We start from the raw sequence: 68,817 nt of genomic DNA, 5'->3' as shown, positions 1-68,817 counted from the left end.
GACTCTCACTTGGCCTCCCTGAAAACTCAGCCGATCCACTCTAGCACTTTATTCCTATAAAACCCTCATCGTCCCCCGAGCAACCTTCTCTTTGTCCCTATTAACCACCCTACTAAGAAGTCCCTCACTCAACACTTTAACACTCTAACTTTTTCTGTGTAAAACCTTCATTGTGCCTGTGTAAAATTCTCAACTTATAAAAATTTCTAATGACCTTAGTGGCTCTCTTCTTGTCCCATTTATAATATTCCTCACTTTGTCCCTATGAATCTTTCATGGTTCTGCTATGACCCTTATTGTTCACCCATAAACTCCTCCCCACCCCCGTAATCTCTCACTTGTCTCCTCTAAGACCTTCTTTGAACAACTATGAACTCCAAGTCCTCTCCTTGTCCACTCATAGCCTCTTCTCAGTCCCCTAATAAAGACCCGCCCTGTTCCTCCTAACACCTTCTCTCTACCCCTGAAATCAGCTTCATGACCCTGCGAACTCCCTGTACACTTATGACAGCAGCCTTCCTGTCCTAGACCCGTGCTCCCTTTAAATACTTAACACCCTGTCATCCCCTTATGAAACACTCTTTGTCCCCTCATTCCCCTCAACCCATGCTAGCTCTCTTCCTCCCACCCTGTCCCCCCGTAAATTCCCTCACTGCCCCCTCAAATACCCCCATTAGGGCATCTGGATCTGGCTACATGGAGCCTCTTCCTCACTCCAACCCACCAGGGATTGCCATGGTGACCACGCAGGCCCCGCCTCTTATCCTGTATCTTCTCCTATTGGCTGATTGGAAGTTGCATGTTGGGGTGGGGAAGCCAATACGAGCCTGGCGGCTGATTGGTCTAATGCAGTTAGGGTCTTTCCTAATCTCTTCCAATTTCCCTGGTTTCATGAATTATTTTGACTTGCAAGATTTATTCCCCACATGTTTGGAGATTTTCCTGTTATCTTTTTGTTATTTATTTCTAGATTACTTTTATTATGGTCAGCACATTAGTTTTCTATTTCTGTGTGACAAATAAACATACACTCAGTGGCTTAAAACAACAGCCATATATTGGTTCACAGTTCCGAGGGTGAGAAATCCAGGAACAGTGTGCCCGAGTTCCCTGCTCAGGTTCTCACAAGGCTGAAATCAATGTATTTGCTGAAATGTGTTCTCATCTGGAGCTCTGGATACTCTTCCAAGCTCTCGTGGCAGAATTCAATTCCATATGGTTTGGGGACTGAGGCCATTCTCTTTTCCTTGCTGGCTAGCTGCCAGCATCTATTCTCAGTTTCTAGAGTACACCTGCATTCCTTGCCCTTTGGTCCTGTGCATCTTCAAAGCTGTGGACAGAGAATCTCCCTCAAAATCACTCTCATACTTTGTGTCTGACTTCCTCTGTCTCTGACCTCTAGACCTATGTTTATTTTTTTTTAAATATTTATTTATTTATTTTTGTCTGTGCCGGGTCTTAGTTGCAGTACACAGGATCTTTGTTGCAGCATGTGGGATCTTTTAGTTACGGCATGTGAACTCCTAGTTGTGGCATGCATGTGGGATCTAGTTCCCCAACCAGGGATCACACCCGGGCCCTTACATTGGGAGCGCAGAGTCTTACCCACTGGACCACCAGGGAAGTCCCTAGACCCATGTTTAAATGCTTCATCAAGTGTTTAGGTTAGGCCAACCCAGATAATCTTCCTTTCTTAAGGTCAGCTATACCATATAATCACAGGAGTGATATCCCATCATATTCATAATCTTAGAGATTATATAGGATTGTACACCAGGGGCAGGATTTTTTTTGTGGTTGGGTGGTGGACACATTAGAGTTCTGTCTACCAGAGTCAGATAATATGATTTTGTATGATTTGCTTTATATGATTTAAATTATTTGAAGTTGTTAAAGTTAGTTTTATGATCAAGGTTATGGTCTATCTTTCTAAAAATTTAAAATAGATTTTAAAACAATTTTAAAGGTTACTTTCCATTTACAGTTATTACAAAATATTGGGTATATTCCCTGTGTTGTACAATACATCCTTGAGCCTATCTTACACCCAATAGTTTGTACCTGCCCTCATGACCTAAGCACTTCTCAAAGGCTCTACATCTAAGTACCATTACATTGGGGATTATGCTTCAAACATGTGAATTTTGGAAAGACACAAACATTCAATCCATAGCAAACCGTCTCAAATTAATGATGTCAGCTTCCACTTTGAGTATCTGGGAAAAGAAGAGCAAATTACAATAAAACTAAGCAGAAAAGTCTTTTCAGCAAATGGTGCTGGGAAAACTGGATATCCACATGCAGAAGAATAAAGTTGGATTCTTACCTTACACCATACACCAAAATTAACTCAAACTGGATCAAAGGCCTAAAAATAAGATCTAAAACCATAAAATTCATAGAGGGAAACATCGGGAAAAGCTTCATGGCATTGGATTTGGCAGTGATTTTTTGGATATGACAACAAAAACATAGGCAACAAAATTAAAAATACATAAACTGGACTACATCAGAATTAAAAACTTCTGTGCATCATAGGACATAACAGTGAAAAGGCAACCTATGACTGAATGGGAGAAAATGTTGCCAATCATATATCTGATAAGGGGCTAATATCCAGAATATATAAAAACTCTACTACTCATAAAAACAAAATAATCTGATTAAAAAATGGTCAAAGGACTAGATATTTCTTCAAAGAAGATATGCAAAAGGCCAATAAGCATATGAAAATGTGTTCAACATCATCATATCATTCCCTAATGTAAAATCAAAACCACAATGAGACATCATCTCACACCCATCAGGATGACTACTATCAAAAGCCCCCAGAAAATAACTAGTGAAGACAAGGTAGTGCAGAAATTGGAACCCCTGCGCCCTGTTGGTAGGGAATGCAAAATGGTGCAGTTGCTATGGAGAACAGTATGGCAGTTCCTCAAAAATAAAAAGTTGAAAATTGCATTACCATATGATCCAACAGTTTCACTTCTGGTTATATATCCAAAAGAATTGAAAACACCCATTTTTTTTTTTTGACTCTCCTCATTTTTTATTTTTTAAAAAAGACAGATTTAGGATTTTGTAAGAAATTACTAATAAGGTTTTTAAAAAAAATCTGTCAAGTACTACAGTAATGAAATAAATAAATAAGATTTTAAAAATTATTTTATTTTATTTTATTTTATTTATTTTTGGCTGCATTGGGTCTTTGTTGCTGCATGCGGGCTCTTCTCTAGTTGCGGCGAGTGGGGGCTACTCTTCGTTGTGGTGCGCGGGCTTATTGCTGTGGCTTCTCTTGTTGTGGAGCACGGGCTCTAGGCACATGGGCTTAAGTAGTTGTGGCACGCAGGCTCAGTAGTTGTGGCCTGCGGGCTCTAGAGCGCAGGCTTAGTAGTTGTGGTGCAGGGGCTTAGGTGCTCCGTGGCATGTGGGATCTTCCTGGACCAGGGCTCGAACCCGTGTCTCCTGCATTGGCAGGTGGATTCTTAACCACTGCACCACCAGGGAAGCCCTAAATAAGATTTTTTTTTTTGCGTTACACGGGCCTCTCACTGTTGTGGCCTCTCCTGTTGCAGAGCACAGGCTCCGGACGCGCAGGCTCAGCGGCCATGGCTCACGGGCCCAGCTGCTCCGTGGCATGCAGGATCCTCCCGGACCGGGGCACGAACCCGCGTCCCCTGCATCGGCAGGCAGACTCTCAACCACTGCGCCACCAGGGAAGCCCTAAATAAGATTTTTTTTTTTTTAATTTTTTTTTCTTTTTGCGGTATGCGGGCCTCTCACTGTTGTGGCCTCTCCCGTTGCGGAGCACAGGCTCCGGACGCGCAGGCCCAGCGGCCATGGCTCACGGGCCCAGCCGCTCCGCGGCATATGGGATCCTCCCAGACCGGGGCACGAACCCGTATCCCCTGCATCGGCAGGCGGACTCTCAACCACTGCGCCACCAGGGAGGCCCAAATAAGATTTTTTTTAAAGGTCAATGTTTATAAACATATTTGTGAAAAGATGACTGAATTAGAAGACATTAAATAATGTTGATACACACCAGAAAGTGGTTAGGCAAGGAAAGGCACATCATTTCACCACAAGAATTAAAGACTATAGTTGGAAGTTAATGACCAGCCAAAGCTTTAGGTCTTGTGGTAGTTTTCCTGACTCCAGAGGGTCATTATGGTGGAAACTTCTTTATGGTACTTAGCTGAAATAAACAGATGGCAGTTGGAGAATTTTACTCTGTGACCCCAATGTAGTGTTAAAAAGAAAGCACTCTTTTAAAAAACCTGGTGTATGAGGAGGGAAGGAACAAAAATCCCAAATGGTTTGGTGATACTGAAAATCGTACTGACACATTAAGGAGAGTTAAAAAAAAATAAGTAAAATAAGGTTCATCCTCTTGTCTGGCCGAACTGAATTCTTGCAGCTACAAAGTTAAAATTCCACATAAACACTTCCTTTCTTGTAAACAGCTACAGTATAGATAAACAACTGTGATATTTCACCTCAGATGAAGCTATATGCCAATATTTAGGGGAAAAGAGCTTAGATAATTTCCTTTTTTAAAAAAATTATTTATTTAGGTTGTGCCGGGTCTCACTTGTGTATGTGGGATTTTTAGTTGTGGCATGTGGACCTCTTGGTCCTGGTATGCAGACTCTTAGTTGTGGCATGCATTCAGGATCTAGTTCCCCGACCAGGGATTGAATTCGGTCCCCCTGCATTGAGAGCACAGAGTCTTACCCACTGGACCACCAGGGAAGCCCTGATAATTTCCTTATTTTATTATAAATAGCCTAAGTCCTTGAAAATAGCACTAATACCTCTGGCTGACTGGCTATCTACAACAGCAAAGTGAATATAAGTTTTGACAATGATAAGAGGTTTCCCAAATAAGCTAGAGTTTCCAGTTAAACTGATACAGTTACTTTACTGAAAAGTCTAACAGACATCAGCAGAACTTGCTTTGGGTCAACCTCCTACTACCAATTTTCTTTCACAAATTTGTGCCAAGAGTCTACCCATTTTTTTTCTGTCTGGACTCTGAACCTAGATTAGTTTGTCTGAAAGATAGAATCACTCAGGTTCCATATAAATTTTAGTGGTATTAAGAAAAACCCATCTGCGTGAATAAATAAAATGGATTTTCAGGATAAAATGGTAAATTCACACAAAAAAGGTTAAAAACAATTGGGGTGGGGAGATAAGGGAAAATATTAAAATGAAAAAATCATAAAAATGGCAGTTGTAAAGCAGGCAGCTTCCACTCATGCCACATGATATGCCTTCATGAAGGTGTACTCTCTCCGGTCGGTATGAGTGGCCCAGATGAGGAGAGCAGAAGCCATGAACTGTAAGGGAGCTGAGATGCAAGCCAGGCAGAAGGGCCATCTGAATTCGCCAGACACATTCTCAGGCAGCTCTAATTTCTGGTGGCGTAGTTCAATTCCAGCAACGTAACAACTCACTTAGCCCAGTGTACACAAACCTGCAAGGAGATGGAGCATGTCTGTGGCAATGGTGGGATACAGGCTTTGGCAGATACAAGCACAAAGTCCAATCAAAGCCCCAAAGCACATCAAACCTAGACTAACAAAAGGTAAAAGGAACTGGCAACGCCAAAGATAGGTCCGAAGCAGATCAATCCCACTATTGTGCTTTCCAGGATCAACAAATTTCTACAGGAACTGCTCATTTAGCTTGAAACTCATGCATTTTGTGACCATATCAAATGACTCTGTCCTTTCTGGTGGGCTATACTAGTATGTGTTTTGGGGTATAGTGATGCACCATCTCCACAATCCCACTGTGCCATTATATCACAAAATTGCATCATTATGTCTTTTCATCTGCCTCATCACTAGCAAAGTCGTCCCAGATGCTTTTGTTCAAATCGCTGGAATTTTCTTGAACTGAACTTTGATACTCATACCAGAAGTCCGTGCCAGTTGAGACTGCCATGTAGATGGTAGAAATGAGGCTGAGCACACAAGCAATTACAAATGCTGTAGCAAAATGGTTATCCATTCTGGCATTCAGACTGCTCGCCCATCCTCCTGCTCTGCCAGCTTCACCCTCAAGCTCAAACCACAGCACCCTACTCTCCCCGCACCCCCTCTGATGCAGTTCCCAGCAGAGCCCGCCTCCTCCATCGAAAACACCTATGTTTTCAAAAAAATTTGCATACCTATGTTCGTAACAGCATTATTCACAATACCAAAAGATGATAGCAACCCAAGTGTCTATTAACAGATGAATGGATAAAAAAAGTGATATATATATAATTCAGCCTTAAAAGGGTAGGGAATTCTGATGATAAATGCTACAGCATGGATAGACCTTAAGGACATTATGCTAAGTGAAGTAAGCTAGTTACGAAAAGACAAACACTGTGTGATTTACACTTATATAAGGAATCTAGAGTAGTCAAATTCATAGAGACCGAAAGTAAAATGGTGGTTGCCAGGGGCTGGTGGCAAGGAGAGAATGCGAGTTGTGTTTAATAGGTATAGAGTTTCACTTTCACAAGATGAAAACTGTCTGGAGACTGGTTGAACATCAATGTGAGATGTACTTAACACCACTGAACTGTACATTTAAAATTTGTAAGGTGGTAAATTTTGTGTTATGTGTATTTTACCACAAGTTTAAAAATGCCATTTACAATAGTGTCAAAAATATTAAATAATTTGAGATAAATATGACAAAGTTATGCAATATCTGTACATTGAAAACTACAAAACATTGCTGAGAGATTTAAAAGAAGACCTATGTAAATGGGGAGATATACCCTGCTCACTGATAAGAAGACATAAAATATTGCTAAGATGTCAGTTCTCTTCAGATTTATCTATAGAATCAATGCAATTCCAATGAAAATATCCACAGGCCTTTAAAAATTTTTTTTAAAGAAATATACAAGATTATTCACAAATTCAGATGTAAATAAAAAAGAACTAGAATAGCCAAAACGACTTTGAAAAAGAGGAACAGAGTGGGAGAACTCCACTCTTTGACTTCAATTCCTGTTATAAGGCACAGAAATCAAGGAAGTGTGGTATTAATCTCAAGGAAGAGAAATACATTAATGGAAGGGTGCAACCTATTTTTAGTCCAGAAATAGATCTTAACATATATGAGCATTTGAATTTTTAAAAATGTGCAGAGGCAATTCGGTGGAGAAGGCCTGTGTTTTCAATAAATGACCCAGGAATAAGTGGATATCTGTATGCAGAAGAATAAACTTAGATGCATACTTTGCATTCAATAAAAATGAACTCAACATGGATCCTCGACCTAAATGTAAACTACAACTATAAAAGAGAGGTTGTAGGGCTTCCCTGGTGGCGCAGTGGTTGAGAGTCCGCCTGCCGATGCAGGGGACATGGGTTCGTGCCCCGGTCCGGGAAGATCCCACGTGCCGCAGAGCGGCTAGGCCCGTGAGCCATGGCCGCTGAGCCTGCGCGTCCGGAGCCTGTGCTCCCCAATGGGAGAGGCCACAACAGTGAGAGGCCCACGTACCGCAAAAAAAAAAAAAAAAAAAAAAAAGAGAGAGAGAGGTAGTAAGAGAAACCATGGGTTAGGCAAGGATTTCTTAGATTCGACATAAAAACATGATGTGTTAAAAAAAAAAAAAGAAAAGAAAATGGCCGTCATCAAAGTTAGAACTTCTGGTCTTCAAAAGATACTGTTAAGAGAATTAAAAGACAAGAGACAGGCTGGAAAATCTGGTAAAGGACTTGATTCCAAAATATATCATGAACTCTCAAAACTCAGTAACAGAAAAGAAACAATCTAATAAAAATGGGCAAAAGATTTGAACAACCACTTCACCAAAGAGATGTATTGATGGTAAATAGGCACTCAGAAAGATACTCAATATTTGTCAGTAGGAAAATGCGTATTAAAATCACAGTGAGATACCATTACACACCTAGTAGAATGGTTAAAATAAAAAAGACTAACCATATCATGGGAAAGATATGGGGCAGTTGGAACTCTCTTACATGGCTTATAGGAATGTAAAATAGTATAATCACTTTGGAAAAACACTTTGTCAGTTTCTTAAAAGCTAAACGTGCATCTATCATATGATCTAGCCATCCCACTGTGAGGTATTTATCTATAAGGAATGAAAGCATATACCCATACAAAAACTTGTATTTGAATGCTCATAGCAGCTTTATTTGTAATAAGCAAAAATTGGAAACCATCCAAGTGTCCATGAACAGGTTAACGGATAAACAGACTGTGGCATATTCATATAATGGAGTAGTCATAAAAGGTGAACTGTTGATAATGGAACAGCATTGACAAATCTCAAAATAATTATGCTGACTGAAAGAAACCAGAGAAAAGGAGGGCACATATTCTATGATTCCAGTTACATAAAATTCTAAAAAATGCAGACTAATCTATAGTGACAGAAAACAGATCAGTGGTTACCTGGGGAGAGGTGGGAGGGAGAAATGACAAAGTGGCAGGAGAAATAATTTGGAGGTGACAGATATGTTCATTATCTTGATTGTGGTAATGGTTTCACGGGTGTATACATATGTCAAAACTCATCACATTGTATTTTAAATATCATGTTGTCAATTATACCTTGTAAAGCTCTGAAAGATTAACTTAGTAAAAGAGCAACAGTAAACTCTGGAAGTAAAAAGATATTAAAGGTAAGACTAAACTTTTTTCTTTAGTGTTTAAAAAACCTAAATGGCATATGCACACTACTATATGTAAAATAGATCATCAGCAAGGATCTACTGTATAGCATAGGGAACCCTACTCAATACTCTGTAATAACCTATGTGGGAAAAGAATCTGAAAAAGAATAGATATATGACCACGTATAACTAAATCACTTTGCTGTACCCCTGAAACTAACACAACATTGTGAATCAACTATACTCCAATACAAAATAAAAAATTTAAAAAATTAAAAAATAAATGCCTGGAAATTACACATTGTGTTTACAGATCTGAATTTCCATGACCCCAGATTGTAAGTGATCCATCCTGTATTTAAAAAACAGAGACTGACTCAATATTCCAGATACAGTTTAAAATATTTTTTAAATTTTTTTTACATTTTGGCTGTGCCACATGGCATGTGGGATCTTAGTTCCCTGATCAGGGATTAAACCTGTGCACCCTGTAGTGGAAGCGTGAAGTCTTAACCACTGGACCACCAGGTAAGTCCCAATTCCAGATACATTGTAAGAACAGTGCAGCTGACTTTAAACCTGAGTAACTCTCAAGCGACACAGATAAGAGCAATTCCAGTTGTAATTAGACACATTGAGAAGCGCATGGACATTGTAAATGTGCCAGAGGGGAGAGAACAATTTTGTCCATCTCAGCTTTTTTGTTTGTTTAGTATAATAGAGAGTAATCTTCTCTAACATAACATCAAGTCATGGAACGCAGTTCTACACACAACACCTGAGGCCAGAAAAAATTGGGCCAGCACAAGGTTTTGTACTCAACGTGGTAATCACGTACACTTCTGTCTTGGCTTTTAATTGATGGATTGAAAGTTTTCAGATTCATAGCAAAGCACATTGTTCAACTGCCATTTTAATTATTTTTCTTTTACTTTTCATTCCTGATGTTCAGTCTTCCTAACAAAAACTATCACAGGTATATTTGTTCCTCCAGACTAGAATTAAGGTGACACACATAGTTGGTCCCCAATCCTGAAATTCTCATTTCATCCAGGCCACCTGGAGTAAAGACTGCATTTTCCAGGTTCCCTGGGAGCCAGCCAGAGGAGTCCATGTGATTAAACTCTGGACAATGTGATGGGAGCAGAATAGGTGTGTGTGTGTGTGTGTGTGTGTGTGTAGAACTTCCTGGAAGTGTCCTAAAAGGGAGCAAGCATTTCACTTTTTCCCCCTCTTCCTCTATCCCACTCACGGCCTGAGATGAAGATGAGTCTGCTGGTCATGGTCCTGGTCCACGACCACAAACACAATGGAAAACTATCAAGAACAAGGTGATGAAAGTGCAGAGGGTAGAACAGGCATTGAAGCAGAGGGTGGTAGGAGAGCTGACCTGGGCTCAGATCACGTCTCCCTGGTGGTTGGCTCTCTGGGTCTGTGCAATGGGGGGAGGGTTGGGGAGGACGAAGCACACGGGACAGTGACAGTGGTTGGGCAGGGCTGCCACCTATAGCTGTTTAGGTTTTGCACTCATTGCCCAGGACCTGACCTGGCAGGGGAGTGGGTGGGAGCTGCTTCATTTGCCCAGGGGAATGGGTACCTCTTCTGACTCACACAAGGCCTCCTCAGAAGCTAGTGTTTGCCCTGAGGCTGGGCCATGGTGGGTGGGGTGTGCTGGGCATTTGGAGGGAGGTGAGGCAAGCCAGGATGCCAGGGGGAAAAGATGACTGAGGTGGCAGAGGCGGCTGGGCAATCCTCAGCCAGAGGCTGCCCCTGTATTTTCAACCTCGGTGGGGCCTGTGGCTCCTTGTCTGCCGCTGGCTTCTCTGCCACCATCTCGGCATCCTGCAGTTGGGCTCCATCTCAGGGTCTGGGGAGGTTCTATGGATCTATGGTAGCTTCATCTGTGGGCTAGGCAAGAGAGGCTAAGGCTCAGGAGGCTGCTTTCCCACTCAGCTGAGGCTGTAGTTTTAGTCCCTTTGGTTCCTCTCTCCATGAATTTCTTTGCCTCATACTATATCTAAATTTTCAATATCCTATCCTCTAGCCTCTCCACTCACAAACTGCCCCTTAGTATCCTGCAGCCGCAGATACATTGCTTCTCTAAACAGACACATATAGATCCATGCAGAAACCATGTCTGCCTCCACTTTCTAGATCCGGAAGTGTGTCCCCAGGATTAAGAGAGGTGTTATGGGCAGAATCGTTTCCCCTTCAAAATCATATGTTGGAGCTCTAACCCCCAGTACCTCTGATTGTGACTGTATTTGGATATATGTATGGCCTTTAAAGAGATAATTAAGTTAAATGGAGTTATTAGGGTGGGCCCTAATGCAATATGACTCGTGTCCTTAAAAGAAGAGATTAGGGTACAAACAACACAGACAGAGGGACAACCATGTGAGGACACAGCTAGAAGGTGGCCATCTGCAAGCCATAGAGCCAGGCTTCAGAAGAAACCAAGCCTGCTGGCACCTTGATCTTGGACTTTTAGCTTCCAAAATTGTGAGAAAATGAATATCCATTGTTTGAACCTCTTGGTCTTTGGCATTTTGTCCTGGTAGCCCTAGCAAACTAATACAAGAGGTGTACTATCTCTGGACAATTTCTGGACACCTTCTAGCTGCTACAAGACCTTCATGGTAAACTTAGGCAGAAATATCCAGGCACCTAACAGGAAAACAAGACAACTCCAAAGACAGTGACAAAAACCTCTCCAAACGTCTTAGCCAGAGAAGCCTACAAGATGCATCTTCTTACGTATTAAAGTTGGGGAATTCCTTAATGATTTCGTATATGAAGCTCTTCTTCAGCTCCTGGAAAATCCCAGCTGACTCACTAACAGCCTCACAGAGAGCTCCCCACTGACCTTCGATGACACCTGGAGCTGTTTCCCTGTCACCCGACAACAACCTCCTGTAAGACTCTCCCTCTGCTGTTCCAAGAACAGTGAGAACAGAGTTCCCACAGAACTCTGGCCACACAGCCTGCCTTGGTCCCTTCTCACACTCTTCACACTAACATCCCTGACTTGCTAAACAAAATGCGATAGCCCCCTAACCCTCATTCACAGCGAGGAGCAGGTTCACCAACCCCATGTGGGAGCCTTCACTGCTGTCCCGTGAGGACAAGTGGGCTGTAACTCATCCCCAGACCCTCCCTAACATTGTCAGCAACCTCTTCATTTCGCACACCAACCATTTATAACATCTCTTTGGCACCTACAAGTCTTCGCTACCTGCAGTTACCTCTGGACTGATACCCTCTATGAATGCTCTCCACAGATCATCCAGAGCACCCCCAGTGACCAAGCCAAAAACCCCAGGCTGACGCCCATCTAGTTTGCACTTTCTTTTACAAAAGGCCACTTACCTCTAATGACAGCCCTCAGTGAGCCAGTTTAACTGCCCACTTGCCCTGATATAGCCAGTCTTTCCTGACCTGGTCCCTCTGTCCCGATATGACCCCTTTGTACTATTACGATACCTTCACTGTCCTCCATAACCCCAAATGTTCTGATTTCCCCCTAGTGTCCTTCCAAGCCTTCCTCACTGTCATGAAACAGACTCCTTAGCATGCTGCTAGATCCCCTGTCTGCTCTGATAACATGTTTTTTCCTGTCCCCTTCCATCCACGGTTGTCCCAATACTTCCTTCTCAACAGAGCCCGTTACCTGCACCACCTGCATCATGCCCTGTCTCTCCGAAGGGTCCTGCTGTCACTGTACCTGTCTTTCTGTCCCCAAATAACAGCCTCACCGCCTAGCGATTGTGCACAAGGTTAAAATCACCTCAGAGGGGAGCTTCTGCCCACCCCACCTCTGGGCCAGGGCTCTGCCCAGCATCCTGATTGGCTCCACACCTCTTGAGGGTGTGGCCCTTTAGTGCCAGGCCTCACCTTGTTCTTGGACTTGCCCTAGAATATCCAGCAACCAGGTCGATCTCTGCATCCCTGGGGCTCCAGGTTCTGAATTTCAGAGTGCAGGGGCTGAGTCAAGGATGTTGGTGGGGGGCTTCCCTGGTGGCGCAGTGGTTGAGAGTCCACCTGCCGATGCAGGGGACACGGGTTCGTGCCCTGGTCCAGGAAGATCCCACATGCCGCGGAGCGGCTGGGCCCGTGAGCCATGGCCGCTGCGCCTGCACGTCCGGAGCCTGTGCTCCGCAACGGGAGAGGCCACAACAGTGAGAGGCCCGCGTACCACAAAAAAAAAAAAAAAAAAAAAAAGAAAGGATGTTGGTGGATGTCTGAAGCAGTGAGCTTAGGGGTGGCCTTCTGATTTGAGGGTGTCCAGGTCTGGAGGTACCCAGGTTCCCAAGCTGACTCCTGTTTTATGAAGGTGGCCAGGTCCAGAGGTCCCTGAGCTCTGGGTTCGTCAGTTATCAGGGTTCAGATTTGCCTGAATTAATCCATTTTCGTGGGTGTCTGTTGGGTCACAACCTCAGGAGTTTCCCATGTGAAATCTGAACCTGGCCCCCCATACGTGGAGGATAGACCGAAAAAAGAGGCAAGCCACTCCAGATTGGTAGGTGTAAGTTTTGATAAGCAAGGAAATTTACATACCAGGCTGGTCTTGGGCAGCTGTAGGGTGAGCAGATCTCTGCGCCTGCCTTCCAGCATCTTAAAAGTTTAAATAGAGACCTTAACTGGGTTCAGTCTTGTATTCAGTCCAGATGGTCTCAACAACACCTCACTCTCTAAAGGCTACGTTCCTTGGAAAGGTTCCCACTGTGGCAGCGGTGGGCAGAGTGTACAGTCCCAGGACAGGGAAGGGGTAAGGAGCTTCTGATTGCCCGAGTCTAGCTTGTGGGTAAACCGGTGGTCACATCCTCTTGATGACTTCCTCCAGCAGTGGCCTGCTCTGGAGGTGTCTGAGTTCTGTGGCCCTCTTGTTATGAGGTGTCTGGGTCCAGTGGTGTTTGCGTTCTGGGTTGTCCTCTGCTCCTGAAGGTAACCAGGTACAGAGGATGAGGACAAATCTGCAAAAGAGACTGTGCAAGAGCTGCCAGCAGGTAGGAGGAGAATGGAGAGCTTTTCCCCAGAAGCCACGTGAAGAATATACTTGCAGATGGAGGGAGAGATCAAGTGGGCCAACTGAGGGACCCAGAAGATGAGTCCCGGAAGGTGAAGAGCTGGAAACATTTGTCAGAGGAAACTAAGGACTACTACACACCCAAACAGCAACTCTGCACCATCAAGTGTACCTGCACATGTGGAGTGAAGTGCAAAATACACATAGGATTGATTTACAGCAACATGAGTTCAGTGGTTTCTTCCAGAGATGGAGGGAGGGAAGAATGGAATAGAGACGAAAGGGACAGGGGCTTAATTTGTACTGACAACATTTTATTTCTAAAAAAAGGTCTGATGCAAATATAGGAAAATGCTTGCATCTGTTAAATCTGGATGGTACGTGGGGGTCTGTTAGACTCCTTTTCTATACAGTTTTTAGATTTGAAACCTTTATCTAAATAAGAAATTAAAACTTTTTAAAAAGTGAAGAAGAACATTCTGGTTGTTCTGTGGAGGTTGGGTCAGAGGAGGAGACTGAGACAAGGGCATGGACCAGGGTAGATGATGACGGGGCTGAAGCATAGCAGGGGGCTAGTGGGAGAGATAGTTTTGTTCAGTAATATGTCCCCTGTGCCTGGCACAACAACAGATGCCCAATAAAAGTTTGCTAAATGAAAGAACAACTCACAGCCCTGTCTTGTGATGAGTCTGCCTTCCCCTCTGGACTGTGGATTTCCTGAGGGCAGGGATGGGGTCTGTCTTGGTCACTGATGTGTTCCCAGCATCGTCCAGCACAGAGACAGGGATGGAGGGGATTGGGAGGTTCTACAGGACGGTGGCTGTATGAGCAAAATATTCCTGTGAGCAGGTCTTTGTCAGATGGAAGGTGAAGAACAAGTGTTGGGTTTCCTCATCAGGAAAGGTGGAAATAGGGAACATCCTTTGAGACTTTTCATAAGCACCTACAAGGATTCTTACCGGGAGGAGGAGAGAACCCTACCTATTTTGGAGAGTGGGAGATATGTGACATTACTTACTGCCACATTGGCCTCCTTTTTTTCCCTTGAATTGCCAAGCTCATTCCAGCTTATGGACCTTTCCACTAGCTAGTCCCACTCTGTGGAAACTCTGTTCTCACAGTTCTCGGAACAGCTCTCACTTTGGCTTCAGTGTCTCAGCTCAAGAAAGATCCTAGAAAGGTGTCCATTGGCTGCCTAGTCTGGGACTACATTTCCCAGAGGTTCCTGCATTCAGATGAGGCCATGAGACTAGTTCTGTCCCATGGACTGAAAGCAAAATGATAGTTGGTACTTTAGGGTTAAAGCTTTATTAAAAAAAATTTACCCTGCTTTATTGAGTTATAACTGACAAAATTTTGATATATTTAAAGTGTACAACATGGTGATTTAATATGCATATACACTGTGGAGTTATTACTACAAAAAGTTAATTAATACATCTATTACCTCTATAGTTACCTTTGGTGAGACTGCTTAAGATCTACTCTCAGCAAATTTTAATATATAATATGGTATTGTTAACCATAGTCACCTTGTTATATATTACACCCTCAGACCTTATTCATCTTACAACTGAAAATTTGTATGCTTTTACCAACCTGTCTCCATTTTCTCCACCACCCAGCTCCTGGAAAACACTATTCTACTTTCTGTTTCTATGAGTTTGGCTTTTTAAGATTCCACATAAGTGATATCACACATTGTCTTTCTCTGCCTGACTTATTTCACTTAGCATAATGCCCTCAAGTTGCATTCATGTTGTTACAAATGGCAGTATTCATATTTTTCATTAATTTCTCAGATTGATAATTTTTCTTTGTATATTGCCCACTAGCTCAGTTGTGGAGTAGGATCTGTTTTTGATGTCTTCAATCTGCCATGGACTGATCCTTTTGGTCTGTACCCTGTTCAACAAGACAAGTCTCTTGATCATAAACTTGGATGTCATAACCATGTCAGATGCTGTGTTTCTAAGCACTTATTAGCAATTTCTGTACTTATCTTGTTGCAGACCAGTAACAGTTGATGGACCAGTACTGTCAATGCTTTAGCTTATTACCCTGTCTTATTTTCTCCATAGCATTTTCCATTCCCTGTAATTATCTTATTTATTTAACAGTCTATTTGTTTATGGTTTTCTTCCCACTAGAATGTAAGCTCCATCAGAAAGTAGTCTTATTTACATTGCTCTTGCAAGTTCCCTAGTAGTACAGTGTCTGGTACATCATAGGTGCTCAAAAAGTATTGCTGAGTAATGATTAAGTCACAAGCATGGGTGTTGGTGGGGGGAGGAGGCAACCATAGCTGTTATAGAAGTTCTTTACAATTTGACCCAAATTTTAACCAATTCACTGATAGATGCTTGACTACCTAGTTTTCTGGTAGACCACAAGTACCCCAGGTGAGATGTGGCCTTTTACAACCCAATTCCCTATGTTTCCCCCATTAGAGATGAAACCACTCTGGACTGTCACCATCTGGTTTAAAGGTTCTGAGGGGGTGTGGTTGAATCTGTAGTGATGACTGTTATGTCCCCCAAGTCATGAAGCACCGTCAAGTCCCTTGTTGGGCATAAACAGATTTATGGCATGAATGCATGGCTGTGGGCAGGAGGGGAGGCTGCCCTGGGGAAAGAGTGCCCTCCCTTGTCTCCCATGGCCCAACCTTGGCAGGGTCCAGAGTTGGTCTTGTGCTCTGGTCCAGTGGGCTGCCTGAGCTACCACTTCCTTTCCCTGTCAACCACCTCAAGGTGCTGGGTCAGGCTGGCAACACTTTTTACTCCCAACCATGAGGAGATGGTGTCCCATTTGGCCAAATGGATACTTAGAGCCACGGTAAGTCACACATATATATTTGGTGCTCTTTTCATGAGCTGGAGAGGAGGTTACCGAGAAATTATGAATGCTAGGATTGCAACCGAGATGAAGACAAAGAAGATGCAGAGTATGCCAATACCTCCCATAACAATTGCTGAGACTGCAAATGTGAAGGCTTTCTGGGAGGTCTCTGCGGCCAAGGCAGGTTCATTGTTATTGATGTGGTTCCTCGTCTGAGTTGGATGGGAGAGGTGGAGCAGGAATAGTTGGACTTAAAAGGGTTACTGAATAGGGGTGAGCCATGGGTCTGTAGGGGCACAGGGTAGGATCTGAACAAACAGGACGGAGGACATGGATACTGTTCAGGGTCAGGGCCAGGATAGAGAGGGAGAGGAGGGAGAGGATTGGCATGATTCAGATTCCCACCTGTAAAGAGTAGTACATGGCTGCAGTGCCTAAGGGACAACACATCATGTAGGCCAAGATCGCCAGCAGGTTGTGGTCTTCGGGGGGCTCCTCAGACGTAATTTCAGATGACTGGGGGCAGGGAGTGGGTTATAGCTTAATATGGCTTCTGGACTCTAATGTCCCCTCTGACCTCCTCTCAACATATCTCTCCTTGGTTCGTATAAGATCTTCACTGACCCCCTTGAAAACTCTCACCAGCTCGCTCTAACTCCCACCATCTCTCCTCTTAGCATCTCCCTATCCTCTTTAATACCTCCCTGTCCCCAGAGCTCCCAGCCCATGCCCCCCCTTCATGCCCTATAACTCCTCTCTGTTCTCTGTAACATTTTCCCTGTCTCCTCTTAGCTCCTCCCTGTCTTCTATAACTGCCTTGCTGATCTCTACAGCACGTCTCTCTTGGCTCCTTCCATTGTCCCTACAAAATCCCTTACTGACTCTGATGACTCTCACTTGGCCTCCTTGTACCTCAGCTGACCCACTCTCACACTTTGTTCCTATTAACACCCTCATCAGTTCCCCAATCAACCTTTTCTTTGTTCCTATAAACCACCCTACTAAGAAGACCCTCACTCAACACTTTAACTTTTCATGTGTAAAACCTTCATTGTCCCTGTAAACACTTTCACCCTATAAAACTTCTAATGTCTTTAATAGCTCTCTGTTTGACCCTATGAATCTGTCATGGTCCTGTTATGACCCTTATTGTTCACCCATAAACTCCTCCCTTCTCCCCTCCCCCATAACCTCTCATTTGGCTCCTCTAAGACCTTCTTTGAGCCACTCTCCTTGTCCACTCATAGCCTCTTCTCTGTCCCCTTATAAAGACCCACCCTGTTCCTCCTAACACCTTCTCTCTACCTCTGAAATGAGCTTGGTGATCCTTTGAATTCCTTCTCCCTCCACTAATTACAACCTCCCAGTTCTCCAAAATCCATTCTCCCTAAATATTTCTCCTTGCCCCTTGATTCCTCTACCCCTCTAACTCTCTTTCTCCCTTCCGTCACCCCATAAATTCTCTCCCTGCTCTTTCAGATATCCCTCCCTCACCTCCATCAGGGCATCTGGATCTGGCACTACCAAGGTTACATACAGCCTGTCCCTCACTCCAACCTGCCAGGGTTTACCATGGAAATAAGACAGGCCCCGCCTCCTATTCTATCACTCTACTTCTATTGACTGATTGGAGGTTGTGTGCTAGGGTGGGGGAAGCCAATACTCACTTGGCTGCTGATTGGTCTGAAGGAGTTCAGGCTCCTCCTATTCTCTCTGATGATTGATCAGTCCCAGCAAGGGAACGACACCACTTGGTGCAAGAGTGATGTGAGCCTAGGAGTCTTAGGTTGCTTCAGGCACCTTGAGAGGGGTCATTTAACAAGTTGGAGTCAGGTTCTTCAGAAGTGCAGGGTGATCTTTGCAAGAATTTATATGCTTATTTGCTGCCTGTATATACCCTTTGATGAAGTGTCAGTTTGTCTTTCTTCCATAAAGAAAAAATTGGTTTGTTTTTACTATAGTTAAGTTTGAGGGTCATCTATATATTTTGGATACAAGTCCTTTGTCAGATATGTGATTTGAAAATATTTTCTCTGGGTCTGTAGCTTATCTTTTCATTTTCTAACAATGTTCATTGCAGAGCAAAAGGATTTCATTTTGATGCAGTTTAAATTACATTTTTCTTTTTCTTTTTTGTTTTTTTTTGCGGCACATGGGCCTCTCACTGTTGTGGCCTCTCCCGTTGCGGAGCACAGGCTCTGGATGCGCAGGCTCAGCGGCCATGGCTCACGGGCCCAGCCGCTCGGCGGCATGTGGGATCTTCCCAGACCGGGGCATGAACCCGTGTCTCCTGCATCAGCAGGCAGACTCTCAACCACTGCGCCACCAGGGGAGCCCTATTTCATTATTTTTTATGGCTGAATAGTATTCCATTATATATATATATATATACCGCATCTTTCTTATCCATTCATCTGTCGATGGACATTTAGGTTGTTTCCATGTCTTGGCTATTGTAAATAGTGCTGCTATGAACATAGGGGTGCATGTATCTAGGAAAAGCCTCTCTTAAGAGGTGACATTTGAGCTGTGGCCTGCCTGAAGCATGAGAAGGAGAGGGCTACAGAATTACCAGGAGAAGAGAGAATCAAGCAGACAGAATACCAAGTGTAATCTTCCCAAGGTAAGAAAGAGTAGGAAAAGGGGAAAAGCCAGCAAGCCTGGAGGATAGCCATGGGAATATGTTAAGAGGTCAGTGTGGAATGGTGAGCAGGGAACATATCACCCAGAGCCATGAGGTCGTGGTAGCCATGTTGATGGAGTGGAGTTTGGATCTGAAGTGTGAAGGGAAGCCATTGGAGATATTAAGCAGGAAAGCACAAGATCTGACTACTCTCTTAAAAGGTCCAAATTCCATGCCTGGAGGATGTAGAAGGTCATGGCAGAACGTTTTCCTCCCTAACAATTATGAGTAAAGGAATAACTAAAAATTCATATTTTAAAGTCATCGAAGAACTATGGAATGTAAAGGGTAAAATCTCAAGAAGCTAAATTCCAGTGAATGGAGGATCCATCTTAAGTAAATAGAAATCAGACAGTTTTTCTCCTTTCTGGGGATTTTTGCCAAATGTTGGCATAGGTGGATAAAGGGTTGGGCCTGTGACAGAGGGACTGTTCTGGGGAAAGAGAAATGAGAAAAGCTTTTTAAAGTCAAATGGGCTGGTGTGGCAGGTTGAAGGCTGGAGTGCACAGTCAAAGGCACAGCTGAAAAATACAGTATCGGAAATTATGTATTATTTTGCTGGGCTTAACAACATCCTGGATGCAGTAGAAAAGATCAATATATGCAAACCGATTTAATAGAAATTATCCAAACTGAAGCACAGAGAGGAAAAGAAGGAAAAGGATCACACTGTCTGAGTGCTATCAGGCACTATCTCGTTGTCTTAACATAGTTATAATTGGAGTCCTATATGTAGCGGAGCTCTGGTACAGAACAGATTCAATATGTGAAAAGATAATGGCTGAACATTTTCTCTAAATCATGGAAAAATGTTAATTCAGAGATTCCAGAAGCTCAGAAAGGTCCGGAGAGAAAATCTTTAAAGCAGCTGTATCCATCAGGATTCTCCAGAGAACAGAATAGAGATGAGATGGAAAGATAGAGAGATACAGAGAGAGAGAGAGAGGGAGGGTGAGGGAGAGAGTGAGATTTATTTTAAGAAATTGGCTTATGTGATTGTGCGGGCTGGCAAATCTGAAATTTTAGAGCATACTGGCAGCCTGGAAATTCAAATAAGAGTTGATGTTGTCATCTTTACTCCGAAATGCATAGGGCAGGCCAGCAGCGTGGAAACTCAGGCGGGACTTCTATGTTACAGTCTTGAGGCAGAATTCCAGGAAACCTCAGTTGTCCCTCTTAAGGCTTTAACAGATTGGAAGAGCCCCACCCACATCATGAATGGTAATCTGTTTCACTTAACGTCAACTGATTGTAAATGTTAACCACAGATACGAACTACCGTCACAGTAACATCAAACAACTGGGCACCATAGCCTAGCCAAGTTGATACATAAAATTAACTAACCATCACAGCAGCCACAGAGAAAAGACACTCTGAACTTCAAGGGAACAAAAAAAAAAAAACCCTAAAACGATCTTCTTTATTTTTCTGGTTTTACTGAGGTATAATTGACAAATAAAAGTGTAAGGTATTTAAAGTGTACACCGTGATGATTTGATATACATATACATTGTGAAAGGACTCCCCCATCCATCACCTCACATATTTATTTACCTTTGTGTGTGTGTGAGAGGACATTTATATTTGACCCTCTTACCAAATTTCAGTTATACAATATAGTCTTATCAACTAAGGATTATCTTCTAATCAGAAATAATTGAAACCAGGAGACATTAGAATGACATTTTCAAAGTACTGAAAGAAAAAAAAAAAACAAAGCTGTTCCTCCGCTCCCATTCCTGATTGGCTGGAAAGACAAGAAGGCATACGTAGCCTAGGAATTCATATCAGCCAGCTGCTCGTCCATCCCTATCATCATTTTGTCCTCCTTTCATGATTGGCTGACATGCACAGGGGATGTATCCTGGACAGATCCGCTGGCCTGATTATGCTGGCCCTGCCCACCCCTCTGTTCTTTTTTACCAATTGGCTGACAGTTGGTATGGACTGGCTTACTTTCCTGATTAGTCCCTTTTTAAAAAAAGATTTATTATTTATTTATTTATTTATGGCTGTGTAGTGTCTTAGTTGCGGCATGTGGGATCTTCGTGTGCTAGTTGTGGCATCTGAGTTTTCTCTCTGTAGTTGTGGTGAGGTTCCAGGGTGTGTGGGCTCTGGAGTTTGCGGCAAGCAGGCTCTCCAGTTGAGGCGCTGGAGCTCAGTAGTTGTGGCGCACGGGCTTAGCTGCCCCGAGGCATGTGGGACCTTAGTTCCCTGACCAGGGATCGAACCCGCATCCCCTGCATTGGAAGGCAGATTCTTTACCACTGGACCGCCAGGGAAGTCCCCAGTCCCACTTGTTGATTCTCCTCTTCTGATTGACTAGAAGTTGAAGGAAGTCTTATCAAAGATGTTGCATCTCCTCACCACCCCCTTCTGGAATTTTGGCTCCCAGTTTAGACAGTTAGATCAAGAGACCTGTATCCCTCATTTTGGCTTCTGAACCCCATTCTGAACTTTGCATACTTCTTTATCCAAGAATACCTTTTTTAACTCTATTTTCTCAACTTCCCTGTCAGGCATGGGGAGTGGGGAGTCGGCCTGCCCTAATCATAAAATGCAGCCTAGAGTTCTCATGGTTTCTATCAAACATCTGTGAGTTTTGCCTTTGACTCCTCCAGCCATGCCTTCATTCAGCAAATAGTGAACCACCTGCTGTGTGCCAGGTTCTGTGTTGGGTCCTGGGGGCTCTCAAAAACGCAAGACATTGCTGAACCCACTCTCCTTCATGAGGGTCCCTTATCCTTTGTCTCCTGAGCACCTACCCTCGCCCCTTTCCTGGTTCTCACAGCTCTCAGACTGTGCTTTCATCTTCTTTAATAGTGTGCTTCCCGGAGCTGTGTCCTGGCCCTGCCCTCCCCTCCTTGCCCCCCAGCGTCCCCCCACCCCAGAATGCAAGGACCATGGGCAGGCAGGACCATGACTGTTTTGTTCACTGCAAATCTCAGTGCTCAACAAAAAGTTTGGCATGTAGTAGGTGCTCAGTAAACATTCCATAAATCATTGAATGGAGGTTGGTTTTCATGTGAGGCCTTTTTGCCAAATGGTGTCTGGTGTGATTCTGTGTATCCGCAAGTCTGTGAGGACTCTCCAGCCAGGCTACATGTGTTCAAATCCTGGCTCTGCCACTTACTAGCTGTGTGACCCTGGCCAAGTCATTTAACTTCTCTGCCCCTCAGTTTCTTCCTAGTGAAATAGGAATAAAAACAGTACTTTCCTGATGAGGTTACTGTGAGAATGAAACGAGCTCACACGTATAGTCACTGAAGACAGGGCTGAGTGCGATAAGTTCTCAGTGAGTGTCAACTGTTATCCTGGGTTTCTGGACATTGTGTCTGTGTGTGTCTGTCCCTCTGTTTTATGTTGGGGACATGAGTCTTTGATGGACAAAGAACATCATCCCAAGGCAGGACCATGTGTCCATGTCAGTATTTGCGACTATGATGGCTGCTGCATACTGTTGAGTGTCCCAGGGACCCGAGATTTATTCATTCAATACAAGTTTGTTGTGTGCTCACTATTTGCTATTCTAGGCACTAGGGATACGTTAGTCAAAAAAAACCAGCCAAACAAACAAACAAAAATAGGCATGAGGTGAGCCTGCCCTCATGGAGCTCACATTCTCTCAGGAGGATTCAGAAAATACAGAAGAACCCAGATAAATAAGAAAAATTACATAGGTTAGAAGGTGATAAATGCTATTGGTGGGGGACAGTGGAGAAGGTGATGGAGATGGAGAGGGCAGGAGGGAGACCATGGGTTACAATTTTAATTAGGTTAGTCAAGGAGTCTCACTGGGAAGACAACGGTTGTGTAAAGACCCGATGGAGGGAGAGAGGGGGCTGTGCAGAATCTGGGGGAAGAGCATTCCAGGAAGAGGAAACAGCAAATACAAAGGCCAGGAGGCAGGATGCTGCTCACTGTGTCTGAGGCACAGCAGGGAGGCCAGTGTGGCTGGTGTGGACCTGGGGGCTCGAGGGGTTGGGAGGTGGGGAGGGGAGGTGGGGAGGAGCTGAGGTCAGGGAAGCAACAGGGCAGCTCACCAGGACCTCCGGTCCCAATGTGAGGACTTGGCTTTTAGCTGGAGTGAGGTGGAGCCCCAGGAGGGCTCTGAGCCAGGAGGGCCCTGGTCTGACTCAGGGGTTCACAGGCTCCCTCTGGCCTCATGTGGGGAGCAGATTGTAGGGGCGGGATGGGAGCAGGGAGACCAGGGAGGAGGCTGCTGCCAGAGCCCAGACAGGAAGGGATGGAAGTTGAACCAGAGTGGGAGCAGAGAAGGGAGAGATGGTTGGATTCGGGGTATGATTTTAAGATCCCAGATAAGGAAGCCTGGCAATTTCCTGAGGACAGTTGACCTTTGCACTTCTGGACAAAGGTGGGAAAGGAGCAGAACACAGGAGACCTGGCTGCCAGCTTAGCCAGGCTGGGGCGACCTTGCCCCTCACTCCTTGACCCACTGCCTGCTCCCCTGCCAGCTGGAAGAAGAAGAGGAAGCAAGGTGCCTGCCTGCTGGACCCCTAGCATCAGTCTTCCCAGGGTCTGGAGTGGGGGATGCAGGTGGGGGAAGGGTGACCTGCCCAGGAGGCGAAGGGCATTGCTGAGTCCACTATCTTATCAGAGACCAAACACAGACAGAAAATCAAGGTCACAATGAGTTCTTTCACTCAGCAAACACTCCCTGAGGCCAGCCTGGGCCCACTCTGGGCTGGGTGGTGCAGGCACAGAGTGGTGACTGAGGCATCCTGGATCCCATCCTCTAAGTCCAGCGGGGAGGTGAAATGTCACCAAATAGTGACAGCCCAGACTGGTCAGGCTTGTGAAGGAGGAATTAAGGGTCAGAGTGGTCAGGGCTGGGAAAGGGAAGCCTAGGGGTCTGTGGGAGCCCAGGGTGGGTACCTGACCCAGTCTGGCGGGTTGTCCCAGAAGATTTCCTGGAGGAAGGGACATCTGTGCTGGAGCAGGAAAGACAAGAGGTAGTTGAACGTGGGGAGGACACAGGGCGAGCGTTTCAGGCAGAGGAAACTGCACGTGCCAAAGTTTTGAAACGATTTTTTTTTTTTTTTGGCCTCGCTGCACAGCTTGTGGGATCTTAGTTCCCTGAGAAGGGATTGAACCCGCGCCCTCGGCAATGAGTGCGAGGAGTCCTAACCACTGGACCGCCGGGGAGTTCCCTTGAAATGATCGTTTTGACAAGTGGACATCCTAAAACATGGAGGGGAAGTGGCACAGGGGAAGAAGGAGGGACAGCCAGGGGTCTGATTCCAGCAGGCCTTGTAGGACGCTGAGCCCCTAAGAGTGTCTGTGGTCACGATTCTAGGAGACTCTTGTTCATATTCCCCTGAAAACCGACTCAGATGTTCGCCATCCATTTAATAGTCTGTCCTCTAACAGTCAGGAAAAATTTTTTCAATTCTGACCATTAATTGTTCTCAAAAAATTCTCCATGATCCGTGTGCCCCAGGCTCAGAGAAATCTTGCTCCACCGTGCTGAATGGATCGTGTCATGCTTGTGAGATTCTTGTGAGAAGTCTTTGCCCCCGAATGGTGCTGGGAGTTGCCCGTCCCCTCCCCACATGGCACAGTCCGCCCCGGCGCCGCTTCAAGTGCCAACGTTGGCGCACCTCCCGCTTTATCCAGATCCTGACTGTGGGCAACCGGCTGTGTCCACTCCTGAGACAGGGTTAGGGTTGCTTGGACACGCAGTGAAGGAATAAATGCACAAGCAAAGATCCTCCAAAGACACAGAACTTGAAAGCTGTGTACCATCTGAAGGCTGTGTAATCAGGGGGGCTGAAAAAAAAATTTAACTGGGCACTGACCAGTCAGAATGGATGAGGCCCTGAGGCTAGAGTAGGGTCAGGCTGGGCTGGGTGTGGAAGGTCTGGGGTCTCAGGCAGAGGCTGTGTTTCCACTGTTTGAATCACCAGTCCAGCTGAGTGCCAACTGTGACTGTGTCAGCATTTTGAATAGAAAATAAAGAGATCATAGAACAGCCCTCTGGTCATTACCTAAGCCTCTTGATACCCCCCAAATGTCTACCTCATTCCAAACTGCTTGAAGGCTCAAAAATAAAGCCCGCCTTGACAGGATGCAGGACACACGTCTCGGCTGTGCTTCTGCCAATCACAAGGAACCATAGGCAAACTCAAACCGAGGGATATTATACAAAATAATGGAGATAGCTTCCAAAATGTCAAGGTCATGAAAGGCAAGGAAAGACTGGGGAAATGTCACAGATTGGAGGAGACTAAGGAACCAGGACGACTAAATGCGAAGTGTGGTCCTGGATTGGATCCTGGACCAAGAAAACGACAGGAGAGGAAAAAATGGGGAAATTCAAATAAATTCTCTAAGTTAGTTCATAATGTCATATCCATGTTAATTTCTTGAATTTGATCATTGAACTGTGGTAATGTAAGAGAGTGTCCTTATTCATACACTACTACTTTTTTTTTTTTTTTTTTTTTTTTTTTTGTGGTACGCGGGCCTCTCACTGTTGTGGCCTCTCCCGTTGCGGAGCACAGGCTCCAGACGCACAGGCTCAGCGGCCATGGCTCACGGGCCTAGCCACTCCGCGGCATGTGGGATCTTCCCGGACCTGGGCACGAACCCGTGTCCCCTGCATCGGCAGGCAGACTCTCAACCACTGCGCCACCAGGGAAGCCTGTCCTTATTCATAGAAGACACATGCCTAAGTATTTATGGATAAACAAGCATCCTGTCTCTAACTTACTCTCAAATGATTCAGCCAAAATCTATCTATCTATCTATCATCTATCTATCTATCTATCTAGCACAGACGTGGTCAAGTTGTTAAATTTAGGTGAAGGGTAGGCAGGAGTTCATTTTACCATCCCTGTAACTTGTAGGTCTAAAATATTTAATATAAAGCATTGAAAATTAACATAACAAAACTAAGAAATGAGAAAAACAAGTGAGACAGGGACCAGAGAAGGAGAGTCCCTGAGTTTTGACAGAGGTCTGCACAGTATCACAGGTCAGCCCTCTGCCTCCAGTGATGGTGCCTCAGTCTCTCCATCTGTGACTTAGGTTGTGGGCTTCCCTAGTCTGTACAGGCATGACTGCATATCTGCCCCAGGCCCTGGACACAGCGAGGGGCACCAGATGAGTTCCCAATGACTGAGACTTCCTGAGAGCCTGGCTGGTGCTCCAAGTTCGCAAGTGAATGTTCCCAACCACTCAAAGAGATAAATCCTGTTTCAATCCAACAGTGACTATTGAGCATCTATTGTGTGTCTGAGAGCACTGTTCTGGGTGCTGTGTATACAGCAGCAAACACAACCAAGTCCCGGTCTTCCCTCTCATGGGACAAGATTGACACCAAACAAATGAGATACAATGTCAGGTTGGGATAAAGGGTGTGTGTAAACAGAGTGAGGGGATGGAGCCTGATGGGGATGCAGTATTATAACTGAGGACACTCTGAAGAGGTGACATATGAGCTGAGACTTGGAGGTGAGAAAAAGCCATGCTGACATCTAAGGAAGAGGGTACCAGGCAGAAGGAACTGCAGGTGCAAAGGCCCTGGGGCAGGAATGACCTTGGCCTGTACAAAGCACAGCAAGGCCAGTGCCAACGGCTTGGCAGTAGAGACAGCTGGGGCAGGTGAGCTGGGGCCAGAGCTTGCAGGAATGATTTTGGAGTTTATTCTGAGTGAGAAGGGAAGCCCTTGGAGGGTTGTAAACAGAGGAGTAACACAAGCTGTTTTACACGTGTGACTCAGAGAGAGAAGCCCCCCGTGAACGAGTGGACTCATTGTAAGGGCAGTGAGTGTGACTTCAGCCCTGCCTCCTCTCTTGGGGTTTCCTGTAGCTGGGTGGTGGTGGGGAGAGGCTCCAGCTGCTCCCAGGTGACCTGCCCCAGAAGAGAAGGACATCGCCAAAGCAATTATCTTATCAGATCTACCCACACTTGCCCCTGGAGACACGTCCACCCTGTGAGGCCCAAGCATGAGAATATCAAGGACCTGCCATTCCACCAGGCCAGCCCCTCACGTCTGCCCAAGGAGATCCCTGACTGGAGGGCTTTCGAGGGGGTTCCCAGACCTCAAACCTGGCACTAAGCACCAAGTTCAAAAAGTCCTTTCCCCACTTTGCACCGTGGTTTCCCCACCTGGGCAGGTTGGGGTGGGGACAGGGGAATAATCGAGGGCTGTGATGGCTGTAGCTGGAGTATGGCACGCCTCTGGGGTCCTCTGAGCCTCAGTTTCCCCCTCTGCACAATGGGAATAATAGTGCTGCCTTCACAGGGGTTTCTTGCAAGGACCCATGAGATCACATATGTGTAGTACCTGGCACATGTTTGGCAGTGCTGCTGTGAAGTGTGAGTGTTTTCATTGATGGTACCATATGAGAACCAGGCTCTGGGGTCAAACCTGGGCTGGAATCCTGTCCCTGATACTTAGTCATCGCAACCTTAGGCAAAGTCCTTGACCTCTCTGTGCCTCAGTTTCCCCATCTGTACAATGGGAGCTAATAAGAGAACGTAACTTTGCAGGGCTGTTGTGAGGAGCTAAGTAAGCATTCAAGCAAAGCGCACAGGGCAGAGCCAGCACTGAGCAAGTGCTCTGAACTGACAGCTATTACAGCGACTGCTGTGAGCACCCTACCCCCCACCCCTCCTCCAGGTGTCTGGCGCCTGCTATTTGGCTTAAAAGGGGACACTCTGCAGCCAATCTGCCTGGTTCTGAGTCCTGCCTCCCACGTCCTAGCTTGGGGACATGGGCAAGTGACTTCACTCCTCTGTGCCTCAGTCTCCCCATCTGTAAGGGGAGTGGGTAAGAATGGCACTCACCTCAAAGGGTAGTTGTGAGGTTAAATAAATTAATATGTGAAAGCCCTTAGCACAGTGCCAGGCACATAATGAGCACCATATGTTTGCTATTCCTCTTGTTAGTACAGCTATTCCCAGTGGTTCCCTGATCTCAGTGACAGGTTGCGATGGGGTCTGGGTAGGTAGAGCAGCCCAGTAGGGAATGCCCAAGCTGCCCAGGCCTGGAGGTCACCCCAAGGAGCCCCGTGATCAGCTGTAATCAGGTCCGCCCTGCTCCACCTCCTCTCTCCCTGGGTATATCAGGGCTGGTCCAGGTCCCAGTTCCGTCTCCGGCAAAGGAGGGTGGCTACACCGGGCACCATGGGGAAGGCAGTGAGTAGGGTCAGGGGTCGGGGGGTGGAGGTTGGAGGCAGGGGTTCCAGAGGGACCTGATGCCTTCCCCGTCTCCCAACCCCCAGGAGAATTACGAGCTGTACCAGGTAGAGCTGGGTCCTGGTCCCAGTGGGGACGTGGCAGCCAAGATGAGCAAGAAGAAGGCGGGCAGTGGAGGGGGCAAGAGGAAGGAGAAACTGGAGAACATGAAGAAGGAGATGGAGATTGTGAGCAGAGGCCCCAGGGGGCCTGGTGGGGTGGGGGGCTGTGTGGGGCTGGGCAAGGGCAGGGGTGGGGACCCACGAGACAGTGAGTGTTGTGCCTTCTCCATGTAGAACGACCACCAGCTGTCAGTGCCTGAGCTGGAACAGAAATACCAGACCAGTGCGACCAAGGTGAGCTGGGGCAGAGGGAGGGGTGGGTATAGGAAAGAGGAGCCAGGGGTGGGGGGCGCGGGGTCGGGGGGAGAGAGAGAGAGGGAGGGAGGGAGAGAGGTGGGGGAGAGAGAGAGAGAGAGGGAGAGAGAGAGAGGGAGAGAGAGAGAGGGAGGGAGGGGGAGAGAGAGAGGGGGAGAGAGAGAGGGGGAGAGAGGGGGGAGAGAGAGAGGGAGGGAGGGAGGGAGAGAGAGAGGGAGGGAGAGAGAGAGAGAGGGAGGGAGAGAGAGAGAGAGGGAGGGAGGGAGAGAGAGAGGGAGGGAGAGAGAGAGAGAGGGAGAGAGAGAGAGAAACACATTAGAAAGGGCCAAACAGGCCAAACAGAGAGAGAAGGTAAGAGAAGCAGATAAAAAGAGACAGAAGAGAGACAGAAACAGCAGGAAGAAAGACACCGAGAGAAAGGCGGGAGAGAAGAGAGAGACACAAAGAAGGGATGGGGAGAGGGGCGGCAACAAAGACGGAGAAAGAAAGAAGCACAAGGCAAGGGGGGGGGCAGGGAGAGGGAGGCAGGGAAAGGGAGCTCTCACTGATGAGAGGAGAGTCCTTAGTGACCACCAAGACCCTCTCCTCCCGCCCCCAGGGCCTGTCTGCCAGCCTGGCCGCCGAGCTGCTGCTGCGGGACGGGCCCAACGCCCTGAGGCCGCCGCGGGGCACCCCCGAGTACGTCAAGTTCGCCCGGCAGCTGGCGGGCGGTCTGCAGTGCCTCATGTGGGTGGCCGCTGCCATCTGCCTCATTGCCTTTGCCATCCAGGCCAGCGAGGGCGACCTCACCACGGACGACAATGTGAGTGGCGGGTGCTGGGGCCAGACATGGGACACAGGGACCTGGGGGACAGAGGACATTGAGCATAGGACTCAGAACACGAATGACATATGATGGGGATATAGAGAGGTGGAAAACATCTCTAAGACATGGGTCATGGGGGCCGAAGGACACTGGGATATGAGACAGACCCAAGGACGTAGGTCACAGGGGACACAGGGGAGACTGTGTCACAGAGATAGAGGACGTAAGCAGGGATACAAAGACATAGACATGCAACACTTAAGATATGGGACTTGGGAAACAGAGGGCATGGGACAGGCCAAGGACAGAGGGCACAGGGGACACTGGGACTCACACATGGGGACACAAGGGCATGGGGACACAAGAAACACAAGACTCAGGACACAGTGCATGGAGAGACATAAGATATTAGACATGGGAGCACAGAGACATAGAGAATAGTGAGATGTAGGACAGGAGGACATTGGATATATGACCGGGGTCAGGACAAGGGACATGGGGATGTAGGGACACGTGACATTGGACAGAGGCTTGAAAAGTCTTAAGACATGTGACACAGAACGGGGACTCAAGAGTACATAGACATGGGGAGACATCGGACATAGGCACCTGGAATTTGAGACATGGGACACTGGTCATGGAGGACACAGAAGACGAAGCACCACATCTGCAGCACACATGGAAGTGGGGACGTGAGGGCACAGGAGCTGTTCGACACAGGGGACACAGAGGATGGCACACAGATGATGAAAACACAGAATATGAACCTTGGAACACAGGGAATTTAGGACACGGGAACATGGAACAGGGGACTGTGGGGAACGCAAGACTTGGGGGGTACAGGAAAATGGAACACATACCACCAAGGTGCATGGTGACATGGGGCACAAGTCATAGTGTATGGGGCCACAGAGCCAGAGGAAATGGGATGTATGGACACAGGGACATAAGACACACAGAATACAGGGCAGTTGAATGTGGGATATGAAGAACATGGGGATAGGGACACAGGTCACAGGAAATAGTGCCTGAGGCTTCCTAGTAGAGTGGGGGAAAACCACGGAGGTGACCTTGGAGGAAAAAACTACCAGGGCACCAGAGAGCAGGCAGGTGGCCTCAGGCAGGGAGCTTCCAGCACCGAGTCATAACCCAGCCCTGCTCCACCTCCGCCAGCTGTACCTGGCACTGGCCCTCATTGCTGTGGTTGTGGTCACTGGCTGCTTCGGCTACTATCAGGAGTTTAAGAGCACCAACATCATCGCCAGCTTCAAGAACCTTGTGCCCCAGGTGGGTCCCCAGCCCCTGGCCACTTGAGGTTCCAAGTCTCCACATGGGCACTGGCAGTCTCCTGGCATCTCTCTGTGGCCCCTCCCATCAGGCCCAGCCTGCCCTTCATCCCTGGCCTCCATCTCTCCCCACAGGTCCTCACCTCTCCCCACTTTTCACCTCCCCGCCTCCCCACCGCATGCAGCAACTTCTACCCCCATTCCCTACGCCGCTCAACTCTGGTGCTCTTGCCCCACAGCAAGCAACGGTGATCCGAGATGGCGACAAGTTCCAGATCAACGCAGATCAGCTGGTGGTGGGCGACCTGGTGGAGATGAAAGGCGGAGATCGAGTGCCAGCTGACATCCGCATCCTGCAGGCCCAGGGCTGCAAGGTGGACAACTCCTCACTGACTGGAGAGTCTGAGCCGCAGACCCGCTCACCTGAGTGCACGCACGAGAGCCCCCTGGAGACCCGCAACATCGCCTTCTTCTCCACCATGTGCCTTGAGGGTCCGTGAGGTCCCCACCCACCCACCCAGCTGACCACGCTGCCTCCACTGCCCCCTTCTGCTTCCTTCTGAGACACACTGCCTCTCTACGTCGCATGACTGCCAACTCTTCGGGTCACACTGCCTCTCTAGCTCCCATTATTGCCACCCCCTTCCCAGCTCATGCTGCCCCCGCCGCCTTCCATGACTGCCCCTCCTTTGGTTCACGCTGCTGTGCGCGCCCCCAGTGCTGCCCACCCAGCGCTGAGTCACCCTCTTGGCCCCACTGCAGGCACCGCGCAGGGCCTGGTGGTGAGCACCGGCGACCGCACCATCATCGGGCGCATCGCATCACTGGCCTCGGGAGTAGAAAATGAGAAGACACCCATCGCTATCGAAATTGAACATTTTGTGGACATCATCGCAGGCCTGGCCATCCTCTTTGGTGCCACATTTTTCATAGTGGCCATGTGCATTGGCTACACCTTCCTGCGGGCCATGGTCTTCTTCATGGCCATTGTGGTAGCCTATGTGCCTGAGGGGCTGCTGGCCACTGTCACGGTGAGTTGGGGAAGCAGAAGAGCAGTGCAGTGAGCTGAGAGGCCTGTCCCTCTGTCTGTTCGTTCATCCGGGCTTCCCTCCATCCTCTCCCTCTCTGTCCATCTATCCATTTTGCTCCCATCCACCCACCCACCTTCCCGTCATCCATCCTCCCCCCATCATCCCCCCATCCTCCCCCCCATCCTCTCCCCCATCCCCATCTCTCCACTTATCCCATCCATTCAGGAACCCCCCCACCCCCCCGGGGCTACTCTGGGCCATGTCCTGTGCCACACGCTGAGGACTCAGAGATGAACGGGCAGGGACTTTGACAGGAGGAGGCTGAGGTCCAGTGTTGAAGGCTGTGGGTAGCCTTCAAGAGTCAGCACTCAGTCCAGGGCCAGCCCAAGAGGAGGCTCAGGGAATGTTAGTTTTCTCATTTTGATTGTGCTGATAAGAGAAATTATAGAATCTCAGCTAGGGCAGCTTAGAGCAGGGCCTGGCTATGTATATCTGGTGGACAGATAGGGGAGGCATCCCAAGTGGAAAGCACAGGCTGGACAAAAGCTTGGAGGCAAGAAAAAGCCTACTCTTTGCAGGGGGATGCTGCATACGCAGTACTGTGGCGAGGGTAAAGGATCCCCGGTGCCTGGCGAGGAGGGAAGTGGGACTGGGAGCAAGGCCTGGTCCCCACGCCTGCATTCCTCACCCTTCCCGCAGGTCTGCCTGTCCCTGACAGCCAAGCGGCTGGCCAGCAAGAACTGTGTAGTCAAGAACTTGGAAGCAGTGGAGACACTGGGCTCCACGTCAGTGATCTGCTCTGACAAGACGGGGACCCTCACTCAGAACCGCATGACTGTGTCCCATCTGTGGTTCGACAACCACATCCACTCGGCTGACACTACAGAAGACCAGTCAGGTGTGGGGGTGGGAGGAGACAGCAGCTGGGCGGGGTCCGGTAGATGGTGGAGACCTAGGGGGGAGCTCTGCGGTTACTGAAGGGAGCGTGGGGAGGGCTTTGCATTAATGGAGAGGGGGCTCCATCTGATCAGGCGAAGGGCTGCGTCCTGGGTCTAGGGAGGGGGCTAAGCTGCAAGTCTGTGAAGGGGCTTGGTACTTATTGGGTCTCATGGGAGACGATAGTGAGTCTGGAGAGAAAGCTCCGTCCTGGGGTATGAGGAGTTGTTTGGGTCCCACCCAGGTCTGGGGCGGGGATCCAGTCCTGATTCCGGGGGGCGGGGCTCGGTTCTGGTATGGGAGAGCTCCTTCGCGGCCCCAGCCTGGATGCCTGACCTCCAGGGCAGACGTTTGACCAGTCCTCGGAGACGTGGCGGGCGTTGTGCCGCGTGCTCACCCTGTGTAATCGTGCTGCCTTCAAGTCGGGCCAGGACGCAGTGCCCGTGCCCAAGGTGAGAGCCGGGGCGCTCGGGGGAGGGGATACCGGGAGCATCCTGGTGCAGCCGGGAGCGCTCCTGACACCGGCCTGCGTTCCCAGCGCATCGTGATCGGGGACGCGTCGGAGACTGCGCTGCTGAAGTTCTCGGAGCTGACGCTGGGCAATGCCATGGGCTACCGCGAGCGCTTCCCCAAAGTCTGCGAGATCCCCTTCAACTCCACCAACAAGTTCCAGGTGTGCACCAGCCGCGGCCGGCCCCGCCCACAACAAGCCCTGCCCACTGCAGGCCCCACCCACATTCAGGACTGGCCTGCGGCTGGGCTTCACTCTCAGTCCCCTCCCTCTCCACAGCCAAACCCCACCCACATCTCCCGTCCCGCCCACAGCCAAACCCCACCGAGGTCCCGGACGCTCCGCCCGCTCTCAGCTGTCAGTCCCTCGGTGGGGAGAAGCTCCTAATCCAAATCCCACCCCAGTCCAACTCCGACCCAAATTCCGCCCGTTCCCCACGCCCAGTCCCCTAACTAGGCCCCCTAGGTCCGCCCCAACCCTCAGCCTCTACCAAGGACCTGCCCACCAAGCAAGCCCGTCACCCTCGGTCCCAGCCTGACCTTCCCAGGGCTATTCCGGCCGCGCTTGGGCGCCGTCAGCCCCGCCGTTCCCCAAGCCCCGCCCCTCCCTCTTGACCTCGCCCACAACACCGCCTCCTCCTCCGCCCACAGTTGTCCATCCACACCCTGGAGGACCCGCGCGACCCGAGGCACGTGCTTGTAATGAAGGGGGCCCCAGAGCGCGTGCTGGAGCGCTGTAGCTCCATCCTCATCAAGGGCCAGGAGCTGCCGCTGGATGAGCAATGGCGCGAGGCCTTCCAGACTGCCTACCTCAGCCTGGGAGGCCTGGGCGAACGCGTCCTGGGTGAGACCCCCAAGCCAGGGTAGAGGTTAAACCCGCGTGCGAGGAGGCGCTAGCACGGAGCCTGCCCGACCTTCCCGGCCCAGCCCTGACCCTGACCTTTCCCATCCTTGCTTGACAGTTGACCTGCCCCAGTCTACACGCCCAACTTTGACTTTCCCTCTCTCAGTCCTGAACACTGTCCTCAATGCCTACCTTGACCCAACCTCTCCCAACCTGTTCTCACCTGGGTCTTACCTATCCTGACCCAACCTGTGATCCCTTGATTTTCCCCAGCTCTTGCCCCAGCTGATGACCTGCCCTTGCTTTCTTTCACCTCTGCCTTTCAGCGTCCTCCTCTTGACCCTTTGACCTCCCCCCCAACCCCCGCCAATTTTTGTCTCGACTCCTTAAACTTCCCTAACCCCTGCCTCAACTCCGGAAGGCACAAACCTGTGGTCCAATTTCTGGATCTTCCACTTTACTTGGTGTGTGACCTCTGGCAAGAAACGTCCCTTCTCTAAACCTGTTTCATCATTTGCAAGATGAGGATGCTAGTAGCCTCACAGAGCGGTTGTGGGGATGGATTCAGATACAGTGGTCCCTCAGTATCTATGGGGACTGGTTCCGGGACACCCACCACACTCCCCCACACCCTTACCCGACAGATACCAAAATCTGCAGATGTTCAAATCCCTTATGTAAAATGGTGGAGTATTTGCATATAACCTATGCACTTCCTTCCGTATACTTAAAATCGTCTCTAGATTACTTATAATGGCTAATACAATGTAAATGCTCTGTAAGTAGCTGTCAGTGTGTGGCAAATTCAAGTTTTACTTTTTGGAATATTCTGGAATTTTTTCCGGAATATTTTTGATCCACAGTTGGTTAAGTCTGTGGATGTAGAACCTGTGTATACAGAGGGTTAACTGTAATGTGAATGAAGGATTCAGCACAGGGTCAGGCATCCATAGGTGCTTGGTGCAAGGCACCTGGTTATTTTACTCATCGCCTGGCCTTGCTATGAAAGGGTTCACCCAGGACTCCTCTCTGACTTCCCTGTTTTCTGGTCAGGCTTCTGCCAGCTCTACCTGAGTGAGAAGGACTACCCGCATGGCTATGCCTTTGACGTGGAGGACATGAACTTTCCATCCAGTGGCCTGTGCTTTGCGGGACTTGTATCCATGATAGACCCACCCCGGGCCACCGTTCCTGATGCTGTGCTCAAGTGCCGCACAGCAGGCATCCGGGTATGTCCCTGGGGAGAGGACCAGGCAGGGGTGAGAACAGAGGATGGCAGTATTTGGGGATGAAGGACCCTGTGACAGAACCCCACCCGAAAATGGCTTGAACCACAAAGGAATATATTGGTTCAAGAGCTGAAAAGTTCTGGGGAATGAAGCTTCAGGTATAGCTGGATCCAGGAGTTCAATGTCTTTAGGAACTTGCCTTTCTCCACGTCTCAGCTCTGCTTTTCTCTCTGCTGGCTTCATTCTCAAGCAGTTCTCCATTGTGGTGGACAAAGATGACGACCCTCCAGCAGCTCCAACTAACGTCCCACCTGTTTAGCCGCCCCACCAAAAAAAGAATGCCTCTCTGACAGTTGTACCAGATTGAATCACATGTTCATCCCTGAACCAATCACTGTGGCTGGGGCTGGGGGATGTCCACTGGGGAGGACAGGGAGTGTGGGTTAATCTGAAGGGGTCAAGGGTCTGCTGGTTCCCCTTACAGGTGATCATGGTGACAGGTGACCACCCCATCACAGCCAAGGCCATTGCATCCAGTGTGGGCATCATCTCGGAAGGCAGTGAGACAGTGGAGGACATCGCTTCCCGCCTCCGTGTGCCCGTGGACCAGGTTAACAGGAAGTAAGCCCCCTTCAGCCTTCCTTGTGGTCTTCCCACACCCCACACAGACTGAGGCCCCAGCGATGCCCTCCCACCTCCCTCTCTAGGGATGCCCGCGCCTGTGTGATCAATGGCATGCAGCTGAAGGACATGGACCCATCAGAGCTGGTCGAGGCACTGCGTACCCACCCTGAGATGGTGTTTGCTCGTACCAGCCCCCAGCAGAAGCTGGTGATTGTGGAAAGCTGCCAGCGACTGGTGCGACCCTGCTGATGAAGGCAGGCAGGTGGGCTTGGCTGGCCCTGGGCTTCCCTCTCACTGACCAACCTCCCACCTGTACCCACTGCCTGCAGGGTGCAATCGTGGCTGTGACGGGGGATGGTGTGAATGACTCCCCAGCCCTGAAGAAGGCAGACATTGGCGTGGCCATGGGCATTGCCGGCTCGGATGCTGCTAAAAATGCAGCCGACATGATCCTGCTGGATGACAACTTTGCCTCCATTGTGACAGGCGTGGAGCAGGGTCCGGGCTGGGTCAGAGATGGGGGCAGGCAGTGTGGGCACAGGAGGAAATGGGCTCTGAGGAGACTGAGGTGCCTGCTGTACTCCCACAGGCCGACTGATCTTTGACAACCTGAAAAAGTCCATCGCCTACACACTGACCAAGAACATCCCCGAACTGACGCCGTACCTTATTTACATCACCGTCAGCGTGCCCCTGCCCCTCGGGTGCATCACCATCCTCTTCATAGAACTCTGTACCGACATCGTGAGTCTACATGATGCCCCAGTGCCCCCCACCCACACAGTGCCCAGAGACATATGCCCACAGACAGGTGTGATGGACAGAGACCACCACGGAAAGTCTTGGACTCAGAGTGATACAGATGTGTGTATACCAGACAGCCAGATGTGGACACACAGGCAGGCAGGAAGGTAGCCACGGACAGAATTACAGACGGGGACACACAGGTGGACACTCAGATAGGCATGGACAGGTTCATAGACACACATGGACTCAGATGTGGACACTCAGACAAACAAGAGATTTTACAGACACGGATATCTGGCCAAACTTGGATCACAGACAGACATCCCTCGACAGACATGGACAGATAAACAGCATCAGATAGACTCCAAGGCAGAGAGACAGAAAAGATCCTCAGATCCAGCCACAAATGCAGCCAGATGCATGGCCATGTCACGTCTTTATTCAACAGCACTTCCGTAATGTCTGCTCTGGGCCAGGCACACATTAATTACTTAATTTTGTCCTCATAACTACTCTATGAGATGAGCTTTATTTCTTTATCATACCCATTTTACTGATGAGCTAATTGAGGCTTAGACAGCTTGAGCGGCTTGCCCCAGGTCACACAGCTAATAAGTGGCACAGCAGGGATTCAAGCCCAGGTGTTCAGGTACCCCAGCACCTCTGCCCTCAGTCAGTACGCTCTGCTGCCACTGTGTGTCCACAAACAGATGGGGGTGGGGGACAGGGAGGAGGACACATGTACACAGAGAGACAGAAGAGATTCAGAGATAGAGAGTGACAAAGAGGGATATAGAGACAGGAACACAGAGACAAAAAAGCAGAGGCACAGTCACAGAGAAAGAGACTGGAGATGGGGACAAAGAAATGAAGAAAGTCAGGGACAGAAAGAGAGAAAGAGCGCACAGCAGGGAAACAGGCCAAGACCAGAGGACCCCAGAGAAGAAACAGACAGACAGGAGGAGGACGGAGAGGAGGGGGGCCGAGAAAGGCAGAGACAGAGAACGCCCAATAGCAGAGATAATGCAGATGCTCTGATGGAGACGGACACCAAGACAGGTGGGCACACACGTGTGGACTGGACATGCCGGCATTCCTGACAAGGGCCAGCCGGACCCAGGCCGTCCAGGCAGGTGTGGCTGTGTGGCCACCGTGGGTCCTGCCTCCTAACCTCACTTGTCCCTGCCCACTGCAGCGGGGAGGGGGGCTCCAGAGAGTCAGGGACAGGGGCCCAGGCGAGCCATCAACCCCAGTTCCTTCCACTCCTGGCCAGTTCCCCTCTGTGTCCCTGGCGTACGAGAAGGCCGAGAGTGACATCATGCACCTGCGTCCACGGAACCCGAAGCGTGACCGATTGGTCAACGAGCCCCTGGCTGCCTACTCCTACTTCCAGATCGGTGCGTGCCCGGGGGCGGGGCGCGGGCTCCCCTGCAGGGCTGCTCGCCTGCTGTGGAGTCTCTAACGGGGGCTCTGCCTTGTTCTGGATCTTGGTGTCTGCATTTGATCCTGGGTCTCTGTCATTCTCTGAGTCCTTGTCTGCACACAATGGTCTCTATGGTCCCCAGTGTCTCTCCTCTGTCCCAGGCCTCATTCTCCATGACCCTGTCTCTGAGTCACTGCCTCCTGTCTTTTTTGGGTTCTCTGGGTGTGTCTCTGTTCCTGCCTCTCTCTGTGTCCTGTCTCTTGTGTCCCTGTCGATCTCTCTTGGAGTCCTTGTCTCTGTGTCTGTCTCTCCATGTCTGTCACTGTGTTCTTGTCTGTCTCCATGCCACTGTTTCTGTGTTCCTGTCTCTGTGTGTGTGTCCCTGACCCTGTCTCTCTGTGTCTCCATCTCTGTCTCCCTGTGCCTCCTTGCCTCTCTCCCAGGTGCCATCCAGTCATTTGCTGGCTTCACTGACTACTTCACGGCCATGGCCCAGGAGGGCTGGTTCCCTTTGCTGTGTGTGGGGCTCCGGCCATACTGGGAGAACCACCACCTACAAGATCTGCAGGACAGCTATGGCCAGGAGTGGGTGAGCCCCTGTCCCATCCCATGAGTCCCGTGACTCATGGGATGCCACCTACCTTGAGTGTGGCCCACACTCATTCCTCCACGTGTGACTGAGCTCAGCCAGAGCCTCCCAGACACCCAGGCTCTCTGCCAGTTCTGGGGTGAGGGGCCTTTCCCACCACTGTCCTGAGCTCCGAACTCCTGCTTCTGATGACCCCAGCTGCAGATGGGTCCTCTCTGCCCTGAAAGCAACACATCGTCTCAGGTGTGGAGCCAGTACCACCACCCCCACCCCCATTCTGTTATTTTCCCCGCAGCATCACTTACACAGAGCATTTGCATGTATGGCTGACTTGAGTGAAAGTCTGGAGCACAGAGAGGCTAGATCTGGCTAGCAGGCGTGTTTAGTTTGCCCTATAGAGCGACAGATCAGGATATTCCCCTTAAACATTTACTGTCATGGTTAAGAATATAGATCTTAGAGCCAAACTGCTTGGATTCATTGTCTGCCACTGCTCCCCACATCTGTGTGACCCTGGGCAAGGTATTTTGCCTCTCTGTGCCTCAGTTTGCCCACCTGTAAAGAGGAGAGCATACTGATATACTGATATTATCTCAGTGATTTTCACCGCGGTGATTTTCACAGTGTGGTCCCCAGACCAGCAGCATCACCTGGGAACTTGTTTGAAATGTAGATTCTCAGTTTCCCCCTCAGACCTCTGGGATCAGAAACTCTGGGGGTGGGGCTTGTGTTTTAACCAGTTCTTCTGGGGATTCTGATGTATGTTGAAGTTTGAATACCACCAATCCATCTCTTAGGATTATTAGGAGGATTAAATGAGATAATACATGTGAAACACTTGGGACCTGGAGCATACATAGTAAGTGTTCCTTGCACAATTAACTGATATGTATAAAAATAGTTATACTGAAGAAGTGGACTGAAGAGTGGCTACTCCCTTTGAAAGGGCATGTGTCGTGTTCCTCAAAGGCCCACCTGGCCCACTTTGGTCATTTTTGCCATCTGCCCTGGTCCTGGAGTCACTGGACTTTGAAAATCCTGCCTCAGGATTCGAATTCCCTTTTCCCAGGTGCCTCCTTTCAGGTGCCCAGAACATTCTACATCACTCTTTTCATTATGAAAGCAACTGGCCTGGCCTACCGCTTGCCCAGGCAGCGACGGCCAAGCTGCACTAGACCAGGTTTCTAGGCCCTGCACTCTGGGGCCCTGCAAACGTGGCAGATCCTGCATCTCTCCTCTGCCCCCAACCCAGCCTCTGACGCAAGGGAAGGAGCATTTAGGGGTTCGTGGCCCTAGGCCCCGCATGCCCGGCTGCCTGCAGAGGCTCTCTGCCTGGGTTCAGGCTGTTTGTGTTCTCTCCTGGCCCACAGACGTTCGGGCAGCGCCTGTACCAGCAGTACACCTGTTACACCGTGTTCTTCATCAGCATTGAGATGTGCCAGATTGCCGACGTCCTCATCCGCAAGACACGCCGCCTCTCTGCCTTCCAGCAGGGCTTCTTCAGGTGTCCCCAGCTGGCCCCAGCCCCGCCCCCACCCTGCCCTCCGAGCCCTGGTTGCAACTCCCAGCAGGCCCTGACCAGGGCTTACTGCAGCCAGCAAACCCCAGCACTGCATGTGCTGATGCGCCGGTGCAGGTGCTACCGTTCCTTATCAATAGCTGGCCAATAGCTCCCACCTCATGCCTCTCAACTGGCCCGTCTATGTTTCACCAGCTGACGGGGTGATGCTGACAGGGTTGGTGTCCACTGTTGGAGAGGTGCGGGCCGTGCCAGTGTTCGGTGTTTAGAACATCTCCCTGCTGCTGCTATCTGGCCTCCTCTGACCCAGTACCCTGATTCCCATCCGGTCCCCCACTCCTCATGGCCTATCTTTGTCCCGTGTCCGCCAGCCTGAGCCTCTCCCGTCCTGCCCCACCTGCAGGAACAGGATCCTGGTGATCGCCATCGTGTTCCAGGTCTGCATCGGCTGCTTCCTGTGCTACTGCCCTGGAATGCCCAACATCTTCAACTTCATGCCCATTCGGTGAGGGGGTTGTGAGCTGCATCGGGGTGGGCCTGCAGGACACAGACCTGGGGATAGCCTTGACCTTGCCATCTCGCCTGTGCCTCAGGTTCCAGTGGTGGCTGGTCCCCATGCCCTTTGGCCTCCTCATCTTCGTCTATGATGAGATCCGGAAACTTGGAGTTCGCTGCTGCCCAGGGAGTGAGTGTGGAGACTGGGGACCTGGGGATGGAGGGCTGAAACTTTCTCAGAGCAGTGGCCCTGAACTTTGATTTCCAATACTTGACCTCCAAGCCCTTGACCCTCCATATCAAACTACCACTGAGCTATAACCTCTGAGCCCCTGGCTCCCCCCAACCCCAGCCCCGCCCCGAATCCCCCGAGCACTGAGTCTCCTTTCTTTCTCTCTCCCAGGCTGGTGGGACCAGGAACTCTACTACTAGAAGGACTGCTGCCTTCAAGCCATCCTCGAATCCACCACAGTAGGGGCGGGGGTGGGGGACACATGGGACCCTCCGGACAGCCACCAAAACATCTGAGCAGTCAAGAGTCCCAGCCCCACCTGCGTCTGCTCTTGTGCCCCACGGCAACTCAACCTTGGGGAGACCCTCCCCACTCCCCTTCCCCACCCCCCCTCCCGGAGGAGCAGTCCCTAGGCCCAGTCCTCTGAGCTGGCCTCAGGGAAGCCCCCTCCTGAATGGTGGGGGGACTTTGAAGGGGAGTGGGAACTATAGCAGCTCCTGTGACGTGGCTCTGTCCTTAGGACTCCAGGCCGGCAAGAGGGCTGCTTGGGGGGTCTTCTTTAAAAACACACTCATGTCTGCATGATAGTAATAAACCAGCTCACGTCCACTGTGTTTTTATTCAGTGCTGGGCATCGTCTTATTAAGTGTTTTTTCATGAGCCCCTTTGATCTCCCACAGTCCTACAACTTAGGGGCTATTTGTTCCCGGCTGTATCTCCAGTTTCTAGAACACAGCCTGGCACATAGTAGGTTCTCAGTAAACACTGCTTGGGGGAATGAATTCCCATCTCTTTGCCTAGGTTACAGCATTTCTAGGCGAGCTGGACGTGGCCACGGGCCCTCTCCAGAGCGGCGCCTTTAACTGCTCCACTAGCTGAACACCACCTCTGGGCTCTCCTTTCTCAGCACCCACTCTCCCTCTCTGGTCAGAATCCTTTCCACCTCAAGCATCCCCTCCCCACTTCACAAGTTTCCTCTCTGATTCCACTTATGCCTTTGCAGCTGCAACGGGCACCCTATCGCTGGTTAGTCCCAACCAACTCCTGGAGGCCACGTCACAGGTCCCCTCCTCACACCCCTCACCTGAAGTTAGCCCTCCAACTCCCCTGTTGGAGACTCCCCTGTCCACAGCACCCCCACCCACCTTTGCCACTGCTTTTCCCAGTCCCCTTGCCTCTCTTCCCCTTTCTTTGACGAGTCTCTCTGGCTGGACCCTAGGCTTCTCCTTCCTCATAGGCACGGTACCCCCTCCCCCACTGGCCTCAGTTCTGTCTGCAGTGGTGCCCACGTCTGTCTCTAGCCTGCCCCCAGCATATTCAAGGGGACCCACACTGGCCTCTGCATCATCCTCCAGACCTGATCCCACCCACGGTCCCATCATTGCAGCTCCTTCTCCCTGGGAAATGTAATGAGCCCTCGGGGAGCTTACAAACCCCAAACTTGTGTTACTCTGGACCCCTTCACTCTTTCCTTTCTCACTGGTCATCTCCCTACTCCCCCGCCGCCCCCCGCCCCACCTGGCCAAATAAGCTGGTCACCACCTGTCTACTCTGCTTCTAGCCACTCTCCTCCTACCCCTGCCGGCCCTGCCCTGGTCCAGGCCGGCCTTCTGGCTTGAGTCTCCCCATCCACCCAGCAGCCATGAGCTCTTCCTAAAGCCAAAACTGACCGTCTTTCCCCTGCCTAGAACTCTCCGTGGCTCCCCACTGCCCAGGCTCAGAGCCTTCTGTGATCTGGCCCCTGCTGACTTCTGCAGTCTCACAAGCCCCCGCCCCCCGAACTCATTCCAACCAGCTATTGTTTCACTGGAAAGGCCAGGCCCTCTCTCTGACTTCAAGGCCTTTACACGGGCCTTGATACCTGCTTTCTTCTCTTTGCTCCACTAACATCCTCTTGGTCTCAGCTCACACATCCTCTCCTCCAGGACAGACATAGCCCTCTTTTCCCATCACAGCCCTGATCACTGTACTCTAGCTAATCAGGCCCACCACTCCCACCAGGCTTCACCCATCACAGCCCTGATCCCTCTGGCCTGTGCTCCCTGATTGTCCCTGAGCCCCATGAAAGCTGGGGCTATTTCACAGATAGGTGGCCACCAGTAAGGGGCCTGGATCAGAGTCCCTGCTCAGCAAATAGTTGTTTAACAGTCATTTCTGCAACCTTCACTGTCCCAATATGTGCAAAAGGCTAGGTGGGGCATAGGGTGGCGGTATGGGAGAAAGCAGTGTCACTACGTATCCACCCACGTGGGCTGGGGGAGTGCCCCATCTACTCCCTTTTCATATCAAACTCAGGGTGACCTATCACTCACCTCCCCACCCAAGACCCCTGTGGACCCTGTCTTGACTAGGAGCGATGAGGAGGAGGTGGGGCTAGATGGTGGTTGCCCCACCTTAGGGTAAATGCTCCCTCTGAAAACACCAAGACTCACAGCAGAGCTGAACAGAGCCGTGCTTGGTGCTTTCCTAGGCCCAGGGTCAAATAACATTATTGCAGGACCTGGACAGCCTCGTGGAGGGAGGGAGGGGGCACTTGCCCTATCCCATGCCCTGGGGGATCCCACTGGGAACACCAGGACTGGAGAGCACCTTCCCAGGTGGGCAGGACTTGCATCCAGGCGGAGCTTAAGCATGACATTCAAAGCCCTGCTTCTAATCCATCCCCCTCAGGGATGGGGAGAGAAAGGGGCAGGAAGCTGGCCCTACTAGACCAGGGAAGGGGTGGGATGAGAAGGGTGGCATTCAGGACAACATCCAAATTGGTGGGCTCAACAGCTCTACTACTGGGCTGCAGCTGTCTCTGTACTCCACCCTAAGAAGACTCAGGCCAGGATTTAATCTGAGGACCTCAGAATCACAAAATAGGCCCTCAAGGGCAAAACCAAGAGTCAAGTCACTGGACTGTTCCTGTGCAAGGAGGAGCCCCAGATGGTTGTAAGCGGGGAAGGGTGAGCTAGTAAGACCGAGGTTTCAGAGAGATCCCCTTGGCTGCCATATAAAAGGTGGATGGGGGGAATTTCCTGGCAGCGGTCCAGTGGTTAGGACTCCACACTCCCATTGCCGAGGGCCCGGGTTCGATCCCTGGTCAGGGAACTAAAATCCCACAAGCTGCGTGGTGTGGCAAAAAAAAAAAAAAAAAAAAAAAAGGATGGGGTTTGGTTTGGGGGCTGGGAACCTAGGAGGTGACCAGCCAGGGAAGGGCCATGTGGGAGAGGGGCAGGTTAAGGCTGTGAGGAGAAGCCCCCAAGAACCATCTCTTGGATTCTAGCTCCCCTCTATCACCTGTTCCCTGAGGGCCCTGGTCTCTGCCACTGCTTAAAGACCGTCTGCTTCAAGCCCTCAGTAAACTTGCGGAAAACAGGAAGCAAAGGAACTGGTCCAGGAACACAGGACAGACGAGTGCTGGTTAGTCTCCCAGCTTGTGTACCTGGCTCCAAAACAAGGGCCTCTGGGACCCAGGAGAGCACACTGTTGGTAGATAGTTCCAGACAGAGAGATAGAGGCAGAAACAACTTTCCAAATACGGTTTACTTCACTGAAACCTGGAGACAGGGAAAAGGTACGTGAAAGTCTGGGCCACCAAGCCTAGGAGTGCACATTGACAACAGCAACATACAGGGCCAGGGTGCTGAGGGCCAGCAGCCCCGTCACCACCGCTCGGGCCAGAAGTGCTGTCCAGCTGCCCAGGGAACATAGGTGGACGAAGGTCCTGTGGGGAAACATGGCAATGAAGAAGGGAGAAGAGATAATCCAACCCATTTGGGCCCATCCTCGAGCCCCACCCAGCTCACTCCATGACGAAGGCCTTGTAGACGCTAAGGAACATCAGTAGGAGGACTGCTGGCCGGAAAGTGTGGTACAGGTCGTAGCGTGTTATCATCCACACCTGGGCAGATGCGACGATGTAATGGACCTGGAGGCAAGCGGGAAGTCAGGGCCAGGCCTCAGGAGGAATAGAGTCACCGGCAAAAAGGCGCGTGTGTGGGAAAGCAGGACTGCGTACCAGACTGATGTTGGAGTCAATGCTCATCTGGATGTATTTCCAGTCAAACTCAATGCCCCGAGCTCCAACCCAGAGAGGGATGCAGCTGAAGAAGGCAAAGGGAGGGATTCTCCAGTACCCAGACACCCTCAGCACCCAGAATCTGAGCCCCCACCCTCCGGCAACCCCCTGGAACCCAGGTGTCCTTTCTCAGGAATCTGGGCTCCAGGCTGCTGCACACACCGGGACATAATGAGCTCGGCGGTGGCCCAGCCCAGGGCAGCAACCATGATCTTGTATTCCCCCTTGCCGGCATTCCGGGACATGACAAGGTTTAGGCCTATCAGGTCTGCCACATCCACGCTGGCCTTCATGAACTCCTGTGGGTCAGGTTGAGGCTTGAGTAAGCAGAGGTGCCAGGGGGCCCCACTCCTGCACTCCCTCCACCTCCCTTGCCCCACTCACCCCAATGAAGTCATAGATGCCGCCTTCCCAGGTGGGAAAGAAAGTGGCCAGGAACAGCATCTGAGACCAGAAAACAGAGAGGTCACCTCAAGGTGAGGGAGACCAACCACGTGGGTTTGGTGGGAAGTTAGTGTGGTATGTGGAGGGCAGTACACTGGGGTTCTGGGGGCCCATGAGGAGAGGGACCACCAGATGGGGGCAAGGAGGCAGGAGCAGGGGAGATTGAGGGCAGGGGCTTGGAAGTCTGGGTTCTGTGGTGATCACAGGGAATCGGGGTCAGGCCTGAAGGTGCCGGGGCTGGTTACCCACCAGGGCAGTTAGTAGCACTGCCGGTGGGACCTTGGGGGTTAGTTAGAGGCTCTTAGCAGTATCCAAACCCCTCTTAGTCATACAATTGAATGTTCTCAATGGTACTAAAAGTGCTATACAAAAGTTGCTTGCGGACCTCTCCTCGGGTTCCAGCCCATCCAAGCCCGGCTCCTCCCCGGGGGTCTGGGCGGGGTGGGGTGGGGCGAAGCCCCCGCGCGGCACAGCTGGCGCCCTCACCTTGCACAGCTGCACGAAGAGGTAGGTGACCCCGGCCTGGACGCACTTCCAGAAGGCGTTGTACTCAGACCTGCGGGAGCGGGCGGTGAGGGGTCGGCCCGGCCCGCGCCCCCCTGCCCCGCGGCCACCCCGCAGCCGCCCCGCAGCCGCCCCGCACTCACAGGCCGCTGCACTTGTAGGTGATAAAGTAGGGGAAGTAGGCCAGGGCGAAGCAGTTCCCGAAGTGGAACAGCGTCATGGCACCGGCCGCCCGGCTCGCCGGAGCACGCCTCTCTGCCTCGGCAGCCCGGCGCCCGAGCCTGGGCCTGGCGCCCACCGGCCTCTGCCGCGGCGCGCGCGGCCTTCTGGGAGCCGGAGTCCGCGGCGCGGTGCGCTAACGTCACCAGGCTCCGCCGCGGTGCCCGGGCGACACGCGGGAGGCCGAGCCGGGGCTAGCGCGATCCCGGCCCCGCGGGAGCCGCTGTCGGGGTCAGGGCGCGAGCCTAGCGAGCGCGTGCGGGCTGGGCCTGGATCCCGGACCCGACCGCGCTGTGACCGGCGCAGAGACACGGGGCGCAGCTGTGAGCACTCTGGGTTTTTATTTCACCGTTGGCCCAGCGGCGCAGGCCCCTCTCGCGGGACGCCCTCTTTCCCCCGGGGGGCCGAGGGCGGGGACGGGAGAGACGGGTACGGGCCGGGAGCACTGGGAAACTGAGGCGGGCCAGCCTGCTTCACTTGTCTCGGCTGAACATGTAACGGAGGAGGTCCACCACTCGGTGACTGTAGCCATATTCGTTGTCGTACCTGGGGAGGGAGGGATGGGGGGGATTCAGGGGATCCCTCCCGACCACCCCCAGCCTCCCCTCACGTTCTCTGACCCCTTTCTTCCCCCTTACCATGAGCGCGATGCCAGCCTTAGCATCAAAGATAGACGAATGGGTATCGCCAACAAAGTCCGTGGACACGACCTGGCCATCAGAATTTCAAAGATAAGCGTGGGTCGCAGAGCAGGGACCTCCAGGAGCTCAGGCTCGTGGGCACACTGTCCATCCATTCATCTACAGTATTTGATGGAGCCCCCCTCTGTCCAGCTTCTGGGGACAGGGTATGAGGAAGACAAATGGGGGCTTTTCAGGTAGGCGACTGGCCAAAGGATACAGACTGCAAACAGTCTCTGATGCTGCACCAACAGACATCTCTTCCTGGGGAAAATGCACGTGGAGTGTGTCAGCGAGAGGCCCTCCCTGAGGGGAGGCAGTGAGTCTGGCTCTGGATGATTAGGAGGATCTGGTCAACTCCAGCCCTCAGCAGGGTCTCAGGTGGAAGGAACTGCAGCACAAAGGCCCTGGGGGTTTGGCCCTAGCATGGTGGAGGGCCACAGGAAGGTTTTCAGCTCTGGGGGTGATGTGATCTGATTTCTTTAAGAGATCCTGGCAGCTGTGTGAGGGTGGACCTTCAGGAGCTAAAGCAGGGAGACAGGACCAAGGTGGACGGACAGAGCTGGCAGTACTGGGAGCAAAGAGACGTGATACCCATTCCTCACAGGGAAGGCATCTGGCTGTGGCCGGCCCCGAGCAAGTGCTGAGAAATGGGAGCCCTTGTCTTGTTCACTAAGCATATATCGAGCACCTGCTATGTGCCAGGCCCTGGGAAGATGGCTGGAGCTATGGAAGTGAAAAACGAGGCCCAAAGTCTCTGCTGTCTTGGAGTGTACATGCTAGCAGGGCCAACAGTGACTATGAAATGACATTTCAGGTAAGGAAAAGGGCCACAAAAAGAACATCTCTCTGAGATGAGAGGTTGAAGTAGCGACTTGGAGAAGGTGAGGACAGACTATGTGGCCACCTGAGGGAAAAGCTTTCCAGACCAAAGGGGCAGCAAGTGCAAAGACTCTGAGGTAGGGGAGAGCTGACCTCCCCAGCCCTGCAGTTCCTATCTTGATACGCTGCAAAAAGCTCCTTGGCAAATGGAAAATCATGCTTCCTTCCCAGAGGGCTCTTCCCAGGGTCCCTTCTGCTCAGTCCCTACCTCATCCTCAGCGTAGGCAAGGATGCCAGTCATGGGTCCCTTAGCTGCTGCTTTTATGGCCTCCTTGATGTCTGAGTACGGGGTAGGCTGGGCCAGGCGGCAGGTCAGGTCCACAACAGACACGACTGGGGTTGGCACTCGGAACGCCATTCCAGTCAGCTTCCTGGAGAATCCCACATCAGGGGCAGGAGTCAGAACCCAGGGACTTCTCCATCATTTCCCCCTTGTCTCTGCTTTCCGCTCAGTAGACACCTCAAGGATTGGGGGCTAGTCCCGTCCTCCTGGGTTGCACCCCCCACCCTGGTTGCAGGTTCACGCCCTCATACCCTTGGAGGTCTTGGATGACTTTGCCCACGGCCTTGGCAGCCCCTGTGGAGGCCGGGATGATGTTCTGGTGGGCACCCCGTCCGTCTTTGCCAGGCCTTCTTTGATGGCCCATCCACTGTCTTTTGGGTGGCAGCGTAGGAGTGGACTGTGGTCTTGGGGAAGAAGAGGGCCGAGGTGAGGCCTTCTTGCTCCCAAGCTCCCAAGCCTCTTTTTCCCAGGCTCAGGGTGGTGGCCCAGGTGTGGAGGCTGGCAGGGCCTCCACCACCGTCACAGGAGGGGCACATGCAGGCAGGGTCCAGAGTTTAAAAGACTTCACCACTGGTGGGCTTCTCCTCCCCAAACCAGTCTCTCCCGGTTAACTCCAAACACTAAGTATGGGAGGAGTATGGGAGGAAGAGGTACAGTTTCCCAGCCGTGCCTCCTGCCCCAGCCCCTCTCCCCAACTCACCATCAGCCCTTCCACAGTCCCAAATCGCTCATGGATGACCTTGGCGAGGGGGGCCAGGCAGTTGGTGGTGCAGGATGCGTTGCTGAAACGGCCCGCGTGTGCCAGGCGCTGTGAGGTGAGTCGCAGAGCCACCCCTCCACCCTTACCTCCTTTCAGGGTTTGCACCCAGGCTTGGTTTTGTGAAAAGTCAGGCTGGGGTGAGGGAGCATCGGGGATGCTGTCAGACCGAAGGAGGCACCAGAGGTGCAGCTGGGGGAAGCTCCCCACGCATGTTCTCCAAAGTTGTGCAGTTCTGTTTTAGGGTAACATTAACAAGATGGCTGTTAAGACTTTGGGGAGGAGAAGTGGATTGATGCGAAAAGAACACCAGGGGCCGAGTGGGAGCGGGAGTGGGGAGGGTGAGTCGGATTCCTCCCCACCGCAGGCTGGCTTGTCCTCCAGGCACACACTTCAGAATGTTGCTGCCCATTACCTGACAGTTTTCATGGAGCTGGGGTTATAGTCCTTTTCGTTCACCCCCATGACAAACATGGGTGCATCTGGAGAGGGCGCACAGATGACCACACGCAGGGCACCTGCCTCAATGTGGGCCTAGGGAAGGCACACAGGTGTCATGAGGTGCTTCAAGTGCGACACCCCTGGGCAGCCCCGGGCACCTGTCCCTGACTTACTGTAGTTTCCTCTAAGGACAGGTACATGCCTGTGGCCTCCACCACAAAGGGGCTCCCGACAGACTTCCAGGGGATTTCTTTGGGCTGCTTGCTGTGGAGGGGCGGTAGCACCGTGAGTCAGTCTCTCGCCTTCATAGTCCATGGCCTTCACCATTTGAAAGGCTGACCAGACACCTTCCTGCCTGGCCGTCTGTTCCCCTCACCCGACACATCCCTGGCTGCCCCAGATGGGTCCGACCCTGCTGGTCTTGCCTCTCATTGCTAACCCCACTAGTGGGCCACTTTTCTTGACTGTACCTGCTATGCCTGGGTACAAGCCGCCACCTCCCCAACTCAGGCCTCAAGCCCCGCCTGGGGGACCATCTAGACTACTCCCAGCCAGGTCAGGCCCTTACTACCAGGATGTAGACCCCAGGAGGGTGAGGCCTGCCCTACTGCTTCTGGCTTCAGCCCTGGCAGCTTCATCACAGCCCTCCTAGCCTTCTTCTCTTGACTACTCAGCTCCTGCAACAGGGATCCTGCTCCCAGAGGCCAGGCAAGTCCCTGAAAACACACGGCACATCCAGAGAGCAGCTCCCAGGGATCTGAAGCCTTGAGGCGGCCCTGGGGCTAGCAGTGGCTAGTGGTTTATATTGGAAAGGTAAAGGAGATTTTCTGCTTCTTGTTTTATCAATATACATTTTCCACTCGATATCAAACATTTGTGTCTGAAATATATTAAACATCTACTATTGATTGCTGTTTTCTACTTGGCTTTAGCAAACAAACAATACGTGGGTAAACTCTATACTAATCTTTTCCCTCAGCTTTTATCACAACTGCAGTATTTGCTTTTGTGATTGTTAGTGTCTGTCTCATCTTCTAGAGCACCCCATGGCAGCAAGGCTGGGTCTGCTCCCTCCAGAGGGGTGCAGTCAATGTTTGTGTGTGGGGTTTTTTAATTAGCCATTCTACACCTGTTTACTGAACACCTGCCATGTGCCTGTGTGCTGAGTGCTTTACCTGTATTGGACTCCTTTAACCCTGATGACCTGAGGTAAGTACTGTTATTACGGGCATTTTTCAGAAGAGCCAGGACCGAGGTGAAAAGAGTAGCGGCAGAGCTGCCTGGGAGCACAGGCAGGCTGGCCCTAGGGGTGAATGAATGAGCAGCTTCCTCTCTTCTCCCTGGGAGCACAGGCAGGCTGGCCCTAGGGGTGAATGAATGAGCAGCTTCCTCTCTTCTCCCTGGGAGCACAGGCAGGCTGGCCCTAGGGATGAATGAATGAGCAGCTTCCTCTCTTCTCCCTGGGAGCACAGGCAGGCTGGCCCTAGGGATGAATGAATGAGCAGCTTCCTCTCTTCTCCCTGGGCCACCACACATGGTTCTTCATACTCCCTGGTCAAATGTCAGGTCACACTTCATCATCGGACCCAAGTAGCTCTTCTCTGATGCCCCCCTCATTTCCTGCCTTCCAAGTTGGGGGAAGGGCACTTCAACAGATTCCTTTGTAGCAGTTGTTGAGCTGGCGTGAGGCAGAGACTCGGTGCCCCTGGAGACCCCAGCCCCTTCCCCTAGGTTGTCATGGGCCCTGCCCTCCTGCCCAGGGGCCTGTTTTGAGGATTCTGTTCATTCTTCAAGGAAGTACTGAGTCTACCCTGGGCCAGGGCCTGCGCCTGCAGGTGCCAGAGCAGCAGGGGTGCCACAGGCTGACAGGGCCCTCCTTGCAAGGAGGCTGCGTGAGCCCTTCCCGGTGCTCCCCCCACGCCTCTGGCCGTGCTCCCTGCTATGGCTGTGGTGGGTATGCTCAGCATCCCTATCAGATACATGAGGAAACTGAGGCTTGGGGAAGTTCGTTGCCTTGCCCAGGGTCACCCAACTGGAAAGGGTGGAGCGGGGCAAAGTACACACACAAGCGACGCAGCTCGTGCTGAGGCCTGGAGGATATCCGCAGTGGTGCGATGGAGAGCAGTGGGGAAGGGGGAAGAGGCGCTGCAGTCACCAGGGAAGGTGGCACCTGAGCGGGTCACACACTGAGGGGGCGGCTGTGTGGGGATGGGGCAGCGCTGGGAAAATACCCCAGGTGGTGGCAACGATGGTGCCCAGGCTGAGGAAGGAAAGGACACAGTATGTCTGAGTAACGACTGCTCTGCTGGAATTCGGAATTGTTTTTGCTGTCATGATTTCAAATTTGGGTCAAGCAGCTTCTCCCATTCTCACTGACTCTCCAGTCCCCGCCTCCACCCACCCCTGACCACCTGACCACAAATAAACATCAGGGCTGAGAGTGGACCTGCTGGGAGGAGTGCTGGGAAGGCTGCAGATCTTGCCTGGGGCTGGAGAGAGCTCACGAGTGTGTGTGTGCAAGTGTGTGTAAAATTGGAAATTGGAGGCAGCCACAGGGCCGGCAGTGGCTGATAATTTACATTAGAAAGATAAAGTGGGTTTACTGTTTCCCATTTTATAAATTTTTAATTTTTTTGGTATTTTGAAAATGTATTTGAAGCTTATTAAACATCCAGTGTTATTGCATTTGACTTACAGATTCTAAACGTATCTTTCAGTGAAGGAGGAGTATTTGTATCAGTGAGAGCTAGGTGAAGTGGGTTTTAAGAAGAGGTGCTGGCGCAGGGTCCCAGGAGGTTGGTGGCCAGTGTCGCTGAGGTGACAAGGGAAGGCTGGGGAGCAGGGCATATAGTTGGTGGGAGGCCCTGTCAGCAGCTGGGATTTTATTTGTGGGGTGATGGGAAGCCACTGGAGGGTTTAAGTGGGGGAGTATCGAGGTCCAGTTGATGTTTTGAAAAGGTCTCTGTGGCTCCTATGTAGGAACTGAGTGGAAGCAGTTGGCTCAATGGTGATGCCATTTCCTGGGCAGGGAGATGAATAGATCTGAGGGTTGAAGGATAATCAAGAGTTGAGTTTTAGACAGGTTGAGCTGATATGCCTGAGAGAAAACACGCGCATGTGCGTTAAATAAAAAAGTATTTTGAGTACACTGGGCCCCCTCTCCAAACCAGTACCCAGAGGCATGTGCACACACAATTTGGGGGGGGTTATGAACCCCATGTGAGAGGCTGGAATCCCCTTCTAGTCACCTCTACATCCCCTGCATTAGTATGTTGCAGGCTTGCATAAGACAGCCGCCCTTATCACTGGAAGATGCTGATCTCATTGTTACCGATGACCAGCGGTCCATTCCTGTATTCCACGCTCCCCTTGTATGGGCCTTGGGTGGAGTCATACTTAAACATGTACGCCTGCAGGAGACAGAATGGCTCCTAGTCTTGGGCTGGACGGGGAGCCAGCATTGCCAGGGAGTCCCCACTTCAGTGACGGTTCCACATGGCAGCTGAGCGCCTTCCACAGAGCTCCCCTGCACCCCTTCCCCACCCTGGTCCCACTCTCCCCGATCCTGCCCTTTGTCTGCTGCTCACCATGTATTCTGGGTCGATGAACGGATCGTTCACTGCTACCACCTTAACACCCTTCTCCATGCAGGCACGCAGCACCAGGCGACCAACGCGTCCAAATCTGTCCAGGAGCGAAAGCTGAGGGGTTTGTCCTCAGAATCCTCAGCCAGCACGCAGGGGAGGGGCTGAGGGGGGAGGGGGTGACAGAGGAGAGTCCCACCCAAGGGGACTGGCTGGGGAAGAAAGCAGCCGTCCCTGTGCGGGCCAGTGTTGTCTTGCCCAGATGACCTCACCAGCCTGTTCGCTACTTTCTGCGCTTCCTCTGACCGTCTGTCCTATACCCCTATTCCCAACCTTGTAGCTGGGTGGATCTTGTAGAACTTCAGGTCAGATTATATCTCTTGACCTGAAAACCTCCACCTCTCTCTAACAGTAAAGCCAGGTCCAGACTCCTTACCACGGTCCGCCAGGCCCCTGCCAGCTTTCCGCTGCCCTCCCTCTTCTCCCTTGCGTGTGCCACACCAGCCATGCTGAATTCCTGCCCGTCCTTATTACACTGAGCTGCCACCTACGCCCCACAGCCATTGCTTGCTGCACAGTTGTCACTCAGGCCTTACTCCAGTGTCACCTCCCAGAGGCCTTCCCTGAGTTCCCCGGCTTTACACTGCCCTCTTCAGTCTTACTGTACTTCCCGCGGGAACGCGAGCTCTCTGAAGGTGGAGCCCTGTTTACCTTCTCCCTGTGTTTTCCCAGGATGGGCAGAATGAAAGCGTTGCTGAGACATGAAGAAAAGCTCCAGTTAGTAACTGAGGAGAGGCCGGGCCCTAAAGCTTCAGGAATGGCTCAGGGGCCGGGGCGACTCACCCATTGATGCCAACAGTCGGCTCCCGAAGCACAGAAACCCTCTTAGGTGCAGGAGGCGGAGGTGGTGGGACTTGCTCTTTGATTGGCTGGGGCTCCAGAGGGGGGGGTGCTCCTGGTCACTGTTGGGAGTGGCGGAGGGGCAGTGAGCCGCACCATCACTGCGACAGAATGAGCCGTCTTTGCCACCCAGAACCTGCTGCTGGCTCCTGGCCCTGAGTGGCCAACCATATAGCCCAGTGTTTCCTAAACCGACCTGATCAACAGAATGAGCAGGGGGTGGGCTTGCTTTAAAATATCCATGCCAGGGCCTCTTCCCTGGAGATTCTAACTCAGTGGGTATATATTTTTAACAATTGCTTGGGGGTGATAGTCTCTGTGCCTCAGTTTCCTCCTCTGTAAAATGGAGATGATAATATTCTCTCAGAGGGTCACTGTGAGGATTAAATGAGTGATACATGTAGTGCTTATGATAGAGTCTAGGAAACATTCCACGTACGTTAATATTTCAAAGATCATTTCCCAAACTTGCCTGATAATTGATCTAGTCCAGTGGTCCCCAAACTGTTCTGGTAAGAATCACCAGGAGGCTGATTCCTAGGGAAATCTGACTCTGGGTTTGCACTGAGGCCCAGGAATCCTGTTTCCAACAAGGTGATTCTTGCCCTCAGAGAAGTTTAGGAAACAGGTCTATCGTAATATATGAAACAAATGGGAACCCATATCAGCTTCTGCCTCTCCAGACACACAGATCTACACCCATGCTGCACTGAGAACACCTGTGCTTGAAGCTGTGCTGCCTGAGCTACAGATGAGGGCTTCAGGGAGGGAGGAGAAACGTGGTGGAGACGGCAGTCGGGGGCCTAGCTGGTGGAGGGTTTCCAGCTGGGGGTCAGGCCTAGATGTCAGCTCTGGCTCAGCCACCTGCCAGCTGAGTTGTCTTGAGCAAGTTAATGAAACTCTGGCCTGTTTCTTGATGTCACATCTGACCCTCCACCTGGGGGCTACTGTAAGGACTCAGTGAGAGCTCAAGGCCCAGTAGGTGCTGATTTTAAGAGGGGAGAAAGTCTGACAGGAAGTGTATTCGTGAGGAAAAGGGAGAGGGAAGGGATTGGAGAGAGCCTGGAGGATGAAGGTAGGAGTTGCGCTTGGCACCAGAATCAAAGGCACCTTGGAGGGGGTGGGGTTAGGAGCTGGGGGTCAGCCGACCTGTCTCTCTCCCTGGTCTCTCCAGGCTGCCACAGACCTTGTGGCGTGAGGCTGGGCTGTGCGTGTTTCCAGTAGCACTACAAGTTCATAAAGGTATTAGTCAGTGTTTATTGGTGGTTATTGGTGACCTTAAGAATGTTTGTATTCCTGGGGGTTCTGTTTCTGCTCTCATGAAAAGGGGAGATTTGTCCATATGGGTGAAGAGTGGGGATCTGAGCCTACTCAGTGACCTTTCAAAAGAAAACCCAGGTGGTCCTTCTCTCACAACTTCCCCCAGCCTTCCCTTCTCCCTTTGCTCCAGGGTGGGGTACCTGGGCTGGAGGAGCGCTGCTGCGCTGGGAAGGAAGAGCTCAGAGGAGCTTCAGTGATGAAGCATCACCCGGTAGGTGAAACTGGATCGGGCACACTCTCTACCAATTACAACGTAATTACAATTACGATGTTACTGTGAGACAAGGGCTCGGGGGCTGGAGGAGCTGGAGCTTCTTGCCATGACGTCACAGTCCAGTGTGGGCACGAAGGCCCCCTCCCAGTCGTGTGTGGCCGTGTACCACCGTTCCAAGCCCACCCCTGGCGTCTAGAATGGAACCCAACATTTTACACTGGACTTCAAAGCCCTTTCTCTGCTGTCTTCTTTCTTCTTTCTTCTCCTTGGGCACACTGGCTCCATGCCGTTCTGGACCCTCTTCTGGATAGTTACCCTAGCTATTTCTTTGTGCCTGGAAGTCCTACCCAGGTCTTCCCCTGGCTGCCTCTTGGTTTCCCTCAGGTGCCGCCCTTTAAGAGAGGCCCTCCTAACTCCCCATCTAAAGTTCTCTCCTTTCTCAGTCACTATCTGCCATCACCCCCACTCCCTCCGTCTGCCCATCGTCCGGGAAACCTTGTCTGACTTCCCATCCTGGGTTAAATATTCCAATGTGCAAAACTGCTCTAGGGTTACACTCTTTATTTTCCACGCAGCATATGTCTCTCTAAAAATGATCCTGTTTATTCATTTGTTAGCTTGCCAATTGTCTCTGCCCACTAGAGAGTGCTTGTCTGCCTTCCTCACTTTTTTTTTTTAGAAAATCATTTTTTGTTTTTTAATTAATTAATTAATTAATTAAATTTATTTATTTTTGGCTGCATTGGGTCTTTGTCGCTGCACATGGGCTTTCTCTAGTTGCATTGAGCGGGGGCTACTCATTCTGGTGGCTTCTCTTGTTGCAGAGCACAGGCTCTAAGCACGCGGACTTCAGTAGTTGTGGTGCACAGGGCTTAGTTGCTCCGCGGCACGTGGGATCTTCCTGGACCAGGGCTCGAACCTATGTACCCTGCATCGGCAGGCAGATTCTTAACCACTGCACCACCAGGGAAGCCCATGCCTTCCTCAGTTTTATACCTGTTGACTGGAGGAACGTTTGGCACTTGAAAGGTCCTCCCTCAGTAAATAGTACCAGAATGAATGAATAAACGTCATCTCCTGAGGCTTCTTCTGGTCTCCAATCTTAGAGCAGCCCCCGAGCCCTATCCTCTCCCAGCACTCTGTTCTTTTCCTTATGGTTTTTCATGTAGTTTTCCATGATCTAGTTACTGACTTACTTGTTCATTGTCTCCCTGTTGGGCCCACTCTTTTCTGTTTTGTTCACCACTGGTCCTCCAGTTCCTAGAACTGTGCCTGACACAAAGCAGGCTTTCAGTAAACATTAGCGGAAGAACAAATAGACAGATGGCTCCCGTCCTCCAAAGCATGGGAGGTGGGGGCTTGCTTGCCTATCTGTGACACACAGGCAGGCACCTTCACCTGCAGGGCCAGTTGGCACACAGCTGTGACCAAGATTCAGGGGCTGTGGGGTTTAGGCGAGGAAGGAGTCGTCATCCCAGAGAGAGGCGTGGAAGCAAGAAGGGGCAGAATGGCATAACCTCTTCTTTCCCCAGACCTCCGTGGGAACTGAGTTTGCTAAGCACCTGCCATGGCACAGAGTAAGGGTGAAGCCCTCCTGCTTGGATGGCCCGGGAAAGGTGGAACTGAAAATGAACTGAGTGTACAGCTGGGGAGATTTCAATGAACCAAGACCAAAAAACAGAGCAAAGGGGGACAAATTTAACATGTATAATCAAGATGGGGGAAAAGCGTACACAAATAAAACCAGGACTGAAAAGGGACCAATTTGGTACGGCTTTACAAGAATAGATATGAAAAGCTAGATGCAATTAAAATTTTCTTAGAAAATATGAGGGATCAAAACTGGTACAAAAAGAAATGGCACATCTGAGTAGGCCAATAACAAGAGAAGAGCCAAGGAGTTAAGATGTATCTTCCCAAAGGCTGATTCAGATCCCGATGATTTTATGGGCAAGATTTGCTGAAGCATGGGGAACAAATATTTGCCATTCTACAGGACCTGCTGCAGAGCCTAAGCAGAGCTGAGAAGCCAAGTAGCAGCTCCTGTGCTGAGAGGCTGTAGGTAGGGCACGTGCTCTGAGGCCCTGTGGAGCGGCAAACACACTGTGTATGCACACATCACATATTGCATGCTTTGTGGGAGCGCTTTGTGGGCGCTGTGGTAGCTCAGCTACTGAAACCTCCTCTCTTCACTCTAGGAAACAGCACGGCCACGTTTCTAAAACCAGCAGAGAAAGGACAACTCCAGGCTAATCTCATGTACGGAGACAGATGCCAAAGTCCTGAATCAAATAGTGGCAAATGGGAATGAAGCACTGAGGAGAGGGACCGAGGCTGACAGAAGATGGTAGGGTGGGGCCGAGAGAGAGGTGGAAAAGAGAAATGGAGTACATTTCGAAGGAGAAATCCCACCTCTCAATCTCGGGGCGGATTAGAATTCTGAAGCTCACCCTTCCCTACCCAGCAATCTCCTGGCATGGGAAACTCCCTCATTCAGGTGCTGGACAAGGTCAGGAAAGTCACACCTAAGGTTGCCCAGAGATTTGACTTTGTCCCTGAACCACGAAACTGGGAAACAGATTTGGTGAGCTCAAGCTTGGAGAGGTGGCACAATTAGTCACCCTCTGTAGGCAGAACCTAGAGATGGCAGAAGCTTCTGGGTCTCTGGGTCTGGGAGGCCTGGTTCTGGGTGGAGCCAAGTGTCCAGGATCTGGGATGGAACCCTGGGTCCTCCAAGGGGAGTGGGCCTTGTCACCCTTGTTTGAGCAAAGCCTGAAAATGTGTGCAGCTTCTCGTCACACCTGGGCACCCACACATAAAACTCCGCCATCCCCACTTGCTCACACCCTACACATTCCTTTGTGCCTGGGCTTCCCACCAGCAATCCCACCTCCACCCCCTCTCCCAGGCTCTCCTCTTGGCACCCAAACCCAAATATCTTTTACCCCTGCACCCAACTGTACCCACCCACTGGCCCCTATCCTTCTGGTCTCAGGCTCCCTCTGAACTAGCTCTACAGACCTACCAACGACAGACCTACCAACCACCCCCTGCCCTTCCCTCTGATGTCCCTCTCCACACCTAGGCCACACTCTCAGCTGTTTCCCTCTCCAACCCTTGCCAGTATGTCAACACTTGAGGCTTCAGGTTGGGACTTAGGAGGCCCCAGGGGGAGGAGGGCAGGAGGGATGAGCTCCTGGCCCTCAGCCCAGGTTCTGGCTGACAGTCTTCTGCTGCCCTGGGTCTCCAGCCCCTCCCCATGACTGCCTCAACTGGCTTTTCAGGAGACACTGCGTCCTGCCCCTGCTCATGGCAGTCAGCCCCCTGCCCTTGCCCAAGGGTTGGGAGGTAGGACACGAATGTGATCCTGGCTCCAAAATCTGCAACCCTCAACAAGTGACCTTATGCTGCTCTGACGATACAGGCAACCTTCCCTCCAGCACCCTCTGAGACTCAGGCTCAGGCCTGGACTCTCTTCCCCTGGCATCTTCTAATCCATCCATTTGTTCAAACATTTACTGAACCCCAGGCAATGTTCTTGAAGCTAGGGACGTGACAATGATCAATACAGAAAAAGGCCCTCTGGAAGTTTACTATCTGATAGGTGAGACAGACAATAAAATAAGATAATTTCAGATTGTGGTAGGAGCTATAAAAACTAAAGGATGATATTACAGAGTATAGCTGTGGGACGGCCAGGGAAGGGTTTTTTTGGGAAGGTGACATTTGAGCCAAGAAGAGAGTGAGGAGGAAACCACCTTGTGGTGGTCTTCACCTTGTGAAGATCTGACTTCTGCATTCCAGGCAGAGAGAACAGCAAGTGCAAAGGCCATGAGGCAGGAATGAGTTTGATGTGTTTGAGGACCAGGGAGAAGACCTGTGTGGCCGGAGCATAAGAAGTGTGGGCGTTGGGGGCCAAGAAGAACAACAACAATAAGAACAAGGTCTGATGATTCCCTCAACTCCCCGGGGTTGCTCCCCACCCCCTGACTGTGCCTCCCATCTTTCCAGAATCTTGCTGCTGGGGAAACTGGATCCTTAGGTCCCCCAAGAGGAGTGAAGATGCTGAAGAACCAGGCCTGGGTCCCAGGGATGGAGGGTGCCTGAAGGTGCGGTTGGGAGAAAGGAGGCCTGGATAGTGGGTGAGGAATAAAAAGGGGAAGTGATTGGAAGGGCAGACATCTGGGCTCTGGGGTGGAGGGCCTGAGCTGGCCAAGGAGCAAAGATGCCATGTGAGTCTTCCCCATTCATGACTCACCCACTCTTCCTCCTCCTCTTCATTGCTCAACCCCAAATCTCCCTGGGAATTACCTCACTGACTGGGGATCAAGTCAGCGCCTCACAGGGTAATTGAGTCATGAGGGGTGGAGCAGAGGAAAGGAAGCGGAGGATAAATAGTAGCTTTGCCTCCCTGGCCCCTCTCTGCATCCTCCCCACTTCCCCAACAACATGAGTCTCGCCGGTTTGCTCAGCTCCTGCTTCCTCTTGCTGCTGTTGGGGCCCTTGCCTGGATGGGTGGCCAGTGCTGACCCCATTAAGAAGGTCACTGAAGGGATCAGCCAAGGGCTGGGCAATACAGAGAGAGAGGTGGGCAAGGCCCTGGATGGCATCAATAATGGAATCCCTCAAGCTGGAGGGGAGACAGATTTTAATGGACGCAACAGTGTGGGGAGCCAGGCCGGTAAGGAGCTGGACAAGGTCGTCCAGGGGCTCAACCACGGCTTGGACAAGGTAACCCATGGAATCGATGTCGTCGGACAAGCAGGAAAGGGAGCAGAGAAGTTTGTCCATGGGGTCAGCAGTGTTACTGGACAGGTTGGGAAGGAGGCAAACAAAGTGATTGAGGGGGTCCACCATGGAGTTAATCAGGCTGGAAAGGAGGTAGAAAAGTTTGGTCAGGGGGTCCACCATGGAGTTAATCAGGCTGGAAAGGAGGTAGAAAAGTTTGGTCAGGGGGTCCACCACGCTGCAGGGCAGGCTGGGAAAGAGGGAGGAAAAATAGTCCAAGGGGCGACTCATGGAGTTAATCAGGCTGGAAAGGAGGTAGAAAAGTTTGGTCAGGGGGTCCACCACGCTGCAGGGCAGGCTGGGAAAGAGGGAGGAAAAATAGTCCAAGGGGTCCATGATGGGGTCAACCAGGCCGGAAAGGAGGCAGAGAAATTTGGCCACGGGGTCAGCCACGCTGCTGGTCAGGCTGGAAAGGAAGTGGAGAAACTTGACCAAGGTGTCCAGCACGCTGCTGGCCAGGCCGGGAAGGAGGAGGACAGGTTGCAGCAGGCTGCTCATGATGGGACCAACCAAGCCGGCAAGGAAGCCAACAAGCTGCTGAATGTAGGTGAACAGGGGTGGGGAAATGGGGAGAAGGGTGTTGGGGGAGGGAGAGGTTAAACCCTTGGGACATTTGGGGCGCCCAGGTCCCTATCATTTGGTGAAAGAAGCTTGGGCAGCTCTGTAACCGTGTCCTCCTTCTCCCTTACAAAGGAGCTGGTGGTCAGCTGGTCAGAAGGATTAAGCCGTCTTATCTGCAAAGCCCTGTATCAGAGAATGTGAATGGGACCCAGCCCCACCTTCAGGGAGCTGCCTCCTAGTTAAGGAGACCTAAAGGGAGGAACACGAAGCCTCTTCTGGGGAACAGGAAGCAGTTACTGAGGCCAAGATCTATTACAGTGCGAAGAGAATGAGTGTTGAGAAAACCCAGAGCATCAGCTTGAGCTTGAGGAATAGTTTTGGGAGAAAAGCCCTATTCTGTTTAATTTTCATAACAAGCCTCTGAGGTAGTCAGGGTGAGGATGCTGACTCCCTGATTCTCAGGTAAGGAAACGGAAGCTCAGCGAGGTTTAAGGGATTTGCCAAGGTCATGTGGCTAGCACACAGCTCTGGCGAATCACAAGTCGGGGTTCCTTCTCTTCCTCCACACCGCCCCATCAGAGGAGGCCTTCTGGAGGATGTCTGATCCCCACTTACATAGGGGGAATAGATACCGGAGCCCAGGAGAGGCAAGCAGCAGCACGCCCAGCATAACAGGCTCCAAGGAGGAGCAGGAGAAGGCTGACTCCTGCCTGCCCCAGGTCCCCACTCCCCACTCTCCACAAGGACCCTTTGGAACACCATCTTGAGGACTGGCCCAGGCCTCAAAGCCCATAGCTACATGGGCTACCAGCCACGGAGCCAGAGATGCGTGGGGTGGGGAGGAAGAAGCTATGTAGCAAGTGTGCAGGGTGAAGGAGAGGGCTCTGAATCAGATGCCAGGATTCACCAAACAGAGACCAAGAGAGGGCTGTTTGTTTGGGGATTTGAGGCTGGCAGCAGCAGTGTAGCAGGGGAGACACTGCTGAGTGGGGAGAGGATTAAGGACAGGGATCAACCCGAGTTAGGGATCAGGTCAGCGTGTGTGTAGAAGGGGTAGCTTTGAAGTCAGGGCTGAGGTTAAACTATGGTCCTGGTATTTGCGTGGCTTCTCTGGGTTCCCTTTCCAGTCGGGCCCCTTCTCAGTGACTGAGACCATCTCATTCACTGAAAGAAAAGGGAATTGAGGGAAGACTAACCAGTAGGGGCAGACATTCTTCCTGGATTCTCCCATCTCTCACAGAATTCCCACAGCAACGTGGGTTTCCTTTCTGGATAGTGAGGGGCAGGGGGTTAGCCTATGCCTTCTGCTTCAGCCCCGGTCACCCTAGGGGAAGCTGGCCACTGGGGAAAAGGAACTTGGGAGACCCTTAGGGTCTGGGGGGTTGTAACGACAGCCTGGGCTTCATCCACAGAGCAGTCCTCAAGGCAAAGTCACTGACCAGCAAGGAGGGGCTGCAACCACAACCTTAAAGTCTGGAGTAAGTCTTGCGAGCACAGGGTGGGTGGGGGGCGGTGGCATGGAGGCTCTCCTAGGAGGGTTGGTGGGACAGATGCTGGGGACTAACCCTCTTGTCCTTGAATTTCAGGCTTCGGTCACCAAGCCCTTCATTGACCTTTCAGTTCTGTGGAAGGTGAGTGCCCACGTGGTTTCTACTTCCTACTTGGGAGATGCTCTTACATCCTCTTCCCGTTGCCTGTTCACTGACAACTGCACTGTGGACAGACACTCAGCCTCTGCAGACACCATCCAACCCATTTTCCAGCTCTGGTTTTCCTTTCCTCACTGCTCTTTGCCCTTCGCATCCTGCTTTCATCTTTTGGGAGCTTTCCGTTCCCACTGAGGCAGAAAAGTCCTCCAGGGGCCTGTGTACATCTGGGAGCCAGGAAGGGAGGGGCTGCTGAACACCCCCCCCCCCGAGTGCCTGTCCCCTCTCCTCGGCATCTCCCGTCAGACTCCCTTCCTGTCCTGTGCATCCCTCCGCTGCCCTGTCCCTGCTGCCTTGTGGCAACATGCTGGGTGGTGGGAACCTGTACCTCTGTCCTCTCCCTGGTTGACAGCAACCTACCTGCCCAGCCAGCCCAGGAGAAAGTTTCCTGTGGGATGCGGGTCCTCCCTCTGGGCCCAAAGGAAAGTCCTAGCTCTTCTCTTTGCATTTAGTACATTCAGATGCCTGAGCCTGGGGCAAAAGGGTGAGGGTGTGTAACAGCCCTAAGACGGTGCCAGGAACCCAAAGGCACACCCTTGTTTATTCCCAGGCTGTGGAGGTGGCAGGGGATCCTCTCAGGCAAAACACACAAGGCTTTGCTGTCCCTACAGAGGCCCCTGGCACCTCTGCCTGGGAGGACTGTCTCCCTATTCTTCCTGAATCTAGGTGCCGCCTTCCTTATGTTATTCCCCAGAACGTAAGCAATTCCGGAGCTAGAGTAGTCAGCCTCCCTCCCATCTCTCTAGGGTGCATGAGGGTAGAGGTCTTGCGACTGTGTGCCCTGCATCCATCCCCTCTCTCCTTCTCTCTTCCAGAGCGTCACCAACATCATTCTCTAAACTGATGAACTGGCCTTGTTGAACAGACTGACATTCCTGTTGTCATATCAGCTGAAATGACCTGAAGGAGCCAGGGGCAAGAAGGAGGATAGATTTCTGGAGTCCCTTAGGGGGCTGTACTGAGATTTGTGGATAAATACAACACACTGTACTCTCATCGTGGTCCACTGTGCTCCCTCAGGAGGGATCCGTGGAGGGGAGGCTTGTCTTTTCTCCTCTTGCTTCTTCACCGGAGAAGCTGGGGGGTCCGATGCACAGGATGGGTCGAGCTGGAGATTTCAGGCTGATCCGATGGAAGAGGGCCATTACAGGGACAAGCCATGCTTCACTAGTGCAAAATTCACGCTCAGCACTGGGAGGAAATTCGAGCAGGGAAAGCCCCTCCAGGCCAGTAGTGGGGGCAGAAGCACCAGGGGAAAACGTGGCAGGAACCTTGGTGAAGCCCAAGGGGGCAGCATCCTCATTCAGGAGTGTGGCACCAAAGGAATACCAATAGTAACTTGTGCGTATTGCGCAATCAAGGCATGCGCAGCTCCCTGCGCTTTACCTGCATGACCTCACTGAATCCTCCCAACCATCCAGTTAGGTAAGAGGTACTGCTATTGCCCCATGTTATGGAAAATCACATGGAGGCTCACACAAGTTAAGAAGCATGACTAAGAACACACAATAAGTAGAGGGAGAAACAGCCTAAGAGCTACCGAGGATATTCTGAAAACCAAGAGGTCTCTCTCCTGTTTAGCATCAGTAAGGAGGAGACTCAGTGAATAGGAGAGAGGAAATACATACATGTGGGAGATCCTCTCTTGGGGACGAGGGCCAAAGGCTCAGGGGGGAAGCCACTCTGATGACGGGAGGCCTCCTTACAAGGACAGGAATAGTGACACAGAACGCCCCGCTCAAAGCCTGGACCAGTAATGATAGCAACTACTACATACTGAGCACTTCGTAGCTTCCAGGCACTGTGTGAAGGGCTGTTCACACTCTGTAACCATTTAAGCCTCCCACAACCCAAAGGCAGAAGTTCCCTTATGATCCCCATTGTATGGATGAGGAAACTAAGGCTCAGAGGGGCCAGGGCACTTGCCGGGGGCAACCCAGGAGAAAGCAGCAGGCCTGTCTATTGCCAGAACCTGACCTTGCACAGTCGCCTATAACGTCTCTAAAACACTTGCCAAGCACGGGCCTGAGCGTGGGGAGACCTACATTCCAGTCAGAACCGTGCGCCTGTAGGCCACATCCTTCCCCTCCAGGGGCCACCATTTCCTCCCATATAAAAGGGGGTGGGTGTCTGCAGGAGAGGACTGCAAACATGGCTTCCAGCTCCAAAATTCCATCAACCGTGGGACCAGAAATAAGAGACAGTGTTCTTGCCTTTTGGGGAATTTACAGGCTTCGTGGGGAGAAGAGGTATATAAACAGAACATGAAAACAAATACAAAGCGATGCATAAATAAGGACTAAATGACACACCAGGGAGGGGAGGGGCCTGATGTGCACAGTAAAGGTGATGCTCCTGGCACTTTATGTTCTCCTTGTTTTTCCTTATCTGTAGAATACCACCATATTTTTTAAGTTTTATAATTTATTTTTTACTTTTTTTTTTCTTTCTTTTTGGCTGTGCTGTGTGGCTTGCGGGGTCTTAGTTCCCTGACCAGGGATTGAACCCGTGCCCCCTGCAGTGGAAGCGCTGAGTCCTAACCACTGGACCGCCAGGGAAGTCTCCAGAAAATCACCATTTTAATCACATATGTTGCTTCTCTCCCCTGGCAATATTTTACTGCAAAGATGAAAGAATTTTACAGTGGATACCTGCATACCCGCCACTTAGATTCCACCACTAGCACATGACTATGCTTGCTTTATCGCACTTCCACTCGTCACACACCTAGCCATCTAGCCATGTACCAATACATTTTTGATGTATTTCCTAGTAAATTGCAGACCTTTGTTTCATGCATTTCAAGAAACAGAAGTGTTCATTCCTACCACACATTTCCTGAGGGTCTACTCTGTGCTGGACATCTTTTCACCTGGACCGGAGGAGTCCCTTCCGAGAAGGGAATTCTTCTTTCAGAAAGTAAAGGTTTCATTGATTTTATTTGTATGCCCATTTTCTTGCTTGGTTGGGGGTCCTGAAAGTGCCAAAGAGATATAGGATAATCAATATGTGCTGGGGGTCAATCCTGGGAGGCTTCTGGAAGAGAAGAGCTGAGCCAGAACTTAAAGGTGAAAGTGGCACGGCTCAGTCCTGCCGGGAGGCCTGGTGGGCTGCTTCCTCTGCTAAGAGCGTCCTCCCTGCCTGTATGCCTCTATGTGCCCCACCTCCCCGAACCTCACCCAACCTGAACCTAGGGACGCATCTGTTACTCTCTCATGGCACGCTGAGACCGGTCTTCACAGTGCTGTGACAAGCTGTAATTATATACTTACCTGTTTCATGTCCATTCTCCTCCTAGACTAAGAGGTTCCAGAGGAGGGGTCGAGGCTGGGTACAAATGTCTGGCAACTAGTAGAGGGGAGGCTACTGGCTTGAGCGGACTTGGGAAAGGCCTTGGAATAAGTGCCTCTACCGCCAGACAGGGAGAGACAGGCGAGGGAGTGAGAGAGAGAGGAGGGCAGTTTCTGCAGTTGTGCAAGAACAGGGAGAGGAGTCTGGGCGGGACCCTCACAGCCGTCTTTTACTGGGTGTTCACTCTGGTCTAAGCACTTACAGACATGATTCATTCACCCTCACAACCTCCCCCGAAGTAGGTCCCACGATTACCCCCTTAGACACGATGAGGCTCAGAGAAGGGAGAGAGTTGAGGGAGGCCACCCAGCTAGTAAGCCCTGATGGCCAGCTCCTTGTCCAGAGCACCTACCTGCTGGGGACCTCTGCTGGAGGGGCGGCAGGCTTCCCCATGACCCTGAGGTGGGGGAGGGGCTACTTCAAAATAAGTGCCCTTTACCAAGTTCAATCTGACCCCTTTACCTGGGTCAGATTCTGACAGCTCCATTTTTTCCCCCCCATTTTTATTTATTTATTTTTGGCTGCTTTGGGTCTTCGTTGCTGCGCGCAGGCTTTCTCTATTTGTGGCGAGCAGTGGCTACTCTTCACTGCGGTGTGCGGGCTTCTCGTTGTGGTGGCTTCCCTTGTTGTGGAGCATGGGCTCCAGGCACGTGGGCTTCAGTAGTTGTGGCACATGGGCTCAGTAGTTGTGGCTCACGGGCTCTAGAGCGCAGGCTCAGTAGTTGTGGCACACGGGCTTAGTTGCTCCTTGGCATGTGGGATCTTCCTGGACCAGGGCTCAAACCCATGTCCCCCTGCAATGGCAGGCGGATTCTTAACCACTGTGCCACCAGGGAAGCCCTGACAGCTCCATTTTACCATGATCTTGTATATGATTTTGTATGTTTGTTTAACAGCTCTAGGCCTCAGTTACCTTATCAGTTACCTTATCTGTAACATGGGAATAATATTTATCTCGAGGTTATAGTGAGGACTACATGAGATCATGCATGTGAAAGCACCTAGTCTTCTGTTTGGTTCACAACAGGTGTTTAATAAATATTCCTTAAGACTGATTTGAGGTGACCTCTCAGGTCCAGGAATGTCTGAGGGTAGTTTTTCCCAGAAGGTAGAACATGGGACTGCTGGTGGCATGGGAGAATTTAGGTGGTTCGTGAATACGGTTTTGAATAAGTCTGAATCACACAGTGAGAAATTTACTCTTTTCTTAATTCTCTTTGAAGCTTTCTGATTAGGTAAAGAGGAAGACTCCATTTCTGTGCTGGTGTGCCTGGAACACCTCTCTCATACTCGCTAATCTACCTTTTTTTTTTTTTTTTTTTTTTTTTGCGGTACACGGGCCTCTCACTGTTGTGGCCTCTCCCGTTGCAGAGCACAGGCTCCGGACGCGCAGGCTCAGCGGCCATGGCTTACGGGCCCAGCCGCTCCGCAGCATGTGGGATCTTCCCGGACCGGGGCACGAACCCATGTCCCCTGCATCGGCAGGCGGACTCTCAACCACTACACCACCAGGGAAGCCCCTAATCTCCCTTTTTAACAAAGAGGGTACAGGAGCTGCTGCCAGCTATAATGTAATACGATTGTTTGCTTCTCACTTTGTTTTTCTGGTTCTTTCTATTTATGGGCCAGTGAGCCTGGCTTTCCACTTAAGAGTGGTGATATGAAGTATTCTCTTAAAATATACTTAAGAAAGTAAGCTGGCTTAAAGAAAAATATTAGTAACAGAGAAGGGGGAGGGCAGCTCTACACCATGGTAAGGGTGTCCCACGAAGGAAGTGTGGGAAGGAGTCTTGGAGTCAGTGAGCATGCACACCACCTCCTGCCCTGTGGTCCTGCCCCGTGGGAATGGGAAGCAGCTGGCTTGGGGCTGGGATGTCCATCACCAACCCCGGAGGCCTCAGATTTCCTCCTGCTCTCTGCCCCTTACATGGCCCCGGAGCAAAATCCAAACTAATTCTATCCAGAGAAGAATGAGGGCTTTGAAAAGCAGGGGAAGGTCTGAGACACGGAGATGACAGAATATGCTGGAAGCCAGGCTCAGGAATGAGACAGGCTGGGCTTAGCTTTGCCTCTACCGCATACTCCCCATGTCCTCTCTGAGCCCCAAGTTCTCTGTCCCTAAATGTGGTGCCTGCTTCTCCACTCCCAGGAACCCTAGGTCCTCCCACTTGACACTGCCTTGGGTCACTGGGACTCATCGCCGAGTCATGCCATGGAGAGGCAACAGGCTCTGGAGTCAGGGAGGCCATGGACCCCGGGCTGGGGGACACTCTCGTCCGTGGGGTTGAGGAAGTGGCCCATGCTCTTGGAAACACTGGGAGTGAGGCTGGCAGACAAGCTGAGAATAAGACCAATTCTCCCAGGGCTGTCTGAGCCTTAAAGTGCTTAGTCCAGTGCTGGGCACATAGAAAGCCCTGGATAAACTGCAGCTACAACGATGATGCTGATTTTTATTATTATTACCCCCATCACTCTTATCATCATTAAAGGGTCAGCGATGGAATACCAAGGAGCTAGGAAGGAGCAGCGGAGGGCAGACAGGGGTTGTGTTTACACCATGCGAGGTGATGGGTGTTACAAGCTGGGGTGAAGGTGTTGGGGTGGAGAGAGAGACTGACGGAGAGACACTGAGAAAGGCAGATAGAAACCGGCCCCTCCTAACTCGGCAATGAGCCCCAGCGATACAAGGCAGTGCCAAGTGGGAGGACCTGGGGCTCCCGGGAGTGGAGAAGCAGCCTCGCTCGCTAAGCAGCGATGAGACCTCGGGAGGCTGCCCGAGTTCTGCATCCTGAGCCGGGCCCAGGGGAGAGGGCCACTGGCTGACCCAGGGCTCCTGCCCCTGTGCTGACCCCTCCTCCCTTGCCAGTGCCCCTCTGGCCCCTCTGGGAGGGGCAGCAGTGGGGTGCGCTGGTGTGGTCCCAGCCCTCACGGCAGGCCGTGAGCTCACACACGTGCCCCCACCAGGCCTGGTAAACGGGATGGGTGCCTGGGTCAGCAGCTCCCTCTCTAGGTCTTCCCCGCCCCCTCATTCCCTGGGGGTGGCCCGCCTGCCCAGCTC

At 51.2% G+C, this 68,817-nt stretch overlaps 4 protein-coding genes and 1 pseudogene across 23 annotated transcripts; 2 read left to right on the top strand and 3 right to left on the bottom strand.

The window, feature by feature from the left end:
* Window positions 1-5,264: 5,264 nt before the first annotated feature.
* Window positions 5,265-6,104, bottom strand: LOC308605524 (claudin domain-containing protein 1-like; annotated as a pseudogene). Its single transcript has one exon. The product of its transcript is annotated as a claudin domain-containing protein 1-like (transcript).
* A 22,060-nt stretch (window positions 6,105-28,164) lies between these two features.
* Window positions 28,165-41,262, top strand: ATP4A (ATPase H+/K+ transporting subunit alpha; the record flags this gene model as incomplete). Of its 2 annotated transcripts, none has more annotated exons than XM_081215592.1 (21): window positions 28,165-28,603; window positions 28,712-28,771; window positions 29,391-29,594; window positions 30,771-30,884; window positions 31,123-31,375; window positions 31,646-31,914; window positions 32,614-32,812; window positions 33,193-33,302; window positions 33,389-33,523; window positions 34,012-34,204; window positions 35,258-35,433; window positions 35,918-36,054; window positions 36,141-36,264; window positions 36,387-36,555; window positions 36,647-36,801; window positions 38,078-38,201; window positions 38,671-38,816; window positions 40,187-40,320; window positions 40,739-40,840; window positions 40,929-41,020; window positions 41,234-41,262. In XM_081215592.1, the coding sequence occupies exons 1-21, from the start codon at window positions 28,436-28,438 to the stop codon at window positions 41,260-41,262; spliced, it is 3,093 nt and encodes a 1,030-aa protein (XP_081071718.1). In that variant the 5' UTR covers window positions 28,165-28,435. The 2 variants fall into 2 exon arrangements, with proteins under 2 accessions (XP_081071718.1, XP_081071717.1); XM_081215591.1 differs by having other exon boundaries at window positions 36,141-36,291.
* Window positions 41,263-44,572: 3,310 nt separating this feature from the next.
* TMEM147 (transmembrane protein 147) lies at window positions 44,573-46,403 on the bottom strand. The gene is made up of 7 exons (XM_081215641.1): window positions 46,217-46,403; window positions 46,056-46,125; window positions 45,510-45,569; window positions 45,288-45,424; window positions 45,066-45,150; window positions 44,854-44,975; window positions 44,573-44,771 (listed from the first exon to the last, which is right to left on the bottom strand). Exons 1-7 carry the CDS (start codon window positions 46,291-46,293, stop codon window positions 44,648-44,650), a joined length of 675 nt encoding a protein of 224 aa, XP_081071767.1. The 5' UTR covers window positions 46,294-46,403; the 3' UTR covers window positions 44,573-44,647.
* Window positions 46,404-46,477: 74 nt separating this feature from the next.
* SBSN (suprabasin) lies at window positions 46,478-63,404 on the top strand. Of its 18 annotated transcripts, none has more exons than XM_081215621.1 (10): window positions 46,557-46,615; window positions 47,580-47,789; window positions 48,844-48,952; window positions 50,010-50,148; window positions 55,270-55,350; window positions 57,552-57,700; window positions 59,158-60,684; window positions 62,115-62,180; window positions 62,289-62,333; window positions 63,224-63,404. In XM_081215621.1, exons 7-10 carry the CDS (start codon window positions 59,803-59,805, stop codon window positions 63,245-63,247), a joined length of 1,017 nt encoding a protein of 338 aa, XP_081071747.1. In that variant the 5' UTR covers window positions 46,557-46,615; window positions 47,580-47,789; window positions 48,844-48,952; window positions 50,010-50,148; window positions 55,270-55,350; window positions 57,552-57,700; window positions 59,158-59,802; the 3' UTR covers window positions 63,248-63,404. The 18 variants fall into 18 exon arrangements, with proteins under 18 accessions (XP_081071740.1, XP_081071736.1, XP_081071747.1 ...); XM_081215612.1 differs by lacking the exon at window positions 46,557-46,615 and adding an exon at window positions 57,350-57,415 and having other exon boundaries at window positions 47,085-47,789; window positions 57,552-57,612; window positions 59,365-60,684; XM_081215608.1 differs by lacking the exon at window positions 46,557-46,615 and adding an exon at window positions 57,350-57,415 and having other exon boundaries at window positions 47,085-47,789; window positions 57,552-57,612.
* On the bottom strand, window positions 46,526-53,427 carry GAPDHS (glyceraldehyde-3-phosphate dehydrogenase, spermatogenic; the record flags this gene model as incomplete). The annotated part of the gene is given in 10 exon segments (XM_081216023.1): window positions 46,526-47,002; window positions 48,063-48,225; window positions 48,389-48,477; window positions 48,479-48,541; window positions 48,838-48,919; window positions 49,310-49,428; window positions 49,509-49,599; window positions 52,642-52,745; window positions 52,923-53,036; window positions 53,356-53,427. Coding segments are annotated over 10 exon segments (1,134 nt in total). The 3' UTR covers window positions 46,526-46,765.
* Window positions 63,405-68,817: the final 5,413 nt, after the last annotated feature.

This window comes from Mesoplodon bidens, assembly GCF_964165515.1.
Source record: "Mesoplodon bidens genome assembly, chromosome: 18".
Lineage (NCBI taxonomy): Eukaryota > Metazoa > Chordata > Mammalia > Artiodactyla > Ziphiidae > Mesoplodon > Mesoplodon bidens.
The sequence above is the reverse complement of the archived record's forward strand: the minus strand, read 5'-3'. Positions and strand labels throughout refer to the sequence as shown.

Bases quoted from the DNA above. Each gene is read 5' to 3' on its own strand.
- TMEM147 (XM_081215641.1), bottom strand. From the start codon at position 46,293: ATGACGCTGTTCCACTTCGGGAACTGCTTCGCCCTGGCCTACTTCCCC. The intron at 45,425-45,509 runs GTGAGTGGGGCA...CCTGACCCACAG, and splicing joins GCATCTATGACTTCATTGGG to GAGTTCATGAAGGCCAGCGT. The intron at 45,151-45,287 runs GTGTGTGCAGCA...TGCCTTCTTCAG, and splicing joins GCCGAGCTCATTATGTCCCG to CTGCATCCCTCTCTGGGTTG.
- SBSN (XM_081215614.1), top strand. From the start codon at position 59,803: ATGAGTCTCGCCGGTTTGCTCAGCTCCTGCTTCCTCTTGCTGCTGTTG. The intron at 62,181-62,288 runs GTAAGTCTTGCG...CTTGAATTTCAG, and splicing joins CCACAACCTTAAAGTCTGGA to GCTTCGGTCACCAAGCCCTT. The intron at 62,334-63,223 runs GTGAGTGCCCAC...TCTCTCTTCCAG, and splicing joins ACCTTTCAGTTCTGTGGAAG to AGCGTCACCAACATCATTCT.